This window comes from Urocitellus parryii, chromosome 9 (assembly GCF_045843805.1).
Source record: "Urocitellus parryii isolate mUroPar1 chromosome 9, mUroPar1.hap1, whole genome shotgun sequence".
NCBI lineage: Eukaryota > Metazoa > Chordata > Mammalia > Rodentia > Sciuridae > Urocitellus > Urocitellus parryii.
In genome coordinates this window covers 112460135-112531806 of record NC_135539.1, presented here as the reverse complement: position 1 = coordinate 112531806, position 71672 = coordinate 112460135, and the positions used below count along the sequence as shown (strand labels likewise).

The 71672-nt window shown below is 45.3% G+C and overlaps 2 protein-coding genes across 2 annotated transcripts; both read right to left on the bottom strand.

Annotated features, from left to right (window-relative positions):
• Positions 1-15099: 15099 nt before the first annotated feature.
• Lemd1 (LEM domain containing 1) lies at positions 15100-44095 on the bottom strand. The gene is made up of 5 exons (XM_026387375.2): positions 44014-44095; positions 42502-42618; positions 38971-39035; positions 17015-17091; positions 15100-15301 (listed from the first exon to the last, which is right to left on the bottom strand). Exons 1-5 carry the CDS (start codon positions 44093-44095, stop codon positions 15100-15102), a joined length of 543 nt encoding a protein of 180 aa, XP_026243160.2.
• A 24120-nt stretch (positions 44096-68215) lies between these two features.
• Positions 68216-68317, bottom strand: Blacat1 (BLACAT1 overlapping LEMD1 locus). Its single transcript, XM_077802554.1, has one exon. The coding sequence runs from the start codon at positions 68315-68317 to the stop codon at positions 68216-68218; it is 102 nt and encodes a 33-aa protein (XP_077658680.1).
• Between the last annotated feature and the right edge of the window lie 3355 nt (positions 68318-71672).

The following is a 71672-nucleotide window of genomic DNA, read 5'->3' as shown; positions in this document are numbered from 1 at the left end:
ACTAACATTTGAATATCTATGTCATACAAAATAGTTTTCACCTATTATCCCTCCCCCACAAAACCCATGCAAAGGAGATATTACATTTAATTAATTAATTAATTAATTAATTAATTTTTTTGTACTGGGGATTGAACTCAGGGTCACTTAGTCACTGAGCCACATCCCCAGCCTTTTATTTATATTTTAGAGACAGGTCTCACTAAGTTGCTTAGGGCCTTGCTAAGTTGCTGAGGCTGGCTTTGAACTTGCAATCCTCCTGTCACAGCCTCCCGAGTTGCCGGGATTATAGGTGGGTGCCACAGCACCTGGCCAAAGGAGTTTTTTTTTTTTTAATATTTTTTTAGTTGTCAATGGACTTTATTTTCTTTATTTATATGCAGTGCTGAGACTAGAACCCAGTGCCTCACTCATGCTAGACAAGTGCTGTACCACTGAGCCACCACCCTAGCCCAAAGGAGATATTTTAATCTCCATTTTAAAGATGAGAATATGGAAGCCCAAAGAACGCAGCAGCACCAGAACCCACACCTCCGGATTGTGATGTCAAATAGAAAGTTCTCCTCCTCTAGCACAGGGCCACATTCATTCTTGATCTGTTTACAAATGAAGAAGAAACCTAAAGTCACAGTCTCCCCTCTCCTCTGGGTCCAATCATTTGGAATCTTTTAAACTCCTCTAAAGTGGACTTTGCTGGGGTGTCCTTGTCCTGGATTCCAAACCAATAATGAGGACGTGGTTTTGAGAAAAATGAAAAAGAAGTTTCATTGCTTTGCTAGCAAAGGAGGAAGCACAGAGGACTCCTATCCCAGAGGCTGTGATTCTTTCTGTTGTGGGAGGCGGAGGGCTTTTCCAGAGGTGATTCAAAGCCTACCTTCCAGTGTGTCAGGGGCCATAACCTACATAGGACTCTGAGAGATGGTCATTTCTTAGATCTTCTGGTGACATTCCTAAAATCTGTTTTTTTTTAAATGTTTATTCTTAAGTTTTAGCTGGACACAATATCTTTATTTTACATTTATGTGGTGCTGAGGATCCAACCCAGTGCCTCACACATTCGAGGCAAGTGCTCTACCACTGAGCCACAACCCCAGCCCCCTAAAATCTGAATGACTTCATTCCTGTGGTATGTGTTTGCTCAAGGACAGATAACTTGGTCTAGGATGGGAAGAAGGATAATCTTGTTTCCCCTAAGATTGGGGACAGGGAGAGGGGAAAGAGAAAGGAAAGAAAACCATGTCCATTTTTAAAAAAAAATCTTTATTTTATCTTTATGTGGTGCTGAGGATCGAACCCAGGGCCTTGCACATGCTAGGTGAGTGCTCTACCGCTAAGCCACAACCACAGCCCCCCATGTCCATTTTAAAATAAGCTGCAGTGGCAGAGTAGCCAGGGTTATGTCCCAAGCATGAAGTGGACCCATCATGTTATGCAGGCAGGTCATTTTCAGCCTCGGTTGTGCACCGCTGCTGTGGTCTTCCCCCAGGGAGCTGCTGCATGTGCTTTTGGCTCCCACTTGGGCAATTGAGAGCACTGCCAAGGTCCTGTTGGGCAGCCAGGCTGAGAGCCACTGGATCAAGGGACGAATGTGGTCATGTGTGTGAGCCTTCATCCAAACCTTCGTCAGAAAGGACTCAGAGGCAACGCCTCCATCTCCACTTGGCTTTGGCTAGATCTTCCCATGAGCAGCTGGGCCTTTAAGATGAAAGAAAGAAAGAAAGAAAGAGAGAGAGAGAGAGAGAGAGAGAGAGAGAGAGAGAGGGAGGGAGGGAGGGAGGGAGGGAGGGAAGGAAGGAAGGAAGGAAGGAAGGAAGGAAGGAAGGAAGGAAGGAAGGAAGGAAGGAAGGAAGGAAATATTCCCTTACTTGGCCTCAAGTGGCCCAGAAGAGACTTTTGCATTGTAGGTTCCTGTTAGACAGATAAGAAGACCAAACCTGGGCGCCCGGCCAGCAATCCCAGGGTCAGGCAGTTGTTTAACCAGTTCAGTTGTTGTGAGCACAAAATGTACCAGTGTGGCAGTTTCTGGAGTTTGATCTCAGAGGGACCGGCTGTCCTCGCTCTCTGCCTGGTGGCCTGAACAGTAAGAAGCTGACAAAGCATCTCTAGCTCTTTCTCATCTGGCTCCTGTCTGGTCTTCTGAGAGCAAAGGATGACTGAGCTCAAAGACAGCTCAGAATAATCTGTGTCATTTCAAGAAACAGACAAGAAAGACATCAAAGGATAATGACAGGAGTGTGACTAGGAGCTACAAACACCCACGTGGCTTTTCCTTTGGGATTCCTTATTGTTCGCAAGCTTCATACTATTAAGAGACTTTGCCCATTGTGGGGATCAAGGAAAGGAGAAGCAGAATCTTAATATTCTGAGACTTATTAACATGATTGAAAGGTAAAATTCATCTCCTTTCCCCTGCCAGTATGCACATGTTTTAACCCCTTTAATGGTACTGGAGATTGAACCCAAATATGCCCTACACTGAGCTATGACCTAGTGCTTCTTAGTTTTTATTTCAAAACAGGGTCCCACTAAATTGCCTAGGCTGGCCTCAAACTTGAGATCTTCCTGCCTCAGCCTCTCGAGTTGCTGGAATGACAGTATGTGCCACCACGCCTCACTGTTTTAATGCCAGCTTTTAATTTCAGAATAACTTGCCTCCACACTTGGACCACCCAGAACTAAAATTTATGGACTTTTGATTCATGCATCAGACTTTTTAGCCCTCATTTTGAGATTCTTTACTTACATTTCACATTCAATCCTTATTAAAATTGTATTCCAAAGAAGCGTGTCCCAACTAGCATGTATTGGGTCCCTGCTGTCTGCCGGCACTGGTCTGGGTATTCAAGGTGATGGATGATGAAGACTGTCCTCGTGTTCTGAGTCCACAATTTAGTTGACAGCTACCCATTGACAACTTACCATGTACCAAGTCAGACTGGACCAAGAGAACTAACAAGAACAGGAACAAGAAAACTCAATCGATGTTATTAAGTCTGATGAGAAGGAGTCTCCAACCCATAAGAGATTAGAGCCAGCATATTTAAATGCTGGAGAAAACTGTCCACAGCCTGAAAGCAGGGAAAGAAACAAACAAGACCACTAAGAACACACAGTGGTCTAGGACCCTTTCGTGTAGGGACAGCTATCTATAAGGCCTCTGCAGCTCCCTGAAGGCATCCCTGTTTTAATATGGCAGTAAAATAATATTTTCAGCAGTAACAGCTACGACTTATCACTAGGAATCCTATTATATTTCTCAGTCTAGATCATTTCATTTAGTCCCCAGGGCTGCCATAGATCATCAACATTACTTCCTCACTCAGCAGATGAAGGAGTTGCAGCCTATCAAGACCAAGTAGCTCACAAGACCCTTAGCAGTTAGGTGTGGGTCTGAGTTTGAAACCAGGTCCTCTTCTCTTTCTACTTCATCCCCAAATGATGCTTATGGTTTTAAAGTTGAAGATGCCGAGTTGGTAGGAAGAGTTGGTAGGAAGATCATCTAGTTCAACATCATGTTAACAAGAAATAAATTAAAGGGGGGAATTTATTTAAAAGCATGCAAAATTATATTTGAGATCTTTTGATTAAAAAGACAAAGATGAGCTGGGTGCAGGGGCACACGCCTGTAATCCCAGTAGCTCAGGAGGCTGAGGCAGGAGGACTACAGGTTCAAAGCCAGCCTCAGCAACTCGGCAAGGCCCTAAGCAACTCAGCAAGACCCTGTCTGTAAATAAAATATAAAAAAGGGCTGGGGATGTGGTTCAGTGGTTAAGCGTCCCTGGGTTCAATGTCCAGTACCAAAAAAAAAAAAAAAAAAAAAACATAAAAAGGTAAAAATGGGTGCAACATTTCTGGAAGATTTCTGCCCAATTTTGTCCTTACAACATCATTATGGCCCAGGTTCCCTAGAAGCAGGGCCCGAGCAAGAGTGGCTTAGAGTAGGATGCTCTTAGGAAAGGCTGCATATGTCTGAAGCAGAAAAGGGGAAAGTACCCAGCCGGGCGTGGCTGCATGTGATGTCTAGCCCTGGCCTGATCACAGTGGGTGTGTGGCTGTGGTCCTCTGAAGCATCAATAACATGACAAAATGTTCTCTCCCCACCTTGATGCCAAGAGGCTGGCCTCTCGTTTTTTCTATACCAGTCCTGAGGTGTGAGCTGCCCAGAGGTGGGTTAACTGACCAAAAGAGGCAGCCCCATCACTGAGAGCAACTCTTGTGAAACTAGCATCCCACCCACACAGCAGGTATGAAGGGACCAGCCTAGCGAAGGGAATCCAGGCAGCACACGAAAACAAAACCCCAACACTCCAACTACTCAGAATCAATTCTTTAGTCTCAGTTTCCCCAACTACTTCATGACGCTCTTGAAAAGTGACGATGTCTTGTCATTATATCCCAACTCTTGGCACAAAGCCGGGCACTCAGTAAGCCCTCCATACATTTCAGTAAGATGCTACACTGTTAGGATCTCTACTGCTGCAGCTTTCAAAGAGGCAAACTGCATTTACCACCCCCCCCCCAAAAAAAAAATCACCAGCTGAAGAGAACATCACTGGGCAAAAGATCACATTGGCCCACAGGTGTGGTCAGATGGGAAGAATAGCGGGACTCAGCCACAGCCTTCCTGTCACCAGCGGGGTTTGCTGGGAATGGAGATCTGCTCATCTAAGCAATCCTTCTGCTTCCCCACTTTGGGAGAGCATAACACATTCAAAAGGAACCTTTTGATGACTTCTCTCAAGCAGGAGATGTGTGTGCTGTCACTGAGGATTAACTATAGAAAGCCCTGCCTCAGGAAATGCCCAGGCTTCTCCTTCCTGCTCCCGGGTGGGGTCTGAGCAGGCAGCAGACTGGCAGATGATTAGCAATGTGTTGCCCACACCTCTCCACTCGGCCTACTTTTGCAAGCAACATCCCACCTTTGAAGAAAGCTGCAATCAAATGCCGAATGCTACCCGTGTTCTGTTGCCAAGTTGCCTATGAGTGAAATACAGTACAGGCGACCTCTAGAAATCTGCATGGATGCTGCTACTCAGATAATGCAAAATCCCTTTACCCCGAACCCCACCTACTGAGATGAATTTTCCACACTTGTTAAAAATCAAGAAAGGTGGCTGATCTCCGTGGACTTCTGAATAAGGTAGTGGAGATGGACTTTGGGTGCAGGGAGGGAGCTGATTGGTTTCAAAACAGAAATCTGGAGATCAAAGGCGTGAGAAGTGGTAGAACACTCAGGATGGTTTCACTAGGTCCTCGAGATGACGACTAAGAAAATAATGATAAGTATTAGTGGAATTCTTGAGGTGAAAGTGAGTTTGGGGCTAGAAAGTGCATATAAGTAACCCAAGAGTCTGCAAACGCAATGTTGATGCGCCTGTCTGGTTCCCTGCCTTTTCTGCCATGATCTGGTTGGATTGTCACCGCATACAATATAGATCACTGAGGTTTACACAGATACAGTTTGTTTTGGCCACAACTTATTTTTTTCTACGCTTGTTTGCTGTACTTGGGACTGAACCCAGGGGCACTCTACCACTGAGCTTCATCCCCAGCACTTTAAAAATTTTTATTTTAGGGTTGGGGTTGTGGTTCAGAGATGGAGCTCTAGCCTAGCATGCGTGAGGCCCTGGGTTCAATCCTCAGCGCCACATAAAAATAAAATAAAGGTGTTGTGTCCACCTACAACTAAAAAATAAATAAATAAATATTTTTAAAATAAATACAATTTTTATTTGGAGACAGGGTCTCTCTAGGTTGCTGAGGCTGGCCTTGAGCTTGCGATTCTCCTGCCTCAGCCTCCCAAGTCTCTGGGATTGCAGGGATAGGCCATCACACGGGGCTCACAACTTGTTATTCAAGGAAAAGTGTGGGGTAGGCTGCTGGCAAAGAAAGAAGAAAAAGAACATTGAATATGCAGATGGACTCTCTATGCAGACAGAGAAAACTATGGTCCTACAAACAGATTCTAAACTGTTCATATGTTTGTTTACCCACAGTTTGTTTCTTTTTTAAAAAAAGAATTGAATTAGTTGCCAATTTAAAGAATTCATACTTGTATGAATTTATATTTTACATAAATATCCAGAATTTTCATTTCTCTTGACAATTCTTCCGGCATCCCCACACGGCGAGTCTCGCTTATCTAGGCTGGGACTTGCTGCCTCAGTCTCTGGTCTGGCCCCCATGGGTGTTTGAGGTGGAGATCCCCTCCCAATACTATTAGCAAATACTATAGATAATTGTTTCTTTTTAATATTATGATTCAATACCCCTAACATAAAGTTTACCACTTCAACCATTTTTGAGTGTGGGCAGTTCAGCAGCCCTGATTGAGCACATTCTCACTCAGCCTTCACCTCCACCCACCTCCAGGGTCCTTGTCATCTCCCCAAAACGGAAACTCTGCTCCCACTAAACATAATTCCCCGTTCTCCCACTCCTGCTAACCCCTAGCAATCAAATGCTCTGTGCACTTGGCTACTCTAGCTCCCTCATGTGAGCAGAATCATTTAATGTGTGTCCTTTGGGAACTGGCTTGTTTCACTTGGCATAATGTTCTCAGGGCTCCTCATTGCACAGGTCTGCCTCGGAAAGCTCCAGGGCTCACCTTACAGACAAGGAGGCCAAGGCCCCTGCATTCCCATGAGCTGTTGCAAGTAGCAAGGGCCGAACCTGGATGCCTTGATATATTTTTGTGTGTGTGTGCAGGATGAGCTCCCCCTCCCTAGCAGCAAAGCCATCCTATTACCCATGTCCCAGCCTTGCCCTTCTCCCCTTGTGCCCATTTGGGAGGTTCCCAGTCTTATGAAAGGGAAAAGAGCCATCCTCTCATTTCAGTGGTAATGGATAGTAATAAGCCATTCTCTTCCTAAGGCCACAAACCCCCAGTTGCAAAAAATAAAAATAAAAAATGGAGAGAAACTCCTCCTGTCCCCTCTGCATAATTTGAGTTAATCCTTAAATTCCAAAGAGGATTTTAACAATGTCTCTCTAGGAATGGATGTCCTGGTTACCAGGAGATGAGGAGAGATGTCCTTGTCCCCATATGCAGAGCACCTAGAATAGCCTCCCTGGGCTCTCCAGTGATTGAGTCATTCATTAGGTGGGGCTGTGTTTAGGGGACAGCCCTGCAGGAGCACATTCCTATGAGTCTTGTTTCCCAGTCGGTGGTGTCGCTGGCAATCTGCAAACAGAGCCGAGTACCAGGGACTGCAACGCCTCCGTCTATTGTTGTCCCTCTGTCTCACCTGCTTGGCTGAAATAAAGGAGAAAGAAGCAGGGGCGCTCTGTGGATCAGGTGGCAAGAAAGCGTGACTCTCTGATGTCCTCCATTCACTCTCCAATCTGCAGTACCCTCCCTCCCCTTACACAGTGTTGCCTAACACGAGCTAATGGCTTCCCTTGTTTTCCTGGGGAATCTTCCTTAGAATCAAATGCCAAGTGGGGGTAGACACTTTCTTATTTTAGTCTGGTCATAAACTCTTGCTTCAGGAAAGAGTAAAATTTAATTTTGCTTCCAAGATCAGCCCCTTCATGTCACTCTAATCAATAAGATTACTTCTTTTTTTTTTTTTTTTTTTTTTCAGTGCTAAACTCAATCTCAGCACCTCAAGCATGCTGGGCCAGCTCTTAAATGCTAAGGCACACTCCCAGCCCCACAACAAGAGTTTTCTTTGGGGGATGAGAGTTTGGGGTATAGGATTGAACAAAGGGAGAAAAAGAAACAAGAAAAGACAACCTCACAAACATCAATAACCCTTTTTCTTACATGTAAGAATTACTGTCAACCACTATAGATATGAATAATGTGGTCTGGCACTGCTCTATTTATGACTGTGGCAATGAAAATAACTTGGTTCTTAACCAATTATTTTTAAGAGGTGGTAGCACAGTGTTTCTGTGAATGTCGAAAAACAGAAATAGAGCCTCTAAGAATTTCTTCCATCTGCCAGCCTGAGCCCTGGCTGGGTAGCACAGAATAGGCCTCATTGCCCCACATGGGAGCCAGGGGGAGCCAGGGGGACCCAGCCGCACCTGGGTGGCCGCCAACTAGCTGGTTTCGGCTTCTTCAGCCAGGCTCCGCTTCACTTGGCAACCAGGTAGAGATCACCCTTACTGGGCGGCAGTTCTGACCCCGAGGTAAATAGTGGCATTTACAGGAAGGAGCATCACCGATACCCTGGCAGGCCGTCAGAAGAGTGAGCGCTGCACAGTGAGTTGGCTGGGAATACCTTTCAGGCGGTTTATTCATTTTAGGGACTTCTCTTCACCGGGACGAATAGAGGAGGCCAAATCTGGGGTGTTGGTTTTGTGGTTTCAAGTGCCTATTTGGGTTGGAAAGGGCTTGAAAAGCAACGGGGCTCTTTTTTTTTGGTAGAAAGAGCAGACTTTTTACCTTGAAGAGAGATCCAGAGATGATTAAGATGCTGTCCTCCACCCAAGGAGAGGCCTTGCAGGGAGGCAGAGTCGAGTTGTCAGAACTGGGAAAATAAAACCCCTTGATGGCTAGGAGACTGCTCTTGACAAGAGGAGAATAAATCTCTCTACTGATTCTCTTCCTATTACTGAGACCAGAGTGGGAGAGAGTCCTGCCTTAGAATTTGATTTGGCTCAAGGTCAAGAACATTTCAACGTCAAGCCTTCTTCTGGGTCCTTGTATAGCAGAAGGTGGGATGAAGGGGAGAAGGCTCTGTGGCTGGGGAACGCACTGAAGCCAGCCCCATTTCTTGGTCCCAGGTCCCGGGTATGCTGCAGAAGCAGCTGGAAAGAGGCCTAATAGGAGTGGGGAGTGTAGCTCAATGGTAGAGTGCTTGCCTCACATGCATGAGGACCAGTCTAGCACCACACACACATACACACAGACACATACACACAGGAATAATAATTACACACACACACACACACACACACATTAGGAACAGGAGAAAGATTATTATATTATGCTGTTAGGGGTGAGGGACATGCCTCTCTTAGTAGGGACACCTGCAGCATTGTGTTTGAGATTAGTACTAGGCTTGAATCATTGTGTGTCCTTGGGGGGAAATCTGTACACTCTTAGATGATGGGGAGTTTGCCTTTGAAAAGAAGAGAATAAGTCTCTATACTGATTCTCTTCCTATTACTGAGAACAACAAGATAGAGAGTAAAGGTGGCGCCCTAGGTGAGGGCAGACAAAACCTGAGATGGAAGCCAGGCTAGCAACCTCAGGGCAGCTGGGAAACCAGCCCCTGGGGTAGGGTTAGAATTTTCCCTTTGCCTGAAATTCTGGCTTGACTTATTCAGCATCTGGTGTTAAGGTTCCGTTCTCCCCACGTTTTGGTTTCCTCTAAATTTTCCCTTCCAAATTGTCAGGAAAACTTGTTACACATATCCGTTGTGTTACTGTATCGTGGAGCATCTGGGGACGGGGTAGCAATAGAAGTGGCTTTCCCTGCACTGGCTGTCTACCTAGATCAGCTATTTCATGTCAACAAAGGGCTGTGATCTTGGGACTTCAATCAGCCCCACTTCCTGCACATGGTTTCTCCAAACTACCAGGGAAGTGGAGCCTTACAAAGAGAACAAGAAACACTTGGGGTACATCATAAATATTCACACAACAGGGCGAGGGCATTCTTAGGGTTTTCTGAGCAGGGTGTGTGGGGGGGTTGTAACTGTGCCCTCTCACCCCCTCCTCTGTTCACACCAGGTAACTGCAGCAACTCCTCCTGCTCTCTCTGGGGTCCCATGAAGCTGTCTCGTGTCTGCTCACAACACAGATGTCTCAGCCACCAGCCGGCATCTTTCCACGTCTTCTTGGATGCTCTGGCTCCCCTAGCACGGTTACGAGTGGAGCCCAATCAAAAGCACACACGTCCCAGTGCTGGCTGAACCAATGCTGGGCTACCCACTCCTGGTGCTGCCCCGCCCCCACATGCTGCAAACTCACCTGTGCTCCCAAAGTTCCTCAGGGGTGCCAGCAAACAGCTCCTTGAGTTTTCCCTCTTTAGAAACCTTCCCTCTCTGTCAGGCAGGCGGCTGTGGACACTGACAGGGAGACAACTGGGAGGCACACCGGGGTTCATTCCCGAAGAGTTCCTTTTCTCAAGCGTTGGCCTCGATCAAAGTTCAAACTATCCCTAAAAATGGACCCTCTTCTCCTTCTTATGGTCCCCCAGGCCCTCGATGATCAGAATTCTGCCTTCTTTCCCAGCCACATCCTTCGTCTCCATCTCGCGGCTCCGCACACTGCCATACGCACTAGGGAGGCTGTGTAAACACGGCTCTCCGCCTGGCAGACTTTCCTTTAGCCTCACCCACTTTTCTCCCCCTTCTTTGGACTGAATCCTACTCATCCTTCTGGTTCAGCTGTGACATCATTTTCTCTAGGAAGCTCCCATGCCCGGTGCCAGCATTGGAGATGGCGGCCCCCTGGGCGGCCCATGCCATTATCCAAAGGCTGTCAATTAACACGGCCACCTCTCTTGACTTCTCCATCTTCTCCCCACCTCTGTGTGTTCCTGGAGGGATCTTATATTGATTTTGTCGTTTTATTGCAGTGCATAGAGGAGCTAAGTCACTTGTTGAATGTAGATGCCTTCCGTCTTCTTTCAAGACAAGTTTTTCTCCCTGTGGGAGCGAGTCTCCATTGTGCATGGACTCCCAACAGACTTACGCCATTGGTCCTCTAGCCTGAATCTTAGAACTCCAATGTAAGCATCTATTAGAGATGGGAAAAAAATAAGGTGTTTTTTCCCCTATTCTCATACAACAAAATGCTTCTGATACCAGATCAGCAGGTTTTCCTCTTTCTTATCAAACAAATCTGACATCAGAATCTCCAATGGACACTATATCTGGATATCCTTGGATTCAATTCAGTTCTGACACTACCTGGAGATGGCATCAGATCCCACAGGTGGTGCCCCCTTCAGATATCAGTCAAAAGCTGCAGCTTGTTTCACCTATGTTCCTGACAGGCTAGAAATCAGGGTTCCCATGACCTTCTCCTTGAGTTCAATTCATTTGCTACAGTGGCTCATAGAACTAAGAGAGGCATTTACTTGTATTTACTGATGTATTAATTAAGGATATAATGAAAGATTCAGATGAAGAGCCAGATGGAAGAGATGCATAGGGCAAGGCAGAGAGAAAGGGCGTGGAGATTTCCTGCTGTCTCTGGACAGACACACAGCCTCCAGGACCCTTAGTGGATTCAACGACTCCTCTATCATCATTTGATCTATGGTAGCTCCCCAAACACTATCCTTTCAGGTGTTTGTAAGTCTTTGTCATGCAGGCATGATTGATTACATCGCTGGTCACGTGACCTCCTTGACCTTCAGCAACCAAAATGCTGTGGGCCAGGAACCAGCTGCAGGAACCAAATAGGTATTTCTTATTAAATCACAATATTACAGCATCTGAAAGGTATCACTGGGACAAGGGTCCTGAGGAGGTACCCCCCAAAACAGCGGTGAGCCTCAACTCAGACCATGAGGCTCCTTGACCTAGTCACAAAAAGGTTCAAAGTGAGATTGAATTTATTGAGGGAAGGAAAGAAGTACACACTCTGGGACACAGAATAGACCACGGGCATTGGAGAGGAACGTGCATATTTACACACGTAAGATGGATAGGACAGGGGCATGATCTAAGATGATGTTTTTGGTTCTCCTTTGTGTTGGCAACTGTACATGTTGTCCTTTACCAGGACAGGGGTCACTTGCTGACATGTTGAAAATGACTTTAGTGAGAGGTTCTTTTCTTTTATTGTTTGTGATGCATTCTGCTTTGTGAATTTAAACAGGACTACATGGGGGTACCTGTGGATGAGGTCTAACGACCAATTTAATAGTGCTGTGACTTTTAAATCTGGACTTTTAAATCTGGACTCATGTGAAGTTAGACTTTGAATGTGGACTTTAGATATGACCACACTCTTTGTTTTGTCTGGAATGTCTCCTTTCTACCTCTCTTGTGTCTTCTAACCACTCTCGATAGGGATGGACCATAGCACTGCTTTAATATGAATAGGAATCCAGTTGAAATGCAGGTTCTGAAGTGGGAGTGGTGCTGCATCTGCAATCCCAGCTGCTTGGGAGCCTGAGGCAGGGGGACACCAAGTTCAAGAGCAGCCAGGGCAACATAGTAGAGTTCTATCTCTAAAAAAGATGGGGGGTGTGTGGGAATATAACTCAATGAGCACTAGCCCAGCATGTGTGAGGCCCTGGGCTCCATCTTTAGCACTGAAGGAAAACAAAAAACAAAAACAGAGCAGGTTCTGACTTGGGAGTTGGGGGTGCTGTTAGTTGGGGGCCCATGCTTTCAGTGGAAAGTCACAAAACTGGAGTCTTATGCAGTTTCTTTAAACTGATTCCAGGATTCTGATGTGTAAGAACCAGTTGGCACTGTGCATGGTGATGCACCCCTGTAATCCCAGTAGCTCGGGAGGCTGAGGCAGGAGGATGAAAGTTCAAAGCCAGCCTCAGCAATTTAGTAAGGCCCTAAGCAAATTAGTGAGACTCTGTCTCAAAATGAAACTTTAAAAGGGCTGTGGATGTAGCTCAGTGGTTAAGCACTCCTGAGTTCAATTCCCAATACCAAATAAATAAATAAATAAATAAATAAATTACTATTTAAGCCATTCTTATTGGGGTTTTATATTCCTTGCAGTCAAACTATAAGTCAATACACAATTTTGCTGTTGTTGCTGTTGTGATGAAGGTCTCACTGTTACTCAGGATGACCTTGAACTCCTTGGCTCAAGTGATCCTCCTGCCTCAGCCTGCCAAGTTGTATGACTACAGGCACATGCCACCTCTTGCTTGTATACAACTTGTTTTCTCTCATTAGCACATTAACATACACTATTTATAGAAATATTTTTTAAATATGAAGAAGTAGAAATATAAGAGGGAGAAAAATAGAGTCCCCAGACATCAAAGCAGTGCTAACATTTTGACCCATTTTCATCCAGGGTTGTCAGTTGTGATTATAGGGTACAATGTATTTGTGCCCTTTTTTGATTACCTTTTAAAAGAATCAGCATCTTAGGGATTTCCTTTGGGGATGATGAAAATATTCTAAAATTTATTCTGGGGATAGTTGTATAAGTCTATGAATATACTAAAAACTGTTGAATTATACGTTAGGTGAATTGTATAACATACAAAGAATATCTCAGGGAAACTATTATTAAAAGTGTCAAATAGGGGCTGGGTATGTGGCTCAAGCAGTAGTGCGCTCGCCTGGCATGCGTGCTGCCCGGGTTCGATCCTCAGCACCACATACCAACAAAGATGTTGTGTCCGCCGAGAACTAAAAAATAAATATTAAAAAAAAATTCTCTCTCTCTCTCACTCTCTTTAAAAAAAAGTTTCAAATAAGCACTTCCTATATATCATGATAAATTCAGTATTACCATTAAAAATATTCTATCATCATCCTTCAAGAGCACATACTTCCATATATTAAATGATTTTCCCATTATTGGATATTGGGGTAGGCCTCCATAAAAATTGCTACAGTACATTTCTTGGTCAGTACCTATGAGACTTCTTGTATCCAGAATCAGCTCCTCCCAGAAATAAAAATATTGTACCCAAGAATAACATTCTTTAAGCATTAAGTGCTTACCACAAGTCAAGTGTAGACCCCAGTATTTTATATGTTTAATTCTTTAAATCCTTTATCACCCTACCAGGTCTATTCTATCCCTATTTTCAGAAGTTGCAATGGAAACTCAGAGAGGACAACTCATTCACCCTAGGTCACACAGCCAATAAAGACAGAAGCCAGGTGCCTATGCTGCTGTGCCTGGGCCTGGAGGTCATGGTCATTACAGCTCCCAAGTCCTAATTTTTAGATCCTAAGTTTCAAGGATAAAAGTGCTCTCTTGTTCTAGATTGTTGCCATGATGTTGGACATTTCTTTGCATTTGTTAAATCAGACACATTCTTCTTTGATGTATTTATTTTTGTTTATTTGGTGCTGGCGAATGCTAGGCAAGCCCTCTACCACTGGAGCCACATCCCCAGGCCTCTGTTTAACTGGCTGTTGTAGGCTTTCCCACCCTCTACAGTTTGAAGACTGAATCCCATGTGACCTATGGCTCACCACCCTGGTAAATGTGATCTCCCCTTTTCTCTGCCATCATGGTGGTGCTTGGCTCTGTGTGCCTCGCTGGGTCTTCTCACAAGACTTTCAGGATCAAGGGATTCCTAGCCTAGAAACCAAAGAAAACCATCCTATTCCCCAATAAATTTGGATGAAAACTGATAAATAGATCAGGTACAAACTCACTGAAGAAGAACCCAGCTGGCATTACCCCTGAGATGGCACACATGTTCATACTGAATCCAACTCACGACCACCTTAGGCTGCATCACGCTGCAACGGCACCCCTTTCTGGACAACTGGATACGTTTTATTGGGATGCACTAGTAGGTTGACTCACTCTTAAAAACATGGAAACCAGGGGGGGTGGGGTTGTGGCTCAGTGGTAGAGTACTCGCCTAGCATGCACGAGGCACGGGGTTCGATCCTCAGCACCACATACATGTAAAATAAAGATATTGTGTCCACCTAAAACTTAAAAATAAATAGTAAAAAAAAAAAATGGGAACCTTTGGTTTGGGAAATAAAAAGAAAAAACATCAATCAGAGGTCCCTTTTCAAAAGTCTGCTCTTATCACCAGGGTGGTGGCTCATGGCTGTAATCCCAGTGACTCAGGAGGCAGGAGGATCACCAATTCAAAGCCAGCTTCAGTAACTCAGTGAGACCCTGTCTCAAAAATTAAAAGGAAAAAGGGTTTGGAGCTACAGAGCTCAGTGGTAAAGCACCCCTGGGTTCAATCCCCACACTGCATCAAGAGAGAGGAGAAACCTGCTTGCTCTTGTGTGGAAGCACCTTTAATGATGGTTTACATGATTGAGGTTTTCCTAAACATCGTGATCTTAACTCACAGCTGCCTGGTTCTCCCCCTTTCCTTTCACCTGGCTAAACCCAGGCACAGATCAGCCAGGGAAGGCTGCCTGGCCAGGGGTATGGTAGCCCCTTTGAAGGGCTTGCTGAAGGCATTATTCAAGCACTATCATGTTGCTTTGCTCCTAAAGGACTTATCTAAAGAGTGGTTCTCTTTCCACAGTTAAGTAGACAAATACAACAATGAGGAGGATGCCAAGGATAGCAAGCTTCAAGCCCATGGGGAAACAGCACTCATCACACTCCTGAGTCATCCCGTGGCTCAGTGCAGAGCACAGACAATCTTCGCTGACAGTGTCGAGGTTGATCCTGGTCTGCGGTGCTCTTGCAGCGCTCCTGGGGAAACATGAGTGGCCGTTAGGATCGTGCACAGCTAACCAGAGAACCTTCCTAAATGAAGTGTGTGGACCTCGAGGACCTTGAGGGAGAAATCATGTTGGGGTTCCTTGGGCCTCACTTAAACACTATGCTAGTCGGGCACGGTGGTGCACTCCGGTCATCCCAGCGGCTTCGGAAGCTGAGGCAGAAGGATCACCAGTTCAAAGCCAGCCTCAGCAAATTAGCAAGACCTTAAGCAACTCAGTGAGACCCTGTCCCTAAATACAATATAAAACAGGGCTGGGGATGTGGTTGAGTGGTTAAGCACCCCCGGTTCAATCCCTGGTACCAAAACAAAACAAAACAAAACAACACCTGTGCTAATTTCAACAAGTGATATTCGTGGATGTCAGGACAACCCCACAGAGCATTGATTTACCATAGTTACTCATCAGGATAGAATTTGCTGGCTTTGGACCTGACTCATGGACCTCAGGTCCCCAACGGGACATTGTGGATGGGGGACATTGTACACAGGTCTTTTTTGTCCCCTCTTTACTGGTACAACCCTGCTTTTCAGGGTGGACATGGGAAATGCTTTTCCATCTGCTTATTTAAAACCTGAATTTAGGGGCTGAAGGAGGGCTCAGTGGCTGAGCACCTGGCTCCAGGTTCCACCCCCAGCACTGCAATGCATGAGTAAATAAACCAAATCTGCCATTAAAGAAGCAAGAGGATACAGTACTATCTAAAAATTTTTAGGGAGAGTCTTATTTTTCCACTACTTGAATTCTGAATGATCTGCTAAAGTTTATTCGGAAGTTAAGGAACTTTCTAAAAAGTTATTACTTTTTTTTCTTCTTCTTTTCTCATGTTAGAGGATCAAACTCGGGGCCCTTGGGATCTACCATTAAGCCACAATCTCAGCTCCATCTTAACTTCCTAGTAAAATGACCTGGTTGAGCTTTTATTTCAAGTACATGCTTCTCCACCTCCCCACTCCCTCTTTTACCCATCTTCCAAGATACAAACAGGAAGAAAAGTTTCAAATGACTGCAAATCAAGAAGCTTGGCCGGGCACAGTGGCGCACGCCTGTAATCCCAGAGGTTGGGGAGGCTGAGGCAGGAAGATCGCAAGTTCAAAACTAGCCTCAGCAAACCATAAGGCGCTGAGAAACTCAGTGAGACCCTGTGTCTAAAATAAAATAAGGCTGGGGATGAGGCTTAATGATTGAATGTTCCTGAGTTCAATCCCCAGTACAAAAAAAGAAGAAGAAGAAGAAGAAGAAGAAGAAGAAGAAGAAGAAGAAGAAGCAGCAGCAGCTTAGATTTTGGGTCCCCTTCAACCTCCCTGCCCTGTTGCCTTTTCTCTAAATACGAACAACACTAGTGACTACACAAAAGGACCCTCTGACTTTGAAATTATGCAATATGGGCTGAGGTTATGGCTCAGTGGTAGAGCGCTAGCCTAGCATGCACAAGGCACTGGGTTTGATCCTTAGCACCACATAAATGTAAAATAAAGATATTGTGCCCACCTAAAACTAAAAAGAAATAAAAAATTTTAAAAAAGAAATTATGCAATATTGGAAATCTTCCTCCTTTTTCAGCAGATTGTTTTTTCAAGCTCAAACCCTTCACAGAAATATGAGCAATAATTTTTTCCAAGGGTTGCAGATCTACAATATTATCCATTTTCTCGTGGTGGGAAAAAAAAAAAAAAGGTGTTACCTTGATCTCTTGGGAATCTTCCGACCACAGTAGTAGAAGTCTCCTGCTTTTGTTTTAATGTTGGCAATCTTGGGTCTCTGCAAAGCAGAAAGAACATGTCAACAGGAATTGGTTTCTAATGTCTCATCTTACAGTTTTCAAAAAAATGTCTTTGGTGTTGTTATTTTTTTTTTTCAATAAAGTGCCAACGTACAGCCCTTTGTCTCCTCCCTGTGAAACAGAGTTGTAAAGATTTAAGTGACTTGATCCATGTGCAAAGGTGATTAAAACATCTAGCACAGAGTAAGCTTTCAATACGTAGAAATAATGATGGTTAGGGTAGTGGAAAGTATCAAGTTCATGTTGCTAATTTTTTCTTCATATTCTTTTCTTCTTCTCCTCCTCCTCCCTCTTCTTCTCTCTGCAGTGCTGGGGATTAACTCTGGTTTTTCTCAATTGTCCATTCATATTTAAGAATCAGACCTTATCATCCTCAAAAATCTGCAATGTCCCTGGTAATGAGACATCAATGATGGTGCCCACCCAGCACCAGCGCCCATTCACCCAGTAACTCACTGAGGTCTGTTTGGTCACCCTACTCTTTTCTGGTAGGCACTATCATTACTCCATTTTGAAGATGAATCTGAGGCACAGAAAGGTTAAGAAATTAACCTGAACTCACACAGTATTATCAGTGAAAAGCTACGTGCCTGAACCATTACACCAGACTCCTCAGTACCTTCAATTTCTTTATTTCTTCTTCTTCTTCTTCTTCTTCCTCCTCTTCTTCGTCTTCCTCTTCTTCCTCTTCTTTTTTTTGGGGGGTGGGGCAGGTGGAAGGACTGGATATTAAACTCAAGGGCACTTCACCACTGAGCCACATCCCCACCCCTATTTTGTATTTAATTTAGAAACAGGATCTCACTGAATTGCTTAGTGCCTTGCCGTTCTTGAGGCTGGCTTTGAACTCGCTATCCTCCTGCCTCAGCCTCCCAAGCTGCTGGGATTGCAGGTGTGCACTACTGCGCCCGCCCGGCTGTATCTTCAATTTCCCTCCAGCAGGAAATCTTTATTCTTCTCATCTACACAGATTATGCCTCTGTTTTTTATTTTTTTCAGCCCTAATTTTCATATTTTGTACTGTACTTAATCTGAAGTTTTATTTATTCATTCAGCAAACATTTGTTATGTTTTGTTGAGAGCCCAGCCTGCTGATTAAAGATTTCAGATGGGAACCACCAAACCACCCTTGCCTAAACAGCTCACCATGGAATGTGACTACTTTGTAAGGATTCTGCCTCGGCTTCCTTCTTCCCTGACTAGAACTTCATCTGCTAGATCCCACAGAGCTGTCTTCCACTACGCTCTCTCTCTCTCCCTGCTACCGCCCCCCCCTCGTTTTTCCCCCTTTTTGATACCAGGGATGTAATCCAGGGGCACTTAACCATTGAATCACATCTCCAGCCTTTTTATTTTTTGAGACAGGATTCCCATTAAATTGCTCAGGGTCTTGCTAAATTGCTGAGGCTGGCCTTGAACTTGCAATCCTCCTGCCTCAGCCTCCTGAGCTGCTGAGGATTACAGGCATGAGCCACCATGCCCAGCTCCTTCTTAAAGAAGATGTTTCAGCATGTTTTCATGAGGCCCCAAGCTGGGCCCCTGCCTATGGTGGGAAGATATACTAGTACAAGACCACCATCTCCAAAGGAGCCCCCTTCATAGCATGAACTTTGTAGATTTCCAGTCCGTTTGAACCATCTCTCTGAAGACAGAAGAAGAGTCTCTCGAGAAGAGGGACTTCAAACAAGTTGTCACAGTCGGGCACCATGATGCACACCTGTATTCCCAGTGGCTCAGGAGGCTGAGGCAGGGGGATTGGAAGTTCAAAACTAGCCTCAGCAACTTAGTGTAAAGACCCTAAGCAACTCAGCAAGACCCTGTCTCTAAATGAAATATAAAAAAGAGCTGGGGATGTGGCTCAGGGGTGAAGCACCCCTAAATTCAATCCCCAGTACTAGGGGGGAAAAAGTTCCCATGCAAGTGCCAAGGGGGGCTAGTGGTGGATGGTTCACCAAGAATTATTTCAAACTATTTCCAAGGATGTTGGAAAATCTTTTTTTAGCAAATTTTTTTTCTTTTTAAAAACTTTTTATTTACAGAAAAATTTAAACATACACAAAAGTAGGCAGTAATTAACCTTCACACGCCCATCCCATACAACTTCTTTTGAATTCTCTTAAATTTAAAAATAGATATGGTAAATAAAGCATTTGGGGTAGCAGTCTGTTGCCAAATCAAATTATAGGATTTCGCAGCTCTTAGGCAATGGAATACTCCCCCTCCCTCCGTTTTCTTTCCTCCTGCCCTAGGGAGGTTTGGATCTTTTTATCTCCTCCTCCTTTTCCTTCTCCTCCTCCTCCTCCTGATTGTCCTCCTCCTCCTGATTGTCCTCCTCCTCCTCCTCTCTCTCATTTTCTCAGTTGCATGCCTGTTATCCCAGAAATCCGGGAGTCTGAGGCAAGAGGATCACAAGCTCAAGGTCAGCCTCCACAACTTAGTGAGCCCCTGTCTCAAAATAAAAAATTAAAAGGGCTGGGGATGTAACTTAGTGGTAGAGCACCCCTGGGTTTAACCCCAGTACTTACTAAATAAATAAATAAAGTATGATATTATGAAGACCATATAACAGAAAAGGGTTATTAATTCATGTTAAATAGTCCCCAGAATATAAAATTGTATGTACACAGCGATGTCAACTGCATGGATATGCATATTTAAAAAGAACTAGAGAGAAAGAGAAAAACACGAAACCAGTTTTTATATCAAGTGGTGTGTTTGTCATTGATTTATATTTCATCTTTAAAAATTCCTTTAATGCTGTTACAATATGATTTTCACTATAAACAACATTTACAATGGAACTAAAAAATACTGGTGTTCATTAAAGCAATGGCTTCGTGAGGGTAAACGGCACCCAGGGGATACATAATATCTCTGCTCCTTTCTCCCTGAGCCCAGAGCTAGAATCTGCAAAGACTGCTGTTTTTGCCAGGCATCCAGAGCTGAGCTGGGGAGTGGGTGGGCTCCTCGGCTCCTCCACCCTCTTCCCTGCACCCCTGGCATTTGAGAAAAATTTCAGAAAATTTCACACAATTCTACCAACCCACACTTCCACGACCCGAAGCACATTACTGGCCACAGCTGCAGTTTTTAGTGTAGTAAGTCAGAGGTGTACCGGTGCAATCAATCAAGAGTGACTCTACCGTGCCAGCTAACACGTCACCCAGCACTTTCTGTGCACCAGACACTGTCCAGGGCACTTTACCTATATCAACTCATTTAATTTTCAATATCACAGTGTGAGGAAGGGGCTTTTCTCTTGTCCCTATTCCCAGATGAGGAAACTGAGGCACAGAGCATTTAAGTAGCTTGCCTGGGGTGTCACGCCACCCGTGAGGACGTAGAGCCAGGAGCCAAGCCAGGCTGTGTAGCCCCCAAATCACTGGTCATGGTCACCGTAGTGCTGCAGTACCATAGTGCTGCTTTACTAGAAGAAACTAGGAACATTGTGTTATGAACGTCTATTGTTTGGGGCATTCAATGTCCCTCAATTCATTTAATCTTCCTAACAACCCTAGCAGGAAATCATTATAGTCACCATTTTATAGAAGAAGAAATGGAAGCTTGATGAGCTAAGCCATGTAACCAATTAATAAAAGGCACACTTATATCTTAAATCTAGATATTCTAGCTCTAAAGCCTTTACGTACGCACGCGCGCGTGTGCGTGTGTGTGTGTGTGTGTGTGTGATTTCTACTAGTAAAACACATCATTGAAAGCATCAAGATATATCTCTAAAAACTGTTTCCATAAATTAATAATCAAATTATTAATTCCCCATGAAAGTAACATTTGTAGCCATTAGTTCTATTCTTTTTAAATTTTTTTTTGTAGTTGCAGATGGACAGAATGCCTTTTTAAAAAAAAAATATTTATTTTTTTTTAGTTGTAGTTAACATGTACTTTTATTTTATTTATTGTATGTGGTGCTGAGGATTGAACCCAGGGCCTTGCACGTGCTAGTCGAGCGCTTTATCGCTGAGCCACAACCCCAGTCTCAGAATGCCTTTATTTTATTTGTTTATTTTATGTGGTGGTAAGGATCAAAACCTGTGCCTCACACATGCTAGGCAAGTGCTCTGCCACTGAGCTACAACCCCAGCCCACAGTAGTTCTATTTTTAAATATTAAAAAAATAAAAAAGCTGGGTGCAGTGACACACACACCCGAAATCAATTTCACTGATTCAGGAGGCTGAGGCAGGAGGACTACAAGTTCAAGGCCAACCTGGGCAATTTAATGAAACCCTGTCTCAAAATAAAAATTAAAAGGGTTGGGGATGTGGCTCAGGGATGAAGCACTCCTGGATTCAATTCTGGGTACCAAAAAAGACCTTTTCATAAGATTTTTCCAGATGGATTATTTTGTGTGAATTCTGGCTTACTTTCTATATCATATTGAATCGGAAAGTGAATTGCCTATGAAGTATTATATCATATTGTATTATGTTTTGCTATATTTAGCTACAAAATAGCAGGCTAATACTCAGAGACAGAACAATAAATATTCTGTATTCTCATTAAATCATTATGCATAAAATATTATAATTTGTTATTGAAAAATTACCTACCTCTACTAAAACCATTACTAACTGTTCATGGTTTGCCTGCATTTCCACAAGATGTGCAGACCTAAACATGCCAAAATGTCACAAGCTGACAGAGTTATGAGCCTTCAAGAAAGGGAGCTGGGTTCTGCCTCCTGCCCCCCCCACCCCCCCCAACTGTTTTTCTGAGGCTTCTTACCCTTGGACTTGGGGACTCAGGGAGCCCAGGGCTTGGGCAGGCATTTTCTTGAACCAAAACATATTTTCCATTCACTCTAAGTAATTAATAAATTTTGAAAGAAAAAAAAAGCCTATATATGTAGAATCAGACATTTTTACAAACGATATAGCAAACTGGCTGTTATGATCTGCTTGTAGGCAGAAAAAAACCCTTCTGATTTAGAGCTCTTTAAAATTGAGTTAACCCAGAATTCCTTATTGATTAAAATGAGTTAAGTTAATAAAAAAATCTTATAATAGTATCAGTTCTTCATTGTTTCTACCTTGCTCTTGATTAAATAAGGTTTTCATTTAAAATATTGTGTTCTTTTAACCTAGGTAATGATTTTGAATTAATTAAAAAGCTTTTAAAATAATCCGCCCCACATTAACAAAAGAAACATTAAAAACCGTATGATCATCTCCAGTCCTACTTTAAAATAAAAAAAAAATCTATTAAACCGGATACAGGAATTTCCTTAATTTGATAAAAGATGTTTTCCAAAATCTATACCAAAATCATTCTTAAAGGTGAAATGTTAAAACTATTTCCCTTAAAATCAGGACCAAGGAAAGAATGTCCACTATTGTGACTCTTATCTAATAAGGTACTGAAGAAGTCTTAGCCAATACGGTAATGAGGTCATTGTTATAAGATCAATTTGCAAAAACCAACATCATTTCTCTATACCAGCACAATTTAAAATGTAATTTTAAAAAGATACTATTCCTAATAGCAACATAAATTAAAACCCAACCTAGGCATGGGCTGGGGATAACTCGGTTGGTAAAGTGCTTGACTCACATGTACAAGGCCCTGGGTTTGTTCCCTAGCACACACCCACACACATACACACACACAAAAACCCTAGGCATGAGGACCTGGGTTTGATCCCCAGTACCACAAAGAACAACAAAACCAACCCACTAATAAAAATAACAAAAAAGATGAGCATGTCCATTATCAAAAAGTTACAGAATTTTACCGAAGGACATTAATGAAAATTGCAGAAATGTAAAGATACTACAATACACACACACACACACACACACACACACACACACATATATATATATATAATATCATCTCCATGATATATATATATTTCCATATATAAAAATATATAAATATATATATATATATATATATATACACATATGGAAAGGTGACCTATGACAGCAACCTGTAAAGGTTGAATTTAAGTTTTTCTCTCCTGTTAAGTTTAAGTTTTGCTTTTCTGTAAGTTTAAGTTCTGTCTTCCTGGAACCTGAAACTTATGTTAAAAACAGTTACTTATGTCAAAATGTACCCTGGCCCAACACCCCCTGACAAGACGCATGATTATTCTGTAATGGTTATTTTGTAACAATCCCACCCTCGCACTCTAACTGCCATATGAACTTCCCTGTTTAAACATTGCATAAAAATTCTGCTTAAGCTGTACTCGGGGCTCCAGTTTCTCTCAGGAGAACTCTGAGCCCCAGCATGCTGGTTTCCCCCCAATAAACCCTTTGCTTTTGCATGAGACAAGTCTCTTGGTGGTCTCTTCCTCCGACGTTTGCCCGACCCTAACAAACCAACACTGCAGTGGCACTGGGACCAAGATCAGGGGGATGTAGTTCTCTGCCTTCTGTGAAGGTTAGCCAAAGTCTCCGAATGCCACACATAAAACACATGGAACACGTTACTGAAAGGTGGGGAGAAGACACACTAGGGACCTCACCCGATGAACCATCAGTGATGAGGTCCCCAGGTTTTCCTTTTACCTTGCCCATCCCATAATGGGTGCTGGAGAAGTCCTTAATCTTGAAACATCAATGGATGCCGGCCCCCAAAAGACCCCAGAAGAGGATGAGGAAAGAGGCAGCCTTGTAAGACAGAAAGCTTTTGGATAATGACCGCCCCTGTCAGCCAAGCAGCTCACCTTCCCCACCAGCCATGACGGGTGGGAAGCCAGACTTCCATCCCATGCACCGGACCCCTGCTCCCCACTGGGGTGGTGTCCGTGGAGGCCACAGGGAAGGCCCTCCCAGCCACCACGCCCCACACACTTCCCCACACACTTCTGCAAAGTTGTCTTCTTGGGGACTTGGACTCACAGCCCCATCCGACTGCCAAGAAGCAGGGCCCGCCTCTCCCTCCCAGAGATCTCCTAAAACAGAAGACGTAAATCAGAGTCACAGTCTCGAAACTTGAGCGAGAAGAGACCAAACAGACATGGAGATGACACCAACGTGCAGTTGTCTCCAGGATTTTAAAAAAGCTACCCTAACACTTCAGTGAGCAATATGAACATGTTTGAAGCAATTGAAAAAACAAACAAAAAGCTTTCTGTAGAGGAAATTATTTAAAGAAGAACCCAGTGTAAATTTTAGAACCATAAACAATCTAACAGCCAAAACATTAAAAACTCATTAAATGGGCTCAACAGTAGACTGGAGAAGTCAGAGGAAAGAATCTATGGATTTGAAGACAGAACAATATAAATCACCCAGACAGAACAAGAGAGAACAGACCGGGGAAAAAACTAACAAGGTCTCAGGGTCTTATGGGGCCCATGATGAAAGACCTAATGTATCATCCGAATCCCTGAGGGGAAAAAAAAGATGGGATGGGGCTAAAAAAAGGTATTTGATACAGCAATTTGTATACGGGGTAAAAGGGGGAGTTCATAATCCACGTGAATCAAACCGTGTAATATGATGTATTAAGAACTATGTAATGTTATGAACGACCAATAAAAAAAAAATAAATAAATAAATAAATAAAAATAATGGCTGATAATGTCCTAAACTTGGCAAAAGACATAAATCTACAGATTCAAGAAGCTGAGTGAATCCCAAATGGGATAAACCTAAAGAAATTCAGGCAAAGACATAATATAGTCAACTGAAAACTTTGGTGTCTCAAAAGATATTATCAGCCAAGCACAAAAGTGGCTGCACGCCTGTAATCCCAGTGACTCAGGAGGCTGAGGCAAAGCCAGCCTCAGCAACTGCAAGGCCCTAAGCAACTCAATGAGACCCTGTCTCTAAATACAATTTATAAAAGGGATAGAGACGTGGCTCAGTGGTTAAGTGCCCCTGCGTTCAATCCCTCGTACCAATGGGGGAAAAAAGCCATTATCAAGCAAGTAAAAAAAAAAAAAAATTTGCAAATCAAATTCTGACAAGGGTCAACAACAAAAAGACAAAAAACCCAGTCTAAAAGCAGGCAAAGGACTTGAAAAGACATTTCTCTAAAGCACATATATATAATATGGACAATAAACAACATGAAAAGACACTCAACATCATTAGTCATAAGGGAAATGCAAATCAAAACTATAATGAACCAGGTGCAGTGGTGTACACAAAATCCCAGCCATTCAGGGACCAAGACAAGAGGATCGATCGCAGGTTCAAAATTAGTGAGGCTGTAAGCAACTTAGTGAGACCCTGTCTCAAAATAAAATAAATAAAAAGGACTGGGGATATTGCTCAATGGTTAGGTGTCCCTGGGTTCAATCCCTGGTACCAAGGGAAAAAAAGGGGGATACCACTTCATGCCCATCAGGATGGCTATGAAGAAGGAGAAGAAAAAGAGGAGGAGGAGGGTAGGGGGATGAGGAGGAGGAGGACTGTAATCCTAGCAGCTCGGGGGGCTGAGGCAAGAGAATTGCTAGTTCAAAGCCAGTCTCAGCATAAGCAACTCAACGAAACCCTGTGGTTAAAAAAATACAAAAAAGGGCTAGGGATGTGGCTCATTGGTTAAGCACCCCATGGGTTCAGTGTCTGGTACCAAAAAAAGAAAATAAGAATAAGAAGAAAGAAAACCATTGAGGGTTGGTGAGAATGTGGGGTAATTGGAATCCTCATACATGACTGGGAACGTAAAACGGTGCAGCCACCTTGGAAAAGTTCTTCAAAAAGTTAAAACAGACGACATTACATCGCGTACAACCAGAGAAATGAAAAGCTGTGCGGCAATTGTGTATAAGGAATCAAAATGCATTCTGCTGTCATATATACCTAATTAGAATAAATAAATAATTTTTTTAAAGAAGTTAAAGGGGATGGGGTTGTGGCTCAGCGGTAGAGTGCTTGCCTAGCACGTGGAGGCCCTGGGTTCGATCCTTAGCACCACATAAAAATAATAAAATAAAGGTATTGTGTCCAATTTACGACTAAAATAAATAATTTTTAAAAAATTTTTAATATTTATTTTTCAGTTTTTGGTGGACACAAAATCTTTGTATGTGGTGCAGAGGCTCGAACCCGGGCCGCACGCATGCCAGGCTAGTGCGCTACCTCTTGAGCAACATCCCCAGCCCTAAATAAATATTTTAAAAAGTTAAATAGAATGACCACATGACCCAGTTATTCTACTCCTAGGCATATATCCAAAAGCAGTTCAGGCAGGTACTCAAACACTTGAACACAAATGTTTATAGTAGCAAGGCACAATGCCCCAAAGTGACCACCACCTAAACACCCAACAGCGAACTGTTGAAGAAACAAATTGTGGTGATGCATGATTTCATTTACAGGAAATATCCAGAAAAGGCAAATCCACTGAAATGAAAAGCTGATTTTTAGTTGCACTTGCAGGGGGCGGAATAGGTTGGGGAGTAACTGCTTAATGTGTCCTAGGTTTTGTTTTGGGGTGATAACAATGTTTTGGATCTGAGACGGAGGTGGTAGTTTCACGGCATTTTGAATGTATTTAAAAAAGCTAATTTTATGTTAGGCAAATTTCATCACAACAACAACAAAAAAATGTTCCTGATTCTTGTTCTTGAACTTTGATTATATAAGTGAATATTTTTATATTCTTATTCTAAGAAACTAGAAATTGAAATTTGGGGCAAGAGGGTAAAAAAAAATGTGGTGTCTGAAATTTATCTCAAATAAAATTGCTTTACAATTATAGTGCCTCTGGGCACATATAATTGTAAAGCAAATGCAGAAAAATGTAACAGTTGGTGTGTCTGAATGAGGACCACACAGGGATTCTTGGTTGGAAACTTTCTATAAGTTTGAGGAATTTTTTGTTTTGTTTTATGTGTGTGTGTGTGTGTGTGTGTGTTGGTACTGGGGATTGAACGCAGGAGTGCTTTATCACCATGCTACATCCCAGCCCTTTTTTATTTTTTCTTTTGAGACAAGAGTCTCACTAAATTGTGGAGGCTGGCCTTGTACTTGCAATTACTGTCTCAGCCTCTTCAGTCATTGGGATTCCAGGCATGCATCACTGAGCCTAGCAAATTTGAAGTTATCTTGAAATAAAAACTACATCAAATAAGAACTATTTCTGTTGTTGTTTAAAGGCGCTGGGTGCAGTGGCGCAGGCCTATAATCCCAGTGACTGGAGAGGCTGAGGTAGGAGGATCACAAGTTCGAGGCCAGCCCAGCAATTTAGTGAGACCCTAAGCAACTTAGTGAGACCCTGTCTCAAAATAAAAAATAAAAGGGGCTTGGGATGTAGCTCAGTGGTAGAATGTCCCTGGGTACAATCCCCAGTGACACACACACACACACACACACACACACACACACACAAGCACCAAGAAGAGAAAAAGAAAGCCCAAATGACAAGAAGATATGTGCTACACGTACTACTAACAAAGGATTGACATCCACAATATATAAAGAGCTCCTATACATTAATAAGAAAAAGATAAACAATCTAATAAAAATGGGCAAAAAGCATGAACAGGCATTTTACAGGTAAGAAAACATAAATGACCCATATATGTGTGAAAATATACCCAATCTTATTAGTAATAAGAGAAATATCAATTATCATCATGAAATAACATCTTACAGCCATCATATTGACAAAAGTTAAATCTTCCAATATGAAATATTGAAGATTTAAAACAACGGAGGTCTTAATATATTGCTGGTAGGATCAGAAATAGTGGAACCACTTTACATAGAGCAATTTTGTGTGATCTCTTAGATTTAAGATGTGCGTGCCCTTCAACGCAGCAGTCCTACTCCTAAGTGCATTTATGCAATCCAGAAAAAAATGTTCTTGCACAAGTACACTCTGAGTCTTCTACTACAAAATTTAACAGTACTGTTTGTGCAAGAAAAACCTGGGCACAATCCAAATGTCCCTCAGGTAGGGAATTAATGTTTTTCTACGTCTACATGCAGTGAAAATGGACGAACTAGTGCTTCATCTGTTGGATGAAGCCCATATGCGATACTGAACAATACAGGGAAGTTGCAGAAGAAAACTCTCACTGTGATATCACATAAACAAAATCCAAAATTATAAAAAAAATTTTAAAACCCTAAAGTTACAGTTACTATAAAGAAAGAAATAACCATAAGCAGCAATTTCAGGATAGTGACTACTTTCCAGAAAGGAAAGAAGGAGAATAGGATCCAGGAGGGTTGCTTTGAGGTCTTCAACCGATCTAACAATGATTTTTATTTTTTTAATCTCTGGGGTGGGAATTCAACTGCTCATTATATTAATTTTTTATTCCTTTTCAAATGCGCAAGGTATTTTATAATAAAAGACATCAAAAAGTGTCCCTTTTTTTTTCTCTCCTCAGGAAAATTCCAGCTATTCATTTGCATATATTTCAGATCATTTCCAACTGTACTGATTTCTGCACCACAGCTTGAATGTGTTTATAAGGTTCTCCAGAAAGTGTGCCCTATGGACTCTTCCAAAGGAAGAGTCTTTGAGTGAACAGACGTCCCAGGTCTTTCTGCAATACCACAGATAGGACACTGGGGGGAGCTATTTCATCACCCAGGTGGTTTTTTTTTTCCTTCCCCTTGGATGCTTGCTATAAATGAAGAGACACAGGATGGACTTTTTTTCTTCGAACTCTTTATGTGGTCTTGGGCATGTCATATCCCTTCCCTGCCTGCTTCCTCATCTGTAAGATGATCCACACATCACTTCCCCCAAGAAACCTCTCAGGTAGGAAATTCCATGGTCAATAATCATCTATAATAAATCATGCCTGGACTCATAAAGGGGAGGCCAGAGCTGGTACAGCCCTGACAAGCCCCAAGGGATAAAAAGAATTCTCGGGTGCTCCTACCGGAGGCACGACAGGAAACTCTTTTTTCCTGAAATGAACACATATATCTATTCTGCCGGGCCAGGGGCTCATCCCTGTAATCCCAGTGGCTCAGGAGGCTGAGGCAGGAGGATTGCAAAATCAAAGCCAGCCTTAGCAAAACCAAGGCACTAAGCAACTCAGTGAGACCCTGTCTCTAAATGAAATGCAAAATAGGACTGGGGATGTGGCTCAGTGGCCAAGTGCCCCTGAGTTCAATCCCCCGTACCCTCCCCCCATAAAAAATCTATTCTCATAAAGCAAGTTATATCTTTGTTAAAGTCAGCATGGAGATATTCTTAGATGAAAGGGACAGAGAAGGTGAGTGTTCTAAATAAATTCATATTTTTCCTACAGAAGTGAACACTACTACTTGTAATTCAACTTTAGGAACATAAATAAGTTTTTTAAATTATTATTATTATTTAGTTTTAGGTGGACACAATATTTTACAATTTTGTGGTGCTGAGGATTGAACCCAGTGCCTTGTGCATGCTAGGTGAGCACTTTACCACGGAGCCACAACCCCAGCCCTAGGAACATAAATAAGTTTACCTTTATTAACATCTTGAAATTATTAAAGTCATAGTTTGGTTTCCTCATCTCCTCCTGATGCTCTTACGCTTCAAAGATTGGGTTCTATCATACAGAAAGAAATCACCTTGTCATCGGTAAGATCAAGACACACTGATCACAAAGCAGATCTAAGCCTTCTCTCCTGGGAAGGTCAGTATTTTTAGGGAAGAATGTTAAATTACATTCTTTATCTAAGATGGCATTTAGCTCCCATTAGCACATGTCAAAGGTAAGAAGAAAGGGCTTATTAAGTAGTTATGGAATATGTAATTTACTCTTCACTTTGACCCAACTAGAATATACAACTCCTATTGGGAATAAGGATGTTTTTCAATTAATTAAAATACTATTATAGAGATGTTTAACATCGAGTCTTCTAAACCTTCCACACACTTAGCTGAAGTCCTTTAACATGTATTCCCCTGTCGTGCTGGGCCTTCTGATGGCGGCACTTGGGACTGGCCCTGCACATGCTAATGGCAGGCCTGGGAGGTGCATTACAAGCAACAATAGAAACTGATTCACTGAGAGAAAAATTCCTTTAAAGTGTCGGCAGGAAGACATTGAAGCAACCTGATAACTAGAAGCAAAAAAGGAGACTTGAAGCTTTCTTTTATTGCTTTTCCTCCCCTGAGGTATCTGTATGCCCTGCACACAAGGAAGTGGGACACAGGGGACATGGACACAGATGTGTCAGCAGCCTGGGGGCCAAAGAAGTAGAGCAGCAAGGCTGGGGAGGGTTTGGGGTGCCTGGTGTTGAAGGATCCGAGCAGTAGGGGTGGGGGAGTGTGAAGGCTTCAGTGTGGCCTGTGGCCAAGGAGGGAGAATAGTGAGGGGAGGGGCTCGTGGACTCTTGTCACATTCAGGGTCAAGGAGACAGTGATGGCATCGTGCAGAAGAGAGGTGGCTACCGTGACTGGAAGACTGGTCACACAGAGGAAGTTAGAAAACTGAGCAAAAATGTAAGTCTATCAAGGATAATGGAATCCATAATCAGAGGATGATGGGAACATGACCAGAGAGGTGATTGACAGAGGTGGTAGAACCCTGAAATGCCGGCTTGTAGTTGGAAGTCAATATGAACTCGTGGTTTTTAGTTTTGTATGTACGTATATAAAATGTCATGGACATACGTGTGTATCTGTCCATAGGTACATGTGTGATTACCTAGCTTTGCCACCGAAAGGACCTAGAAGCAATGGCACCCAGGAGAAAGGAACAAAGCAGGTTTAAAGCCAGCTCAGCAACTTAACTAAAAAACACAGTGAGACCGTGTCTCTAAAATACAAAAAAGGGATGGGGTCGTGCCTCAGTGGTTAAGTGCCCCTGAGTTCAATGTGTAGTATCAGTATCGAGGAAAAAAAAAGAAAGAAACAGCAAATCTCCGTAGGCTCTTATTATTATGAATTTGATTCAGGCAGAGTCGCCTATGATTGGTTGCCAAAGATGAGGATTGAGGAGGAACTGGGTGCTGATGGCAGTTCAGAGTATTTCCCACCAAAGGCGGTTCAATTACAAACAAAAAAGTGACGGGGAGAAATCTGACAGACACCAACTTTTCCAGATAATTGAGGTTAACATTACCAGTGAGAGGACAGAAGGACATTGTTTGTCTCTTGGTAGGATGCAGTGTGCCCTGAGAAGAGCATTGTGTCTCTGGGCACAATGGCACATTGAAGGATTGCAAGTTCAAGGCCAGCCTCAGCAACTTAGCAAGACCCTGAGCAGTTTAGCAAGATCCTAAATAGTTCTCTAAAAAAAAGAAGGGGGCTGTGACATAGGTCTCAGTGGTAAAGTGCCCTGGGTTCAACTCCCACTTACCAAAAACCAAACAAGTAGCCTCTAGGACCAACCAAAACAAGAAGCCCCACAGACAGAGTCTGGGGTTTATCCTTTGATGTTTTGATGTGATGGGAGATGGGTATTTGGTCTTCACCCTTAGCTCCTGATGCAGTCACTCTCAAGACCCTGGGAACCTGAAGCTGTAAGAATGTGTTTTGGTTTTTTGTTTTCTTTGGTACTGGGAATTGAACCACCGAGCCACATTTCTAACCCCTTTTATTTTTTATTTTGAGACAGAGTCTCACTGAGTTGCTTTAGAGCCTCGCTAAATTGCTAAGGTTGGCTTTGAACTTGCAATCCTCCTGCCTCAGCCTCAGGGAATCACTGGAATTGCAGGCTAAGAGTGTGCTTTTCTATGTTAATAAGATGGTGGTGGCTGAGGTCCCCACACTGCCTAAGGCTGGGTCTGGTCACCAGGAAGACCAAGCATGTGAGTAGAAGATGGGAAGGTTTGGTTCCACCCCCTGGCCTCCAGGGAGGTTAGAGAGGCTGAAGGTTGAGTGGATTACTAATGGCTAAAGATTCCATCAGTTATGCCTTTATAGCAGAACCTCAATGTGACTCCTGAAGAATGGGCCAAGGGACCCTCTGGAAGGTGCTGAGTGGGTGGTGCATCCACAGATGGCAAGGAACCTTGTGTCCCTACCTAGACCTTGCCCTATGCTTCTCTTCCATCTGACTCTTTTGAGGTTTTTTATTTTTGTATAGTACTGGGGATTGAACCCAGGGCCTTGCACACATTAGGCAATTAATTACTCCTGAGCTACTCCCCTTCCCTGAGTTGTAGTTTTATAAAGGTAAGGATCTGGGGGTGGAACTCAGGGGTCCACACTAGCCTAGCCTGCCAGAGGCCCTGGATTCAGTCTCTAACAACACATACACACACATTGATACTTACTATGAGTAGGTAAAGGACTGGTAAATGTCAGTAAATAGCCTTCCTAAGTTCTGGAAGCTGTTCTAGCAAACTATCAAACCCAGCAGAGGGTGGTAAGAACCTTCATTTTATAGCTGGTGAGTCAAATACCAGAGATCCAGGACTTGAGATTGGCATCTTAAGTGGGAGCAGTCTTGGAGATTGAGCCCTCAACCTGTGGGATCTGCTCTCTCAAGGCAGATAGTGTCTAAATGGAATTAAATGGTTGCACACTCCACTGCTGTCTCAAAGTTGGAGAACTGGTTAGTATGAGTTTAAAAAAAAAAAAAAAAAGGAGCCTACACATTTGGTGTCAAAAGCACTCTGTTGGACTGGGGTTGTGGCTCAATGGTAGAGCGCTCGTCCTGCACATGCAAGGCCTGGGTTGGATCCTTAGCACCACATAAAAAATAAAATAAAGGTATTGTGTCCCACCTACCACTAAAAATTAATTAATTAATTAATTAATTAAAAAGTGCTCCATGGGTAGAGACCCATCATAGTAACCCTATATAGCTAAAGAGCTGGACTCATTAAAATGTCAAGGGCACAAATGGCAAAGACTGGGACACTGCTGTTCCAGGGTGAGGGAGACTGAAGAGACTTGACAAGGAAAGATAGCAAGTGGCCCCTGAATAGTCATGGACCAGAGAGCAAAGAGACACTGCTGAGCCAGTCCATGAAGCTTCATGGGATCTGAGTTTCCGTGGTAGCACCCAATCCATGAGGATTTCCTGATGTGGAGTGTGAGATGGTGGTTATTGAAGGAAAAGTGTCCTTTGTGCGAGGGCAGAACACTGGCTGAAGGGCTGAGGGGCTTCACGTTTAGTTTGCTCTCAAATGGTCCAGAGACAATGGCATGAATCACGCACACGCACACACACACACACACCAGGATAATGAGTGAGGAATCTGGGTAAAAGGCATAAGGGAGTTCTTTGTACTGTCTTCTTGCAAGTTTCTGTAAGTTTGAAACTATTTTAAATAAGCTATTTTTCAAATCTTAAAAGGAATGGGGGAAGGAGCTGCTTGGGGTGGCGCACACCTGTAATCCCCCTACACTCTGGAGGCTGAGGCAGGAAGATAGCAAGTTCAAAGTCATTCTGGAATTTAGCAAAATCCTGTCTCAAAATAAAAGGCCTGGGGGGCTGGGGAAATAGCTCAGTTGGTATAGTGCTTGTCTCGAATGCACAAGGCCCCGGGTTCAATCCAATCCAGCACCACACACAATAATAATAATAAAATAATAATAAAAATCTATTAAAGAATAAATAAATAAAAGGCCTGGGGATACAGCTCAGTAGTAGAGCATTTGCCTAGCATGTATCAGGCCCTGGCTTTCATCCCTAGTACTGAAAAGGAAAAAAGAGAGAGAGAGAGAGAGAGAGAGAGAGAGAGAGAGAGAGAGAGAGAGAGAGAGAGATGGGAGGGGGCTGGGTATATAGCTCAGTTGGTAGAGTGCTTGCCTCGCATGCACAAGACCCTGGGTCTTGGGTTCAGTCCCCAGCACCACAAAGGAGAGAGAGATAGATAGATAGAGAGAGAGAGAGAGAGAGAGAGAGAGAGAGAGAGAGATGGGAGAAGGATTTAAGTATATAAGTATAAAATGAAGGAGAAGGAGTCCTAAATACCAGGAGGACACATAATATTTTTTGAAAAGCTCAGTCTGCCTCATTCAAGACGTGCTTACCAAGAGTGATCTTTAATTATATCCATATATTTACTTATATAAATACACCTGTAGGCACTCCAAGAAGTCACATTCTGTAGCACTTAGGAGTTCAACACCAAAGATACTATTTTCATTTTGTTATTTTTCACTGAGTATGTTGCTTTTTATTGAAGATAATTAAATAGCATGCTTTTTATATAACAATCATGCTAACAATAATAGCTCCTGTTTATATTTAAATATCTCATTACTTGTCATCACGACTCTGCTTTGTATTTTTTCTTTTCCCCTTTGTTTTTGCAGCACTGGGGATGGAATCCAGGCCCTTGAGCATGCTAAGCATGCGCTGAACCCTGAGCACAGCACGTCCTGGCTCTGCTCTCCACCATTAAGGCCATTGTTATTCTCGTTTATAGATGAGGAAATCGAGACAGAGAGGTCGGGTGTCTTGTCCCAGTTAGTGACGGAGCTGAGATTTGAACCTGGGTGGTCTGGTTCTAGCACCATTCATAATTTTGACACACATATCTTTTGTATCCAGAGCTTGCTTTTAATTTTTAAGTTTCTTCAGAACTGAAACTATGCCTCCTCCTGCACTTACATTCTTGCTTAAGGAGGTTGAATGTATCCTGGTGGGGTGGCACACACCTGAAATCCCAGCCACTCCAGAGGCTGAGGCCTGAAGCTGGGGGATTGCAAATTTGAAGCCAGCCTGGGAAATTTAGGAAGAGCCTGTTTAGAAATAAAAAGGGCTGGAGATGGAGTTCAGAGGTAGTGCTTGTCTAAAATGTGTTAGACCCTGAGTTTAATCCCCATTCATGCAAAAAAAAAATAGTTAAAAAGATTCATAGATCTAAATAGACATTTAGACATGCAAATGGTCACAAGATTTATGAAAAAGTCATCAACAATGCTAGTAATCAGGGAAATGCAACACGTTTTGAGAAACTCACGGCGGTGTGTGTGCCGGACAAGTGCAAGAGAAGAGAGCATTCAGTCTGGGAGAATAGAAGGAACTGAGATTCTGGCAGCAAAGAGCCACATGCCCAGGAGAGAATAAGGCGGCACCCAGAACACACTTCTGGGGCCAGCCACCCTCTAGGTATTGAATGCAGCAGCCCCCACCCCGCCCAGATGGAGTGTGTCCATCAACACACTTCAACCCTTGAACTGCCCCCAAGTCCAGGGTGAGCACACGACCTCTTTATGTCCACGACGGTCCCAGCTTACTTCCCCTGTTCCCACATCCCTCTGGCTAGTGTCCCCTTTCACTCCCAAAGCATCCCGGTTGGGACGATGAATCACATGACCACCTGACTCCAGCCCCTCATGCCAGATGCTGGCGCAGGTTTTCCTGCCTCCCTACCAACTCCAAATCCCACGATTCTATCTTTGATAGAAGATGACTTAGAGCCCGAGTTGCACACGTTGACTAAGTGCCCACTGCATCACTGGAAAGAAAAGCTGTGTCCGGTGTCTTTCTGATTAAAAAAAAAAAAAAATCCCAATTTAAAAGAACAAAAATTCACCAGGTTCCCCCTGACCCCCTGCCCTTTGGTACTGGGATTGAACCCAGGGGTACATAACCACTGAGCCACATCCCCAGCCCTTTTGTATATTTTATTTAGAGACAGGGTCTCTCTGAGTTGCTTAGGGCCTCGCCAAGTGGCTGAGGCTGACTTTGAGCTCACAATGCTTCCTCGGTCGGTCTCCAGAGCCACTGGGATCAGGCATGCGCCACCCTCACCTGGTTTTCTGAGTGGTTTTAATGACCAGATCAAGAGGCTGCATATGTGATTTGATAAGGCACACACAGAGTTGTAAACAGGGCCCAAATAGAGACATACTTCAATTCTCAAAGTGGCCTGTATTCTACTAGAAACCTAAAATAAGAAAACAGTGTTTTTGGTTTTTTTTCTTGGTACTGGAGATTGAACCCAGGGGTCCTTTACCACTGAAATACAGCTCCAGCCCTTTTTATTTTGAGACAGGGTCTTGGTAAATTGCTGAGGCTGGACTCTGACCTGTGCTCCTCCTGCCTCAGCCTCCCAAATAGCTGGAATTCCAGGAATGGTCCACCACACCTAGCAAACAGGGTGTTTTGAAAAATATGCAAATACTACTTTTTTCCAGGCACTAAAGAGACTGTTAGGTACAGACCACTGCTCTCAAGTAATTAAAGTCTATAGTATAAGACAAGTGCCTCAATAAACCCACTTTCTATCACCTTTTACATGGAAATTTAAATGCTTATTTACATTTACTTTTAGATTTAAAGTCTAACAGATGTCTTGGGGCCCTTCTGAGAATCAAAATGGCTTACATAAATCCTTCAGATCAAAAGATTTTATGCCATCACAAACTTTCTATTTAATTCTATTGCCAATTCAAAATATTGATGTGGTTTTATTTCAGGTTTACGTAAAGCAATGATTGAAGGACGGCGGGTCCCACTTGATGCATTTTAAACATGCAGGTTGCTTTTTTCCTACTATAAACGCCTTTGAAGGAACGAGACAAAAGGGTTTTTGTGGAACTGAGATTTACTGAATGGAAAGGGTTCCTTTTAATGAGCCATTTGGAAGATTTTTAAAAATCCTTTTAGAAAATGTGAACTGCTATCAGAATTACTTCATCATGTTTGAATTACGTTTAAATGGGAAGCTAATGTCACAGCAGATTGCAGCAATGTTTACCTGGGGTTTCTTGTCATTTGCTTAAACTCTACACATAGCTTAAATACTAGAAGTCACTTGCAAAGGAACCATTTTGTTGCTGGAGCTCTTTGGTAGATTTGGTGAGATGAGCTTTGAGGTCCTATCATGTTGTCAACTAAGGAGTAGAGGAAAATACTATTTTAAAGAATTCTCTGAAGTGGCCTTTGGAGATGTTCTTAAAAGACCACAGGATTTTAACAGAAAAAAAAAAAAAAAAACAGTGTGGGACGTGGGAAGAGTGGAAAGGTTTCCAGGTTGCAAAGGCTGCAAAGGCCCATGGGAAAGAAGGGCACCAGGCAACGTGAGGTGTGGTGGGAGATAAGGTTACAGCAAATGCAGGTCTTCCTGGTTTAGAGAACGTTTGCATCCTGTTTTGGGCAAATGAGTGACCCTAAATCTCTTCTTGCAGATCTGACCTAGAATTAGAAAAAGTTGGAGGCAGAAACCACTTAGGAGGATTTTGCAATTCTTCAAATAAATATCATAGTGCAAACTGGTTTAGCAGCCGTGGTGAGAGCAAAGGGGTGGCAGTGCTGGGGACGGAGCCCAGGGCCTTGCACATGCTGAGTGTGAGCTCTTACCACTGAGCTACATGTACCCCACCCCTGGGACTGGTTTTTAAAAATTCGAATTCAAATCCCTAGGAAGAGGTAGGAAGTGTGCTTTCTCTGAGGATTTCTCTGAGGCTTTGACTTGGACAGTGGGGAGAGGAAGAAGCCATCATGATCCACAGAGGCCATAAATGCAGGTTCTGGTGAGATGTGCTTAGTCTTGGATATTATACTCTGAGTCCAAGGTATCAGGGGAATGACCAGAGGGCAGATTATAAATGCATCCATGTAACCTACAAAATGTTCATAATTATAAGTAAACACTTGTTCAAAGGATGCAGGAAGGGGGGGGGAAAGTTAGAGAGTGAGGAGGAAAAGGCAGGAGCTTTCAGATCTCTTTCTCAGGAGAGGTCCAGGGGAGGTCATGGCACAGAGAAGGTGAGTAAAGAAGGCACCAGGAGAAGAGGGCTGAATCCAGGGGTCTTGGCACAGGGATATTTAGGAGCCAAGAGAAAGACAGAAGTCAAGAAAGGAAACCATGGCTGGGGCAGAGCTAAAAAGCCCAAGAATTCAGAGCTCCCCAGACCCAAGGAGGCAGGTGTCTCCAGACAACCGGGGACATCTGGGCAAGGTGGCACACACCTGTAATCCCAGTGATTCAGGAGGCAGAGCGGGAGGATCTCAAGTATGTGGTCAGTCTCAACAATTCAACAAGGCCCTGTCTTGAAATTAAAAAAAAAAAAAAAATTAAAAAGGGCTGAGGGATGTGGCTCACTGGTTAAATGCCCCTGGGGGGTTCAATCCTTGGTTAAAAAAAAAAAAAAAAAACCCAGACAACATCAAAAAAACCAACCACAAGGGACAGAAGTCAGAGGAAAGAAAAGTCACAAGCACTGACACAGGAGAGCTCCTTACCGAGCCCTAATTCTGGGCTGTGCCCCACGCTGAGAACATAGCCTGTCTTGTGCTCCTCATCCAACCTGGGACATAGGTACCACTGGGGAGCTGCACCGGGAGCTTTAGATCTGTGAACTGACTTCTCCAAAGCTTGCACTGCTGTAGGGCAGGGCCAGGACACTAATCCAGCAGGGCCTCACCCAAAGCATGTTCCCCTCACACAGTTGGCTTCCTGCTTCAACATGGTGGTGGGGTGGAACTCAGATCCCAATGTCTGGAAAAGAGCAGGGGATGGAAACTCACCCTGATGCTATATTTGCAGAGGCTTAGAATCAAGCTCAGTGCTAGATGAGAATGTCAACTATCAGCAGTGAAAGGAGGGGCTGGGGAAGCTGGGGAAAGCAGGGCTGCACCTCTTCCGGGAAGGGGCAAGAGGGATGGGCACTCTAGATCCTCAGTGAGAACACGAAAATCATTTCACAAAACAGAAACCTGCATTCAAGCTGGGCACCATGGCACAGGCCTGTGATCCCAGTAACTTGGGAGGCTGAGTCAGGAGGATCACAAGAGTTCAAGGCCAGCCTCAGCCACCTAGCAAGACTGTCTCAAAATAAAAAATGAAACGGGCCAGGGATAGAGCTCAATAGTAGAGTGCCCCTGGGTTCAATCCCCAGAACTGATTTTTAAAAAAAAGTAGAGAAAGAAAGAAATGACCTTCTTTCAAGTAAGAATTGAACACCTTAATGGAATGCAGTAGTAACTTGCTATTTTCCTTTCTTAATATATATGAAAATGCTATTTCCTATTTTAACATATGTGTACAAGTATTCATGCATTAGAATTGTACATACTTTTTTGAGTTCCTTGCATTTTTCTGTTGAGAGTTTGAGTTTTTCTTTCAAAAGGACATTAAACGCTGGATCATGGGGAAACAAACAAAAGGAAAACAGGCCATGAGAACTCATGAGCCTTGGATGGAGATTAACACCAAGCATTCGCGTGGATTCTGTCAATCACAGGGTGTTTTTGGAAGGGGAAGGAGATTCATGTTGCCCTTTGAGGGAAAAGAGCCTTTCTCCCGAGCTGCTGCAGCATTTGTGAGACACGCTTAGGCTTTCCCCCATGGACATAGCCACATTGTCACGTATGGATGTCACCGAGAGAAATACACAAGCTGACTGCTCATCTGGTGGCTGTTCTCAATCTGGTCATTGTCCCTGTGAACCCTGGGCATCCCTGAATGTTTCAATAGGGCAGAAGGATTTTTCTCCCTCTGTATCCAAAAAAGCACTCTGGGAAGGGAAGGCTAGGCCTGTGCCCAAAGGCTTTACAGTCAGGAGGACCAGCAGTGACAGGAAATCAGCCTGGGGAGGAGCATTTTGATCAACTTAGAGGATTCGTGTGCCGTTCATTCAGTGAAGTTTCTTGTTTGTTTCTTTTGCACCTGGGATTGAACCCAGGGGTGCTTAACCACTGAGCCACATCCCCAGCCCTTTTTATTTTTTGAGACAGAGTCTCCCTAAGTTGCTGAGGCTGGCTTTGAACTCAGAGTCCTCATGCCTCAGCCTCCCAAACTGCTGGGATTACAGGTGTGCGCCACACTACACTGGACTCAGTGCAGATTTTAATGGAGGGATTTTAAACAAGCTCTCCAAATCAAAAGCATTTGGGAAGTTTGAAAAAAAGTCATATAATTAATGTTAGGTCTGTGCACTGTCCAATGAGTGAAAGTGAGAAAAATCCAACACACTGGTTATTTGAATGAACTAATGCTCAGCCACAGGTCTAGAGCTCCCTGTGCCCCCTCCCCATCACAGTTCCATCCCAACACTGGGTCTGTGCAGTGACCAAGACTGAATTTCCACCAGACCTGTTCCCCTTCCACAGCCCCTTCAACCCCTCCATTCAAATGGCACCAGGGCTAGGAGACTTTTCCTATGAGCAAGTTCAAATGCATGGTCAGACCTCATCTGGAGAACCAGGTCTTCTTGAGCATACACTGGCCACTGATAACACAGGATGGTCTTACAGGGTGAGGCTGATTCAGAGCCTCTACCTCTGACCTGGTGGCCCAAAGCTGGCTAGTCTCAGGTGGACTCAGTCCAAAGCAGAGTCAAAGTTCACAGACTGAAAGACCAATTATGTCCCTGCCCCAGCATTGGAGCCCGTCGGTGGAGCCTGCGTGCTGGGAACCCAAGAGCATGGCTCTGTGTCTTTGACCTGCAGTTCTGGGAGCTGTGGACAGTTCCCTTGAGCTCCTTTCCAGGGCAGGAACAGGCAGGCCCAGGTCTGGGACAGAACTTGGAACACACATACATCCGGGAAGGGTCTGGGGTAGCCACTTGCCCTGAGGCACCTTGTACAACTGTCCTCATGGGGGTCAGTCCTTTTCAAATGAGGCTAGCTGTGCCAAACCCCTGGGGAAAGCCCTGTGCCCCTCCTGGCCCAGGGTTAGAGGGGATATTTTTAGAGGGTACTAGTGATCTTAATTTGAACTATATGAAATTGTCCTCTTTTTTTTTTTTGTATATCAAACATGATGCAGAATGTAACATGCTCATCCTCACAAGAGAAATTTTGAGAAGCTGGGTACGCCTGTAATCCCAGCAGCTGAGGAGGCTGAGGCAGGAGCATCGTGAATTCAAAGCCAGCCTCGGCAACTTGGGGAGGCTATATGCTATTTAGCAAGACTCTGCGTCTCAAAATAAAAAATAAAAAGGTCTGAGGATGTGGCTCAATGGTTAAGTTCACCTGGATTCAATCCCTGGTAACAAATATAAATAAATAAATAAATAAATAAATAAACAAACAAAAAACAAATAAATAAATGGATAAATAAATAAATTAAATTAATTAATTAATAAATAAAAGAAATGATGAGACAAGAGTAGGGTACATGTGGAAAAATAACAATTTTGAGAGCCAGACCTAGGTTCAAATCTCAGTTCTGTTACTTTCACTCCACAAACACATACTGAATTCCTTCTATATTGCTGGATACTATTCTTGGAGCTTTACGGAGAGGGGTGGTCCAGACAGGTAGGCAGCCCTGCTCCTTAGCTTCTGGGGCCACTTCCTGGTTGGACCAGTTGCTCCGCCTCTCTGAGCTTCAGTTAAGTATTGTAAAGGCTAAAAGGGATGATGCACATCAGGCGCAGAGCGCATGGGCATGTTATCATTCCGTGGCTCACAGGAGCTCTAACCTATGGACCAAGAAAGCCTTGCAAGGCATTGTGGGAATCTCCAAGGCTATCCTCTAAGAACCCTGAAGCAAAAAATGACTGTAGGAAAATGGGACAACCAGGGAGAGGGCCAGAGGGACTTCCAAGACCACTCATCCCAGCCCATCCACTCTTCCACTCAGAGAGGCCAGTTGCTGTCAGTTCTCAAATAAACCAGGAGGGCAATAGGCAGAGGAGGATGTGAACTGCTTCACCTTTTTTTTCCCTCTTTTTTCTCTTTCTCTTTCTGGTACCAGAGATTGAACTCAGGGGTACTTAACCACTGAGCCACATCCCCAGCCCTTTATTAATTTTTTATTTTGAGACAGAGTCTCATTCCAGTTGCTGAGGTTGGTTTTCAATTTGCCATCCTCCTGCCCCCTGAGCTGCTGGGATTATAGATGTGTGCCACCACACATGCCTTATATAATTGGTTAATAATGGCTTTCCCCCTCCTCCAGTACCAGGGATGGAACCCAAGCCTCATATTTTTTAAAATATTTTTTAAATTGTTGATGGATCTTTATTTATATGCAATGCTCAGAATAGAACCCACACCTGGTTCATCTTTCTTAATAGACATGAAATCATTTATTTAATACAAATAAAATAATGCCAAATTTATTGATTGCGACAGAGATTGAGGAGGCCTCAAATTACCTATAGAGTTTTCTAGTTTTTTGTTTTTTTCATTTTGCTATACTAGGGACTGAACCCAGAGGTGCTCTACCACTGAACTACATCTCCAGCCCTTTTAAATTTTATTTTGAGACAGGGTCTTGTTAAGTTGTTCAGGCTGACCTTGAACTTGTGACCCTCCTGCCTCAGCCTCCAGAGTAGTGGGGAGCAGCTGGGATTATAGGCACCAGGCTGGAACTTCTGGTTTTAAGCCATCAACACTTATCTGGCTCTAGTTAAATAAAGGATATGCAAGTTAGCTGATCTTTCCCCTAATTTCCCACCTAAACAAGTCTCTGGTGTGAACAGAAACAAAGGATTCCTTTTGTAGCCCAGGGCCTATTTTCTGGGCTCTGTGTGCAAACACGCCACAGGGCTATTTCACAGGTCAGCATGCACACCGTTTAAAGCTGCATAAATCGTGCTGGACAGAGTATTAATAAGTGTGAAGTTACTCTCTAGCAGTTCAGCTCATGACGGTACCTTCACTCTTGTCCTGAGGTCCATTTGACTTTCTGGGTCCATTCGGCACAGGTGGGGTACAGGGAGGCGAGACCAACAATTGCACTAACTTTTTTTCATACACTTTTCTGGTGGAAGCTGAGGAAGAATGTGAAGAACAAATTACATTGTCCTGTTTTTGTATGTGAGGTTACTGGGTTCAAAGTATTTCATAATTCTGACCTTTATTCTAGGCTCTTATATAATTGGTTAATAATGGCTTTTTGTTTTTTTCTTCAGCACCCGGGAAGGAACCCAGGCCTCATAAATACTAGGCAAGTGCTCTACCACTGAGCGACATCCTTAGCCATGTGGTTGTTTGTTTGTTTGTTTGTTTTTAATATTTTTTAGCTATTGATGAATATTTATATGTGATGCTGAGAATTGAACCCAGTGCCTCGAACATACTAGGCAAGCACTCTACCACTGAGCCATAACCCCAGCCCCAGACATTTATATGGTTTTTAAAATGGACCCCACAGCTGCTCAACTCACTCTTTCCCTTTCACAAATACTTAGGCGACACCTCTGGAACAGCCACAGAATCAGGCATTGGATATACCTGAGAACAAGACAGCCGTGGCTGTGTGTCCTATCAATGGCGAATATAAACAGTGAATACATAAGTCAATAGTTCATACAGAGCATATAGCAAAAACGAAACAGGAGCTGGGCCTGGTGGCACATGCTTGTAATCACAGAGGCTCAGGAGGATGAAGCAGGAGGATGGTGAGTTCAAAGCCAGCCTCAGCAACTTAGCAAGTCCCCAAGCAACTTGGTGAGAGCCTGACACTAAATTAAAAATAAGGGGCTGGGGCTGGGGCTCAGTGGCAGAGTACCTGCCTTGCACGTTTGGGGCACTGGGTTCAAGCCTCAGCACCACATAAAAATAAATAAACAAAATAAAGATATTTAAAAATAAAAATAAAAAGGGCTGGGATTGTGGCTCAGTGGAAAGCACCTCTGGGTTCAATCCCTAGTACCATAAAAGAAACAAACAAACAAACAACAACAACAAAAAAGGGTAATATAATAAAGAGTGACGGGTTTTTCATTGTTGAAAAAAACTAACCCCTTCTCTTTGGCACCATATTGATATGTAAGGATCTTCTCTCTGTGTGGTTTCCTGTTTTCCTATGTCTATTTGTGAAGGCAGGACCTCACACATGCTAAGCTGCTGAGCTATAGCCCCAGCCTCCTTATTTCTTTTATTTATTTATTCATTTATTAGTTGTAGTTGGACACAATACCTTTATTTCACTTATTTATCTTTATGTGGTGCTGAGGATTGAACCTAGGGCCTCGTGTGTGGGAGGCGGGCACTCTACCGCTGAGCCACAACCCCAGTTCCAGCCTCCTTATTTCTAATGGGAAACCATTTTCAATGATTTTTATTGTACCCGTTCCTTTTACTCTAAGTTGTTTTTAAATCTTTGGAGGTAGTTTGTAAACAGTCAAGGACTACCTCCCAATATTCACTGTGTACATACGTACGTAGTATTGGGCCCGGTAAAAATCCAAGCTTTTCCAGTTGATTCTGCAGTTCACAATCACTCAGGCATTTCACATCCACCATGGTGATAGAAGTTTGGCCTCTTTTCTGACAGTGGAATCTTTGAAATAGTAAAACAGTACACTCATTAAAACAGCCTTTATGAATAAGTACTAACACTTTTCTTATCCACATAAAGCTTTACAACTCATAAAGCCTGCATCTTCACCTCCTGCTGTTTTCTTCCACAAAGCCCTGCTGGGAATCAGTGACCTCCATGCAAAACCATGGGTGGGTGTCACTTTACCCACTGTTCTTGGGGTTCAATTCTTTCTCACTTTTCTACTCGACTAATGTGAGAAAAATTTTTGGGACAAATTTTTCCTTTACTGCTCAGGATCTCTGAGTAAGACACAAGCTCTGAGAAGATAAGAATTTAATTAAACAGGAAAGAGCTGAGAGAGATTTTTTTTTGTGAGTTAAATAAAAAGTTATTTATCCCTGCCCTCCTTTTGATGAGAGTACAGAGAGTACAGAGCGGTCGGTTATTGCAAACTGTAGTAGTTTTCACACTTGTAATTTAACTCTGAGCATAACGAGATGGTAGTTTTTAATTAACCGCCAGCAGACTTGGTAATTGCTGAATTGGCATTTGAAAAGAGTCAACTATTCATTCTCTGGCACCCAAATTGATTTATATAGATTTATAAAAGCCATGATATGGCTTTCCCAAACTGCACAGCCCCACATTCGATCAGGTTTATTCCAGTGATCTCTTGATTCCCCCCCCAAAAAAACCCTGACCCTTCCACCTACTTAACAAAATCCGGAAAACGACAGGCCCATTAGTCAAGTCTTTTAACAGAGATGTTTTCATTCGGGAGTTTATTGGTTGTACCTCATTTCTATCATGTTTCAAGACTTTTTAATATTGCAGTGAAAACGACCGAAAGATAATTACTCAGCATAGAGGATCTAGACCCATTTTAAGTAATGACTTTGCTTTTATTGGTGATCAATCATTGTCCAATTAGGAAGAACATCATATACAAGCTAGAAAAAGGGGTGAATTGTTACATACGTAGGAACACCTAGTGGGACAGTTCTCCACTTTAAAGCCATGTTTCTTTTTCTCATGCATAGTAGGTACTTGGTACAGGTTAAGTTTCTTCCTTTTCTATGTGTTGGGGAACTGAGTTAGCACTTCTGAACCCGTAAAAAAACAACCTAACACTAGGAAGTAAAAGGGCACCGCACTTCAGCATCTTAGATTCTTCTTTTTTTTTTTTTAATACTGGAGGCTAGCTGAGGCAGATCCTGTGACATTTGTTCCCAAGAACAGCTGTCTGTTGTTTCCCCCAGCTTCCCAAAAATAACCTCCAAAAGAGACCTCATCAATTTCAAGTGACACTAGACAATTGCCTAGAGGGAACGCACATATGGAAGAAAAATATTCAAATGAAATCCGAGCAGACGATTAATCCACTTACCCCTTCACATGGTTATCTAAAGCCTAGGCAGTTGGACTGGTGACTGAAGCTGGGTGAGTTTCTCCCTAGAGTTTCTACTGGAAACCCCTCCCTCTTTGCCTATTAGATATTATGGTAATCATAATACTGACAGTGTGACATCAGTAACCCCCATAGCAACAGATTAATGTATAAATCAGATGATTAATTGAACCCAAGTTCAAACAGAAGGAGGCACTGGTCGACTTCACAGGCAGGCTGCCATGATGAAATGTCAAGAGATGCAGAGTAGTTATCATTATGCATAGGAAGTAAGGAGCTGTTACCAAGCCAAATGGTGCCAAGAGAACTGGGAAGAAAGAAGAGAAATCAAATAAATTCCTGTGTCTGGGCCACAATCAAAAGATCCACAGTAGTAGATGGTAATATGGCCATATACTCTAGATAAAATAGAGAAGTGAGAGAAAGCTATACTAGATTGTTAAGAATTGTTCAGTAAAGGAAATGAGAGGGCTGAGGGCATGGTTCCCTGGTAGAGTGCTTATCTAACATGTATGTGCCAGGTCCTGGGTTTCATCCCCAGCATGGGAAAGCAGAGTGAGAGCAGGGTACAGGGGCTCTTGCCTGTAATCTCAGCTACTCTGGAAGCTGAGGCAAGAGGATCTCAGATTCCAGATCAGACTAGGCAATTTACTGAGACCTTATTGCAAAATAAAAGCATTGGGGAGATAGCTCACTGATGCAGCGCTTGCCTAACATGGGTGAAGCCTTGGGTTCAGTTCTAAAAACCGTTAATAGTAATAATAATAATAATAATAATAATAATAATAATAAGAAGAAGAAGAAGAAGAAGAAGGAGGAGGAGGAGGAGGGAGGAGGAGGAGGAGGAGGATGGAGTATAGACAAATAATTCATACACTGCAGAAGTCTAATGATTTGGGTCTTTTCCAAAGCATTTTACGGGGCTGTAGCTGTAGCTCAGTGATAGAGCGTTTGCCTGGCATGCCCAAGCTCCTGGGTTCAACTCAAGCAAATAAATAAAAATAAAATTTAAAAAGAACTTTCAAATCCATTTCATCTACCAGATACTCCCATAAGTCAGCTGAATTGAGCACAGTGGTGCATACCTTGAACCAGGGAGGCTGAGGCAGGAGGATTGCAAGTTCAAGGCCAGCCTTAGTGAGCAATTTAGGGAATCCCTGTCTCAAAAGAAAACTTTAAAATACAAAAAAGCTGGGGGTTGGGCTGGGGTTGTGGCTCAGTGATAGAGCGCTCGCCTAGCATGTGCGAGGCCCTGGGCTTGATCCTCAGCACCACATAAAAATAAATAAAATAAAGGTATTGTGTCTAACTACAACTAAAAAAAAAAGGCTGGGGGTGCAGCTCAGCGGTATTGAGTCCCTGGGTTCAATCCCCAGTATAGGACGGGAAGGGGAAAGTGGGGGTAGTCTGAGACAGATATTCTCAACCCGCATTACAAAAGCCTTTGAACCCAGGGCCTCAACCATGCTAGGCAAGTGCTCCACCACTGAGCTACATCTCCAGTCCCAAAGGCTCTTGTTGTTGCTTTATTTAGCTCAAGGGAAGATCTGTTTAAGGAAAGATCTGTCAGACTCCTGGCTTGAGTCTTTCAGGAAAGACTGCTGCAATTTTAAAAACAATTATGGAAGACAAAATGTAACTGTGAGAAAATATGATGCGTTGATTAAATACCAGGAAAAGGAGGGAACTGTCTGCAAAGATTGAAGGGAACAGTGGAGCCAGGCGGCCTAGAGTCAAATCCCAGCTCCATCACCAGCAGGGTGGTACAGGATTAGGCAATCACTGAGCCTACTGTGTCTCTTCATCTGTAATGGGGTAACAATGGTACCTCCTCCCAGGGCTGTCCTGAGGATTCAGTGTGTTATATAATCATAGAAAGTGTGAGCACATGGCACGCACTGTTTAAATATTTTCAATTATTTTAATTATTCATGAGCTCCAACCTCAGAAATTTTCTGCCTCTCATCTCTTCCCCAGGAGGCTCCATCCCATTTACACATGCTCATGGGTCTCTATAACTTCAGCCCTTCTCCGACCCTGGGAAAGAGCTAAGCATCTTGAGATGCACTGAGTGCTCCCAGGCTGTGGCTCCAAACTTTCTGAATAGAGCATCAATTTCCCAACAAACACGCAATGCAAACATTTACCAACATCCAAACATGGCATTCACCAAACAAAGACTTGGAAAATTGACACATTTGTTTCAATCAAAGCAAATAAATGATAGGCTTGGGTTATTAGGATGCACAAGCATTTTGTTTACATTTCCCAGAATTGCTTTCAACAAAAGAGCAGCCAGCAGGTGGAACCGCTTCCATTTTAGACAGTGAGACTGTTGGAATGAAACAGACATTTCTACAATGTTTTCTTGGTCAAACCTCTGGGGTTAAAACAAGCCACCATGAGAAAGGATTAAGCCAGATGCTCTCAACCAGCATCTATGGGTTGAGCCCCCTATGATGTACAAACTATGCCACCTGAAATTGTTCTCCTGAAGATCCATCTCATGCATATCCACGATTCTTTTGTTAGCACTATGCCATTTAAGAATTCCCATATGCTGTGGAATCCTGAAATATTTGGCCTCAATGTTTGCAACATTTCCCTCAGTTTTCTCTCTGTAGTTCTGTGTAGTTCTGGGCATTAGCTTGTGGTTGTTTTTTTTTTTGTTGTTGTTTTGTTTTGTTTTTAATTCTCTTCATAGCTGCAAAGACATTGCCTTCCATTTCTGGAGGGAAGCAAGTTTTTAATTGCCAATTGACTAGGTATTCAACATGATAAGGTATCTAAATCCTGAGAGCTTCCTCCTTTCATTAAAATGTAGATCCAATTTCTCTTCCCTTAATGCCACATGCTGTTATTAAACCGAAATAGCAGAAATAGTAAAAAGCCAGATGTCACTTCAGTCTCAGGTTTGATGTGGGGCACAATTTCCTCTCCTCAAGTTTAATCTGCCAGTTATTTACTAACCCCAGCCTTTGGAAGAATGCACAATTTAAATGTAAATGCAATTTACATAGGGGAGCAGATAGGAGATGTGCAGTTTCAATTGCCAATAACCGTCTGCAAAGGCGGGAAATCAACTAGAGCAAAGATGAGCAGCTGTCAGTCTGAAGTTTGCATCCATCGCCATCCTCAGATAACTTTCCTCCTGAAGCCACCTGCCTCTGAGCCTCAGCTGTGCAGGCAGGAGAAAACAGCCATTTCCCTATCTATTTCAAGCTGAATTTACTACTGGCTGGAGGAAGAGAAAGGTTTGGTTTTCAATGAGCTAAACTCATTGCCATTGTTGTTGTAAACATTAACTAACCAATCCCTTTTTTGGGGTGGGGGGTACTAGGGATTGAACTCAGGGGCACTCGACCACTGAGCCACATCCTCAGCCCTATTTATTTTATTTAGAGGCAGGGTCTCACTGAGTTGCTTAGCCCCTTGCTTTTGCTGAGGTTGGCACTGAACTTTCGATCCTCCTGCCTCAGCTTCCCAAGCCACCACCACACCCAGCTAGTTGACCAATTTCTTTCAAAAATATTCGTTGATCATCTCTTACGGGACAGACACTTTGCTTGGCCTAAATAGGGAAAGGAAGCAGAGAAAACAAAGGTGCAAAAGCTACGGTCCTTCACGGAACTCACTATCTCCATTAAGAGAAAAGAAAGCAAATAATACAAAAAATAAAGTAAGGTGACAACAGAGAAGTCCAGAATTGGGAGCTCCTAAGGGTCAAAAGCTGCACTTAGGCTAAGACTTCCTGGCCCAGCAGATTGCACCCTCTAACAAGGGGCTGGAGGAGGATCATCTAGGATCTGCTGAGCAGGATTGGTGGGTTGGGGCTAATTTGTGAAGGATCTTGTGGGTCATGCTAAAGAGCTTGGCCTTTGCTTCTGAGAATACTTGGTAGTTTCTAAGTGGAACATAACATCATTAAATTTAGTTTGATATTAAGAGGAGGATGGGTTGGTTAGGGCAGAATGGAGACTACAGGATTACTTGGGGCTTATTACAGCTAGAAAAAAGAGATGATTTAATTTGGGGAGGACTAGAAAAGGAGATGCATGGTTCCTGAAAGATTTAGGAGGCAGGAAAGTCAGGACAGGACATCTAATTAGGTGTTTCCTCTCCACTTCACTTGCAAAGGCACCACCTCAGTACAAATCCTTTGTCTCCGCCACGAGCCTGCTTACATAAGGAACCATATGGAGTTTGGTCTACACAGCAGTGACACTTAAAAAATTAGTCTGCACTTGTCTAGTCAACCCTTGATTAGCTCCACTACTTGAAGACAGCGGCAATACAGATAATCCATAACTCTCTTCTATTTGGCGTTGGAATTAATTACACCTTTTAGAGAAAATTTGCCTTCCTAATTAATCTTTCTTAGGCTAATATTAAAATTAACTAATATTCTCTGAGCCCACACCAGCTGGGCAGGGGAAGTGGGGAGCCCGGGAGGGAGAGGAGGGAGGCAGCTCAGGGCAGGCTTAGCAGCAGGAAGAAGCCATCACCTTGTTGAATTTCACCTTGGATCAACTGCAGAGCAGGAGCTGGGTCTAGTTCATGGACAGGTGGCTCTATAATTAGAGACTCAAGCCCCTTGGGAGTTTAGTCACTGAGTGCCTACTATGCACCACTGGCCCCCCCCCCCCCGCTATGGCTGAAGATGAGATGCATAAAGTAGAAATCTCTATTTCTGGGATCCCCTGGTTTATCAGGGAAGATGTATCAGTGAGCAGATGACTTCATCAGGTTCTGGCAGAAGTATCTTCCCTTCAAGAGAAGAGGCACAAACAAGGGCAATGAAGAAAAAAACAAATTTGTATGAAACACAGGGGAGGAAGTCTCTAATTGACATTTTATAAACACAACAAGAAATATACTTTTTTTGTTTGTTTGTTTGTTTGTTACTGGGGATTGAACTCAGGATCACTCAACCACTGAACCACATCCCCAGCCCTATTTTGTATTTTATTTAGATTAAGGGTCTCACTGAGTTGCTCAGAGCCTCACCGTTGCTGAGGAGGGCTTTGAACTCGTGATCCTCCTGCCTCAGCCTCCTGAGCCACTGGGATTACAGGTGTGCACCACCACACCTGGCTAAGAAATATACTTTTAATAAAGTAAGTGAGTGAGTATCATTATTATTATTATTTCTTCTTCTCCTCCTCCTCCTCTTCCTCCTCCTCCTCCTCCTCCTCCTCCTCCTCCTTCTTCTTTGTGCCAGGGATTGATTAAACCCAGGGATACCTAATCACTGAGCCACATCCTCAGCCCACTTTTTTTTTTTTTTTTTGAGACAGGGTCTCATTAAGTTGCTTAGGGCTTCCCTAAGTTGCTGAAGCTGGCTTTGAACTCCCAATCCTCCTGCCTCAGCTTCTGGGGCCACTGAGATTACAGGCACACACCACAGTGCTCAGCTCATTGCTTCTCTCAGTAGATCAAATTAGTAAATTATTCTGATGTGCAATAAGTAAGCTGTGTGATCTTCCCTGGTGATTTTCAAACTGGGACACACTAGCCCAAGGACTCTTCAGAGATGCTTGGAGCTGCCACAGAGGTGTGAGGCAGAGAGCAGCCCACTCCAGGGCAGCCACACAATGCCACCCTCATTTGCTTGGCTCCTGCAAAGATTGCATTTGAAGGAAAAGGGTCACTGTGGTACAAAGCTAGGATGCAATCTATCTACACCATTTTCCTCCTCCTTGGTACTAGGGATGGAACCCAGGGCTTCACACATGCTAGACAAGTGGTCTACCACTAAACTACATCCTGAGTCATTTTTATTTATTTTTTAGTTGTAGTTAGACACAATACCTTTATTTCACTTATTTATTTTTATGTGGTGCTGAAGATCAAACCCAGGGTCTCGCACATGCGAGGCGAGAGCTCTACCGCTGAGCCACAACCACAGCCCAGTCCTTTTTATTTTAACACAAGATCTAAGTTGCCCATGATGGCTTTGAACTTGCTCTACATCTTCCTCATCTTCCTGAGTTCCTGGGATTACAGGCATGCACCACAGCCTCTGGCTTCCAAATAGCTGCTTAAGAACAAAATGGTCCTAGTCTCTAGTCCTACCATGAAGACAAACCATGTCTTTCATGACAATAAATTATACTCTTGGGGGCTTTCTTCCTGGTATTTTACGTGTCCCAATTCCAAAGATTTATGGTACATGAACCACATGCAAGAAGTTTTTGGAAACCTGTAAGGCTAGAAAGACATCTAAAATGAGGTTCTTGGCTTCAAACAGATTATATTCTAGATGGAAAAACAAAGCCAAACACACTGGAAAGATGAGTAAAACATCAAAGTTCCTTATCAAGGTCTCACACAGTGGTACCCAAGAGTGCCACAGAAGTTCAGAAGTAGAGAAACATCACCACTGATGGGCTGGTGTGTTGAGGGACGCTCCCTGGAAGAGGTGAACTCAGAGTGGGCCCTAAAGAACAGGGAAGGAGGGCGGGGGGCTGTAGCCCAGTGGTAAAGCGCTGGCCTCACACATGGTAGGCACTGGGTTTGATCCTGAGAGCAGTGGTGCCCGCCTATAATCCCAGCTACTCATGGAGGCTAAGGTAAGAGAATCACAAGCTCAAGGCCAGCCTAGGCAATTTAGTCAGACCCTGACTCAAAAATAAAATAAAGGGTTTGGGGTTGTGGCTCAATAGTAGAGCGCTTGCCCAGCATATGTGAGGCTCTGGGTTTGATTCTCAGCACCACATATAAGTAAATAAAGGGCCATCAACAACTAATAAAATATTTAAAAATAAAATAAAAACCACCATATGAACTGGATATCATGGTGCATGCCTATTCCCAGAGGCTCCAAAGGCTGAGGCAAGAGGATCTCAAGTTCAAAGCCAACCTCAGCAATTTAGGCCCTAAACAACTCAGTAAGACACTGTCTCTAAATAAAATACAAAAAGGAGCTGGGGATGTAGTTCAGTTCAGAGGTTAAGCACCCCTGGGTCCAATCCCTATTCAAAAAAAAAAAAAACAAACCCCAAAACCATCATATGACCCAGCTATACCACTCCTCGGTATTTATCCTAAAAAAGTCAAGTCATCACACTACAGTGATATATGCATACCCATGTTTATAGCAGAACAATCCACACTAGCCAAGCTGTAGAACCAGCCTAGGTATCCACCAACAGATAAATGGATAGAGAAAATGTGGTATATATACACAATGGACTTTTATTCGGCTATTTAAAAAAATGAAATTATGTCATTTCCAGGCAAATGGATGAAACCAGAGACCATTATGTTAAGCAAAATAAGTCAACTCAGAAGGTCAGGGGTTGTATGTTTTCTCTCATATATGGAAGATAGAGAGGAAAAGGAAAAGAAAGATGGGGGAAGATCTCATGAAAATCAAAGGGAAATCAATAGAGGAAAGGGACCAAAGGATTGGAGGCAGGGAGGGAGCGGGGATGTGCTGGGGAGTGATACTGGCCAAATTATGTAGTTGTAGTGTGTAGCGTGTGCATGTATGAATATGAATAAATCCCATCAGGGTGTACAACTGTAATGCACTAATTAAAAATGTGGAAATAAAATAAAATGGTTGAGGATGTAGCTCAGTGTTAAAGCACCCCTGGGTTCAATCCCCAGTACCAAAAAAAAAAAAAGTTCTGCATAGGTACCAGACAGAAAATTGGACATCCCAGGAAAGGCTTGGGAATAGAACGGGGACGGGACTGGGCCAGGGATTCACTTTGGAGAAGTGGGGGGATCCAGCTGAACCAGTCTGCAGGGTGCTCGGGCATTTTCAGTATAAGCCCTTCTGCTTCTAGAATCCCTCCATTCTGGAGCCCTTTGCTGCCAAGAAAAGGCCCCTGAAGGCTTCTGAAGGAGGATGCCCTGATGACAGCCTGGCAGTTAGGAAGGGTAATCTAGCAGTGCAGGGCAGGACAGAACAGGGGACGGAGAGGGAGATGCATGGGTCCTTCGCCCTTGTCTCCCTAGGACATATAATGAACAGCAGCGGAGGGACGACAGGGAGGCTTTGTGCTCTAGTCTCCAAGCAGGAGCTCCGGAAGCAGCAGAGGCCCCTGGCAGGCAATTTCAGAGAGGTCAGGAGCCAGGCTCTGGGGCCAGGCTGCCTCGTCTGCATCCTCGGCTTTTTGTACCACTGACTCCGTTTATATCACTCTGTCACCCTGGGCCCTGGCTTTCTCATCTGTAAAACGGAAATTGTAATAATGGCACATTCCTTGAGGAATTACAGAGGGCAGAGTTAATGCGTCTCAGGTCTTGATGTACTGAGTACAGCAAGGACTCCAAGCTCCATTACTAAGTCATGGCGCTGGGACTGGGAGGGGACACCACTCCTCTCCTCATTTACCTGGGACCCCAGGGAAACTCAACATGGCTCTTCCTCTCTCTATGTAAAGGCCAGTCCCTTTTCTCAAATGATATTTGAGGGAGAGAACATGCTAGAGGAAGGGGTTTACGTGACTGGGAGAGGAGAGTGCTGTGGAGCAGGAAGAAGCACATGGGAAGGAGCAACCTCACTTAATAAGAGACCAAGATGGCGAGGAACTCGTGGGATGTCCATTCCTGGCCATAAAACTGGGAGAGATAAATTCCTGAAGCTTAACGGAGACTCTGTAGCTGCAAGAATTGGAAGACAGCCACAGATAGATAATAACTATGGAAGCAAGAGAAGACAGAAGAAGTAGCAGCATAAAACAGAGATTTGGAAAACCCAACGGCCTATACACTTACTGTACCTGAGGGGAAATCTTCCGTTTGACCCAGGTCTTTTGGTTTCTAGTCAATTCTGTACTCAAAATGAACCAACACAACTGTTCCATGGGATTGTAACTGTTCCTGGTACTCAGATGAAGCATGAATGCTTCCTGGTTATAGAAAGCAACTGGGTGATTGGCAGGGAGCGAGGCTGAAAGGCTGGCAGGAGGCTGACAGCAAAGGACCTCAGAAGAGTGCTACGGAGCTCTCGGGCTTTATCCTGAGGACAGTGAGAACTGCTGCAAATGTTATGGCAGATTTTTTTGTTGTTGTTGTTTCCATAATTTTAAAACTAGTTAAGCATTTTCAGAGAAATAAACTACAAGCAAGTAAAGAAAGTATAAAGAGACTATATAAAGTCTAAAGAATATCCCTATGCTTGGAGCAGAGGAGCGACATGATGATATTTATGTTAGACTCCGATCTTTCTAGCTGCAATGGAGAGGATGATAAGGGTGATATCCTCAGGGCATCAGGGATACCCCATGTGTACAGGGGTATCAGTAGGTTAGCAGCAAATCATTCATTCATTCGTTTGTTTGTTCATTCACTCAACAGACTTTACCTGAGTTCTACCACATGCCTGGCTCTGTTTTTATTTTATTTTATTTTATTTTGCACTGGAGATGGAACCCAGGGGCACTTAACCACTGAGCCACATCCCCAGCCCATTTTTATATTTTGTTTGGAGACAGGGTCTTGTCAAATTGCTCAGGACTTCACTAAATTGCTAATGGCTTTGAACTCATAATTCTCCTACCTCAGCCTCCCAAGCCACTGGGATTATAGGCCTTTGTCACAACGCCCAGCTCTGGCACTGTTCTTAATGCTGTGGATTCAAGGGCAAATAAAGCACCCAAGGTCCTTTTTTAAATAGTACTGGGGTTGTGGCTCAGAGGTAGAGTGCTCACCTAGCACATGCAGGGCGCTGGGTTCCATCCTCAGCACACATAAAACTAAATGAATGGAATAAAGGTATTGTGTCCAACTACAACTAAAACAAAATAAATATTAAAAAAAAAAATAAAATGGTACTGTGCATTAAACACAGGGCTGTTTGTTCTACCACTGAGTTGCATCTCTGACCCTTTTTTAGTTTTATTTTTCCCCATATTTGTATTGTTTTAAAAAATTTTTTAGTTGTAGATGAACCCAATACCCTTATTTTATTTATTTATTTTTATGTGGTGATGAGGATCAAATCCAGGGCCTCACACATTCTAGGCAACTGCTCTACCACTGAGCCACAGCTCCAGCCCCATGTTTTTATTGTTGCATTATAGCTTTACATAATGGTGGGATTTGTTGTTAAATATTTGCACATGCACACACTACAACAATATAATTTGGCCAATGTCATTCCCAGTATTTCCCCATCCCCCCACCCCCCGCATCTCTCCCTCTGGTCCCTTTCCTCTACTCCACTTCAATTTTCATAAAATCCACACCTTTCTCTTCCTTTTCCTCTCTAGCTTCCACATATGAGAGAAAAACATACAACTCTTGACCTTCTGAGTTTGGTTTATTTTGCTTAACATGGTTTCAAGTCCCATCCATTTTTCTGCAAATGATATAATTTTATTTTTCTTTGTGACTGAGTAAAAAAGTCCATTGTGTATACATACCTATTTATTTTTATCCATTCATCCACTGAAGGACACCTAGGCGGGTTCCATAGTTTGGCTACTGTGTATTATGCTGCTATAAACATGGGTATGCAAGTGTCATTATATGATGGTTTTAATTCCTTAGGATAAATACCAAGGAGTGGTATAGCCTCATCTTTTGAGGAACCTCTATACTGATTTCCATAGTGGTGTACTAATGTATAATCCCACCAACAGTGCAAAAATGTTTCTTTTTCTCCACATCCTCTCCACCATTTATTAAAGTTTCATTTTTAAATTAAATTTTTTTTTTTATTTTGAGACAGAGTCTTGCTAAATTGCCCAGACTGACCTTGAACTTGTGATCCTCCTGCCTCAGCCTCCTGAATAACTCAAATTATAGGCATGTGCTGCCCCACACCTGGCACACTTGAGATTGTGGCCCCTTGGTGTTTGTGGCCTGCGAGGGGAAAGCAGACAAATAAACAGAGTGAACAAGAAAACTTCAGAATGTGATAATGACACAGGCTGACACGGTAGAGAGGACTGGGGAGGGGAGGGAGTGGTTTAGATTGGTGGCCAGGGAGGGCCATGCCTGTGTTCCTGGAACAACAAGAAAGTCGGGGTGGCTGAAGCAGCATGACAGTGTGGGGAGCAGATGGGCCTGGAGAGACCAGGTGAGAAGCCATGCTGGCTTGGACTCAGGTGCCAGCAGCAGGGATGGGGAGAAGTAGACGTGAGGAAGGGTTAGGAGGAGAGTCCACAGGACATGGTGACGGATGGAAGGTAGAGTAATGAGTGGGGAGGAGGGTGACAAGGATGACTCAGATTTCTGGCTTGGGCATTGGAGACTAGGAAGAGGGGTCATGGGAAAAGTCCAGACTCTGGCATGGCTTCCTCACTGGCTTCAAAGTGAAGGCCTGAAAAGGAAAGCCACTTGTGCCACAAGCCCCAGTCAAGAAACTGACTACTCATGCAGCTGCTGGATATGACAGTTGCCTCAGGCAAGTCCAAATGATCATTGCCACCAACCCAGCCTTCCACAGTTGGCACCAACCTACAGAGAGTTCAGAAGGACACTTTTTTTTTTTTTAATTAAACCCAGGGGTGCTTAACCACTGAGCCACATCCCCAGCCCTTTTTATATTTTATTTAGAGACAGGGTCTTACTGAGTTGCTTAGGGCCTCGCTAAGTTGCTGAGGCTGGCTTTGAACTCCCAATCCTCCTGCCTCAGCCTCCTGAGCCACTGGGATTACGGTGGACACTGAGGGATTACAGGCGTGTGCCACTGTTAAAGGCTTAGAAGGACACTTCTGAGTCCAGCTTGAGGGGTTGAAGGGCTATTCAACATGGCCTTCAGGGGAGGGCAAGTATACTGAACCAAACCAGAGGAATATGGTAACCAGGGTGGTGTTTATTCAAGAACTGATCTTGTGATAGAAGGGGTCCTCTGAAGTCGTGTTGGTGTCTCAGCCGCTTTGTGGCTCTGCTCATCTCAGAGCCCCTTGTCTCAGGAGAACATGAAGGCTGTGATTTAACGGGAGCAGGATTTTGCTGGGAGGCAATAGGCAGGCCTGGGCTAGGGGAAGTCTGGACTGAGAACATTCATTATACCCTCATTCTGTTACTTACAGGACAGACAAATTTGTTAGAAAAGATATAAAAGGTGGCCTGTGGAGATAGCTGGGGTGGGAGGAGGAAGAGACCCCAAAATGCAGTCTAAACGGGAGATCAGAGTGGCTAGGGCAGGTGCCTGTCTCCGGAAATGACTCTTCCACTCTCATTAGCCTGCTTTTCTAGCTATTATCTGTCCTTGCTGCACCTGTCCTAGAAGGGCATTTTTCTCTGCTGTCTATTTTAGTGTGTGTTGGGGGTGGGGGGGAACACAGGCATTTGGGGTCATTGTCTGGGAATGAATCCTGGACAGCAGGAGGCTGCTGCTCTCACTCCTGGTCCAGTCATCTGTCACCCAGCGAGGGCAGCCGGCAGCGAGGCTGTGGACTGCCTAATGAAGACAGAGAGGTGGTTCCGGCTGTGCACAGGTGCCGTTTCCCCATTAACAGAGGTGACATTCCGAAACAGTACTCATTACAGAGCAGACATTGGATAGGACTGGGACATATATTGATGGCAGCAGGGCCAGCCATCATCTGTCTCAAATCCCATTGCCCCTAAGCAAGCAATGGAGAGAGTAAGAAAGAAGCATCCCGAGTGTCAAAATGCAGGACCCTCACTTTGCAGAGAAAAATGAATTCTCGGGGACGGTGGACACTGAGGGCCATGTCATTCTCACTGCTGCTTGCAGATCTGAGGGTCCTTGGCTTCAGGTCCACCCCCCAATGCTGAGGAAACCCCCAGCTCCTTTCTTCTAGGAAGTGCTGATGTGCAGGTGGCTGCGGGGCTGGGGGTGGGGTGTCTGGTCCTCTGAATCAGACCTGGATCTGGAGCCAGTGGAGTCTTACTTTGGAGATGGGAAACCCCCCCCCCCAAGTTTTAGCTAGGAGGCACGGAAGTGGGCTGTGGAGAACTTCCAGACAGAGGGTTACCAGGGACCAGGGGCAGGGGGACAACCAAAGGGGTCCAGAGGAGGTAAAAACAGGACAGATCTCCCTCGTGTCCTAAGATGGGATGTGTGGTTTCCTTGGGACAAAAGCAGCCTACCACCTTGGAGAAGTAGGAGTGGAGGATTCCGTGGCTCCCAAAGCCAGGTAAGAAGGGGCCAAAGGAAGAACCAGTCTTCCCCGCAGGTGCACGATCACCCACGCAGACCCAAGCAGCCCCACGGAGCCCCCAGCAGCGGGCCAAGCACTCTGCGCACGCGCACTCCACTCACTGTCACCGCCGCCCCCCTCCGCAGTGGGGCGCCCCCGCCCCCGCGCCGCTCGGTTTTAAACCCGCAGCAGACGGAACTCGACTTAAAAATAACTATTTTGACAGTTGCGATGTAAATATGTGAGTGACGCGTGGGGCTGTTTTTCCTTCACACTTCCCTCACCCCGCGCTCGCTACCCCAGCCCCAGCTCGGCTGAGGCTGAGATGATGGGAGAGCGCCGCCTGCAGGATGCTCCCCAAAATGCATCCGAAGGAAGTGGCCGGTCCTCAAAGCGTAGAGCCAGTTTGGGGCAGAGGGGTGGGGAGAACCCAGCTCAGTTTCACCACATTACATCGCCCTTGCATTTGGGGGCAAATATATTTGTTTATTTTTATTTTTATTTATTTATTTATTTTGTGGGGGTATCAGGAATTGAACCCAGGGGCACTTAACCACTGAGCTACATTCCAACCCCCTTTTTTAATATTTTGAGCCAGGGTCTTGCTGAGTTGCTTACAGCCTCGCTGAATTGATGAGCCTGGCTTTGAACTTGCGATCCTGTTGCCCCAGCCTCCAGAGCCACTGGGATTTCAGGCCCGTGCAACCGTTCCTGGCGCAAATATATTTATACACTGTCCTGTCTATTACCTTACAAAAGAAAGTTATCTAGGACACAGATGAGCTAATTTAATAATGCCTGTCCTTCCTATATCTCTGCCTTCAATTCATTTTGATCTGTATTAACAGAGACTCTGACTGTACCCAGCACTGTACTAGATGCAGTAGAATGTGTGCGACATGCAAAATGCACAATTGCTATTCTTCCAACTAAACCTTGGAAGAAGGCTAACCTTTGGCTAACTGGCAATGAACACCTGCTTTGGTCCAGGCATTGAGCTAAGTAAGCACTTAAGCATCTGACTTGATCCTGGAGAAAACTTATAGGGAGGGTATTATTGTCTGCATTTTATATTAGGAAAGTTGAAGTGTGGGGACATGAAGCTACATCTGCAGGCTACCAGGAGAATTGAAATAGGAACCTAAGCCTTAAGCTCTGCCTTCATCATCAATTGAGTGGAAGGGAGGTGGAGGCAGAGTTCCAGCCACCCTGCAAGTTGGGGAACCACGGAGACCCAAACAGCATCACCTGTCTGTCTGGTCACCAACACTATATCTTGGACAGAACCAGGACCCTGCCCAGTACTTGGGCCTGCCCACCTGTGTCTCTCTCCTTCATCCAGCCACAGGCATCGTGTAGAATATGAGGGGACAGCACATATTTTCAAGGTTTCCCAATTGTGTCTTTGGAAGAAGGGTAGGGGACAAGGTGGAAGAGTTAGAGAAAGAAAGAGAAAGGGGAAGAGTGAGAGGAGGGCTGGAGAGTGAACACGGCCCCACAGTGCCACGAGAGAAGTTCATGCTCAAAGCTCTCACCTGCCCATTTTTGGACCCCCTCCCCCACTCGGTGGTGGCCCTCTCCTCTTGGCCAAGCGCCCACTGAGGCTCTCATGCTCTTTCTCCCCTTCCTAACAAAACCTGCTCCAGCAAGGGTCGGGTGTAGTCAACCGTGCTGTAGGATGAATGCCCAAGGGATCAAAGCCTAAAGTTAAAGAGAGAGAGCACTAATGAATTATCAGATATCAGACTCCTGGAGAGGAGAGGAATTTGGGAGCAATAGGGCCCACCTGTGACAGAAGAAGCTTGGTACAGCACTTGTTGGCAAGGTCAATGCTAGCTCTGTGCATGTAGCCAGGGGCAGAAGTCCAAAGATGTTGGCAAAGGAGAGAAGGACCTAGGTCATGAACATGCTTTCCTCTCCATCCTTCAAGGTGCCTCTTCTAAGAAGCCTTCCTGGCCTGTCCCACTGTGCACACAGTTGTGTGCCCTCAGACCTCTGACCATCCGAAGCCTTTTGTTCGTACTCTGCCTAAGGCATCTGGTGTTCTTTGAGCCTTTGTCGCATTGCTTTTTATTACACTGTGAATTCTTCAAGGGCTGGGGCAATGTCTGATTTCCATGTTTCTCCTGCAGCTCCTCCCGCGAGGCTTTGCACAGGGTCAGGACTCAATACGGATTGAATGGAATGGATCTAGTCAGCGATAGCACACCACACACATCTCCTCACGTGTGGGGAGGGCCAGGTGCAGACAGAAGAGGGACTGGTGGCAGACATTCCAGCTGACTCCAGGACTTAAAGGCTTGGGCCACATAGGTCTGCCCCACACCTTCCAGAGTGCTTTATACTAGACATCATGGTGGCAGAGCTGGGCGGAAAGGTGGCCACCCCTCCCAAGAGCGGTCAAACCATGGCTGCAAACTACAGTTGCTGTGTGACAGGCCTCAAGCCAGTCCTTGCCCTACAGGGGATTGGCTTACGGCTTAGGGTTAGGTCTGATGACTCAGGCTCTCTGTCCTGTTCTAGGGCATTATAGGGCCCCGTGCTTCAGAGATAAGAGGAACCCTCATCCCCCAATCCAAGTGCAATTGTGGTAGATTTCTTTTTTACAATATTTTTATTGATAGTTAATGCACATACCACATTATATTAATTGTTTTGTTTGGGGTACCAGGGATTGAACCCAAGGGCACTTAAACACTGAGCCACATCCAAGCCCTTTTTTAGATTTTATTTAGAGATAGAATCTTGCTGAGTTGCTTAGGGCCTGGCTAAATTACCGAGGCCGGCTTTGAACTTGCAATCCTCCTGCCTCAGCCTCCCTGGCTGCAGGGATTGCAGGTATGCATGCACCACCCAGCCATTATATAATTCTTGTTCTTAATGATATGCCATCTTATAGCATCTTTCTCTCCTTAGAAATCTGAAAATTCCCTTATGTTCTATGAAGCCCAATGTAAGGTCTTTATTCCTATATAGGCACCTGAAATTGCATATGACCCTATTGCAATACTAAACCACCTTCCTTGTTCCCCACCCCTGCCAGTTTTTCCCCACTATTTCTCTGAGATTCTTGGAGGCAGGAGACCTGGTTTCCCTCCATTTACAGATTGCACAAATGAGACTCAGAGTTCCAGGGGCTCAGGGTGTCCCTGCCAGTCTCCTCACTTTATGTCCATGCCCCTGCTTCTTCCTCCTAGTAATTCTTCCTCCTCTCGGCAGAGTTGGTGGAAGCACGTCTGGCTTCCGCTGCAATGTACTACAGTGTGAAATAAACACGGATGTCCCATCCGCCCTGACAACATAACTCATTTACTGCAAAGGGATATAATAAAGTCTGTTTATTACAGCAATTAACAGAGCAGCGCTTGCCGGCATGCTTTTCAGTGGCAACCAGAAAAGTGCTTACTCCAGGTGCATAGATTCAGGAAACCATGCAACTTGAGCTAAAATGAAACCAATTAGAGGCTTAGTAAATGGGTCTCAGCCACCCCAGGAAATTCAACCATCCAGGAGGCAGTTCAGCAGAGGAAGAGCCTCAGTGCAGGGGATAATAAAATACAGATACTCTACTGGGGTAAGATCCCGACCTGTATCCAGGGTCATGGTCTTGAGGATGTGCATATAATGTACCCCTCAACTTAGCCACCCCCCATGCTGGGTTCAAACCTAACTGATCTACTTAGAAGCATATAGGTGGGGAACATTAGCACCATGGACTCTCTCAGGGGGCTACTGCCACTGCAGTGAAGATGGGGGACAGGAAGAGGACCAAATGGTGGGCCAGGGAGAACAACTCTAAGTCTTTTTCATTAAGCCCTGACTTTAAGAGCTTCCACAAGACCTCAGGCTCAGCCTGGGGATGTGGCTCAGTGGTAGAGTGCTTGCCTAGCATCTATGAGGTCCTGGGTTCAATCCCCAGCTCCACATTAAAAAAAGAAAGAAAGAAACGAAGAAAGGCTGGCTCGGTGGTGCGTGCCTCTAATCCTCCTTCTTTGGGAGGCTGAGACAGGAGGATCATAAGTTCAAGGCCAGCATGGGCAACTTAGACCTTGTCTCAAAATAAAAGAGGTGGGTATGTAGCTCAGTAGTAGAGCACCCCTGGGATCAATCCCCAGTACCAAAACAAGACAAAACCACCACAGCTTCAGGAAGGGGATGTAGCTCACTGGCAGAGCACTTGCCTAGCATGTGCAAGGCCCTGAGATTGATCCCCAGCATCTTGGAGTAGGATAGGGGGACCTTAGGCTCCTGGAGGAAGTAGCTGAATAGGGGGAGTCTGCTTTCCAGCCTAGAGAATATATGCTGCCCTGTTTTGGCCAGAAAAACTGGACAAAGACATGAAGCTATTTGTCCTAGCCCTAGTTCTCTGGTGGGGTTTAGATGCCCCCGCAAAGATCTGACTGTGAATTAACCAAACTTAGTTGTTTGTTTTTTTTTTTTTCCTTTGCAGGAGACCAGAGCTTGGCTCACACCACAGGATATTCCTCAGAACCGGGTCTGGTTTTCCCCAGAAGGGCAGCAGGCTCAGTCATGATCAGGCGAGAAAAACACCCTCAATAGTGGCTCTTCCTAGTTCCTCGGCAGCAGCCTCCCAGGTGACCATAGGGTTTTGGGCACAGCTTCCCAGGCGACCAGGGAGTTTTGATTGCCCAGAAAGCATGAACTGGGTACCTAAGCCAGGTGGTAAACCAGATGCCCCTGGCTGAGGGGTGACTTTCCTTATCACTTCGCTCCTCTCGGGCCTCTGGGAGAAGGTGCTGTGTTGGGGAGTGAGGGCAGAAGGCAGCCTGGCCTCTCTGGAACAGAAAGTCAGAGCTTTGAGCATCATGAACAACGGGATAAAAATAGCAGCATTGCCATGGCAACAGAGGCTGGGAGAGTCCTGAGGATCTGTCTGGGTCCTGCCATCTCCCCCTCCCACCTTCCTCCGCCCCTCAGATGGAACACTGGAATGAGCTGAGAGGAGAGAGGGCTACCCCAGATGGGGAGACAGCCCAGTAGCCCAATAGGAAAACCTTTGAATTCCAGACTCTGGGGCTTTCTGCCAGAGCCCAGATGACCCAGGCTTGGGGGTTCCTGGATTTGGGAATTTCTTCCTGAGCATTAAGAGTTCCTCCAGGGATGGCCTGGGCAGCTCCCACCTCCTGTCCTGCTGGGTGGTCTCACCACCTGGGCTTCCCCATGAAAAGACAGGGTTTGTTTCCTCTTCCAGGTGTACGGTTCAGACCCAGGGGAATTTGGAGAAGGGGCCCCAGGCAGGACTGACCAGACAACCCTGGCACAGTGGATGGCCCGAGGTCAGTGAAGGGTACTCTGACAAGCCAGACACCCTGGCCCTAGGGTGTTTAGCAACCTGGACTTGGGGAGCTGTTTGTACTGGGAACAGGATGATGTCAGAGGAAAAGTGTTCATTCCTTGGGAACAGATTCTGGTTCTTGTAGACCAGGTTGCCAGGAGTCCACTGGACACAGCCATTTCGAGATTCCCTTCTCTGGTAACAGCCTGTCTTCATGACTGTGAACCAAGTCCGTCTCCAAAAGTTCAAGTCATATCTGGACACATCTGACACAATGTGCCCACGTAGTGTGTGCCTTCCCGTGAGGTAGGGAGTGGGAATAGTGGCTCTTTTTTCTATGGAGGAGACTGGGAGAGTGGAAGCAATTTGCTGTGGATTGAAGCCAGCCACAGAGGAGCACTGGGAGTTGCGGCTCTCCGTTCCAAAGACTATCATGAGTGTAGTGCTTCCCATGGCCAGCACACTCTCCAACACTGGGCACCGTGCACATTCAGTCTTGTGCAAGGAACAAATTTCAGCTTGAGGTGCTTCCCCTTGCAGAAGGTAAGTGATGAGGTGGGGAGGTTCCATCAGCTTAGAGCTGGGCACATGGGCATCTGTGCAAGGGGAATCCCTAACAGGGGTTACCTACTGGGGCAGGGAGCAGGCCCTTGAGATATCTTCTAAATCTCCTTAGCATCTGCAGGAGGAAAGCAAGGGAGGGAAAGAGAAGATAGCACAAATGGGGTGCCTATAGTCAGAGTCTGGGCCAGCAGACTTATTCCCTTGGACCTGGCTATAGAAAGGAAGGGTTCTGGACCCCGCTGGGGGTACATTCTAGCTAGCAAAATCTCTGGGTGATTTGGCTTTCCCTCTCACTTGCCCAGCATTTCTCAGATCTGCCATATCTTTGGCCCACCCTCCCCACACATTGGCCATCTGTGCAGAGAACATCCACTGGAGAACAGGATCCCCGCAGCCCCTCTGCTCCCATGGCCCCGAGCCTCACTGATGCTCAGTTCCCAGAACTCCAAAACTCTGGACTGAGAAGGGGCTTAGAGGGTATGAGGGCAGTCACCTTGACAGTTGAGAAAACTGTGTCCCAAACACAAGGCTTGACTAGACTAATGTTCAAGAAGAAGTGGAACCCAGGAGACCTGGCTCCCAGCTCCTGGCCCTCTGTCTCCCACTGTTAGTTAAATTATTGGGAGCTGGGAGCTCAGTTAGTTAAATTATTGTCGTCCCCCCCAAAAAAAAAATAATACTCTCCATTTATATTTCTATGGACCCATTGGCTACATTCAAAAAGTCTTTCCCTGGAAGTAGAGAAGGAAATGACATCCTTATAAAGAATTCAACTTAAGACAAGAGGCCCCCTGGGGCTCATGGGCCAGGGTCCCAGAAAACATTCAATCACAAGGACCCCAAGCGCTGTTCACAATTGTTTTTCCTACATTTAACAGCACACAGCTCAACGGGGTGATGGGCATGGGAAGTTTCCCTTTAGAGATGGGGAACACTAAGGCCCCCCACTCTTCTTTGGGGAGGACTCACTTGGAGAACTCTATACCTACATGCCTGAGCCTCACCCTAAGAGCTCAGTGGCCCCAGCTCAAGTAGAGTCTGGGAAGGACCATGGATTAGCCTTCACTTGAGCAGGGAATAGAGGGAGTTTGAAATGGAAAGGGCAAAATTATCCAACTAAATCCCTGGGAAGGAGTGAGACTCCGCAGGGCAGGAAACAAGGCCACCAGGCCCATCCCAGAAGGAACAGGGCAGAGGAGCCTGGGCTAGAAGTCAGCAGCTCAGCATGCAGGCGCTGGGGCCGCTTCAGCCTTTTTGGGTTTTACCTGCCCCGGGCTCACCCAAGGGCATAGAGGTGGGTACAGGTTTCTAGACTGTTCCCCAAGATCCTGAGGAGCAAAGTTGCCCTTCCTCTGAGGACTCAACAGGGGAAAAATAGGGTGGTGGCTGCTAGGAGCTGCTGTGCCTTGGCCCTGACCAGCTTGAAGGTCAAGGACAGCTATGGACAGGTGCCCGCTGGGCCCACACTCAGAATACCTTGGCGTTGGGACCCCACCGTGTTCCCATAGCAGGGGTCCAAGATATCCAGAGTCCCTCCTCAGCCAAGGGCGTTCTCCTGGGGGCAGCAGCTCTGCGTGGGTGCCCAGCCAAACTCCTACAGCTGTGATCCTGGCCAAGGACTGCTGGGTGCACCAGGGAGAGCTGCCCCATGCCACCCCCCACCCCCCGCCTGCATTCTCCACTCTCCTGACCTTTTCTGGGGGTGAGCCCATGTGGTTAGGACACAACACCCAACACCTCTCAGTGGTGGGGATACGATTTCATCCTCCACCATCATAGGAGTGGTTTCTCCAGGGCTACAGCCACGTGGGCCACACTAGGGACATAGGCTCTCAGGGGCAGGCTGTCTGGCTTCTGTATCAAGAGAGCCCCCTGAAAGCTTTGCTGCCCAGGTCTTTGCTTGACCCAAGGCCTCTTCTGTCCATGAGGACAAAGAACCAGGGAGGGGGCTGGGATTGTGGCTCAGCGGTAGAGCGCTCACCTAGCACGGGTGGGACCCGGGTTCGATCCTCAGCACCACATAAAAATAAAATGCATTGTGTTGTGTCCATCTACACCAAAAAATAAATATTAAAAAAAAAAAAAAAAGAACCAGGTAGGTGTTCTTCTGTCCCTTGTGACCCCGCTGGCCTTTACTGCTGGATCTTGCTGTTAGCTTGAGGGAAGGACTTCTGTTTATAATTCTTTGGATATAAAAGGAAATAACAGATTGTCGCGGGCTGGGGCTGGGAGGCAGGGGCAAAGGAGGGGGTTGGAGGATGGAGGAAAGAACTCTTAAGCTGTGCTCCAGCCTCACCAAGACAACCTTGATCCCACCAAATCTGCCCAGAGCCTAGGAAATGCCCCTGAGTATGGGCGTGGGCTGGGCAGGCCAAGGCTGCCAGGTTCCGCAGAGGCCTCTGTCCTCCCACGTTCCAGGGAAAGGGGAGTGCAGTGCTCCTTCGGCCCTTTGGCCCTGACCTCCCATACCAGGCCACCTGATTATCTGAGTCTGGGTGCTGGCGGGGATGTGATGGGTCCTGCGCTGGTCATCCCCGTGAAGATGGCAGCGGGCCTGCTGAAGCAACAGAATCTGCTTAGAAGGTCTCTGTCACTGGCTTTCTTGTCCATGAGCCCCCCACAGCACCAGCTCCAGGCATGATGACCAAAGGGGCGGAGAGGCAAGGAGGGAGGGCGAGAAGAATGAGGGAAAAGAGGGAAAGAGAGGGAGGAAAGGGGAAGGGTTTTTCTTTTGCTTCCTACCTCCTGGAAATGAGCTGGGGAAGGGGTGTCGGAAACAGTGCCAGAGGGTTGATGGGTCAATGAGGGGAAAAGTCAAGGGAAGCCCAAGAGGTTCCCCTATCCTAAGTTTCCCCTGAAGGCACCACATGCTAGCATCCCACCGGCCCCCCCCCCCCATGGCTCCTGAGAACAGAAAGGCAGGGTGAGGCAGGGAGATGGAATAAATGGGAGTCACAGCTTAGTCCAGGAAAGGGGCCCACAGTCTGGCCCCTGGTAGACAGTCCCTGAGAAGGGGATCAGTGCCTGGGAGGCAGGTCCCCCCACATCTGTGCTGCTGCCAGGGAGGCACAGGCCTCAGGGAAGTGGGTGGGTCAGGGCCAAAGCCACAGAAAGACTGCCTTGTGCTGGATGGAGAGAGCAGGGTCACTGCTGCCCGGCCTCTGTGTCTGGCTCTACTCTCCACCTCAACCTGGCCCACATGGTCCAGGAGGACATTGGGAAGGAGCCGGGAAAGATTCATCTCTCACCAATGCTGCAGCCCCAGGTTCTGGGGTCCCCACGGAGACCCCATCCTGACTTGGAGGTGGTCATTTCATACCTCCAAGTACCAGACAAGCCTTAGCCCTCAACCAGGGTCCGCAGGGCTGCTGGGTGGTTCTTTGCTGGAGCTTCCTATTGAGTATCAGCTCTCCTCATCCAAGGCAGAGTGTCCCTCCCAGGAAGGTTATTCTGAGAAGAGTCCCCAGAGCTCTCAGGGCAAGAGAGAATCTCCACTCTGTGGCCTCCCTGGGGCTTCTCAGTGACTGCAAGGCAAGTGGAAGGTCCTGGTCTCCCTTTGTCCAGTGGAGACCTCTCTCCAGGGAGGTCTGAAGATTGCAAGCTAATGGGTGTGGGCATGAGGATGCCCAGGAGGCATTCAGGAGGTGGATGCCCTCAGGTTAGAGTCTGGCCAAGCGGAGAGAGAGGAGCAGCCGCTCAATCATGATGCAAGATGCTTCCTGCTGCCTGCTAGGGAGTGACAAAGGGGCCCTGGCTCTGCTCACACCGCTGTTTCCCGCTCTCTGTGAATGTCCTCCTTCTTCCTCTTCATCTTGCAGAAGCCGTGGAGGCCACAGAAGCAGGCGAAAGTGAACTGGGGCATGCCCTGGGTCAGGCTGGGGGACGCTCACCAGAGAAGATCTGTAGGGAAGGCAGCAGGGAAGAGGGGCAGGAGAGAGGTGGGAAGAGAGAAGCGAACTGGGGTTATTGTTCCCAGAACGCTTGGGACTCGCTGAGGCTGCCCAGATCCCTCTCACACCAGCTAGGGGAGAGAGTCAAGCCACCAGATCACCACCTCTTTGAAATATCTGTGTTTCCTGATCCACCTGGAGCTGATGTCATCCAAGAGAAAGCCCAGCTTTCTGTCCCCACCCTCTGCCTCCCCTCACCACACACCTGTGGTTGTGCAACAGGAAACAATGGGCTCAAAATAAGCTCTGGCCTGTGCCATGTCACACAGGTTCAAAGTGGGGAGGGGGCGGCTTGCTCCTTTAGGTTGCACATCCGATGATCCAAATGTGGGACTTTGGGGAGCTTGAAGAAACTCCTTCATCCAGCAGATTCTACTTTGTCGCCTGGAACTGATTCACGGACTCCTCCCTTTTTTAACAGACCCAAGCTGTCTGACACCCTTAGAGAAATCTATAGGAAACAGAACATGCGTCCTTTCACTGCCTAGAGTAACACGCACCCCCAACTCGCCATGCAGAGAACAGACAGCAAAGCCAGTTCTTTTAGCCAACAGGCTATTTTATTTAGGACATAGGTTGGGCAAAGGGGTTGGGGGCTCAAAACAAAAGGGAAAGACCTCCTTTCTTTCCTAGTCCAAAAGTCAGTCTGAGCCAGGTGCTTGATGGCAGATGCCTGTAATCCCAGAAGCTCAGGAGGCTGAGGCAGGAGGAAGGCCAGTTCAAAGCCAGCCTCAGCAACCTATCGAGGCCCTAAGCAACTCAGCGAGACCCTGTCTCTAAATAAAACACAAAAAGGAGCTGGGGATATGGATCAGTGGTTAAGTGTCCCTGAGTTCAGTCCCCAGTACCAAAAAAACAAAACAAAACAAAGTCAGTCTGAGGCACAGGCTGAGGCTGGACTTGCCCTGGTTGGGCACACCGGGCTCCACCTGGGGCTGACATGGTGCTTGGCCCAGGAGCCAGGCAGGGGCCACTCTGCAAGAGCGTGGCTGGGGATGGGAGGTCAGTTCAGTCCTTGAGGGTGCCCCTTTCTCCAGGCTCCCACTCTGGTTTCCCTAGCTGCACCCTCTGCACATTGCCCCGGTTCACCTCTCTGCCCATCCTGTGCAGCAGACCCTGTGGGGGGAGCAGAGGAGCCAGTTCAGGCAGGACAGCTGGGACACCTGCATGGCATTCTGGGTCTGCTGGCTCACATGGTGCTTGGCTCTAAGAAGAATGCTGGGAGCAAGTGGGTGAGCGAAGCTTAAAGGGGCTGTCAGAGGGGTTTGGAAAGAGGACGTGGGAGGGACCTCCCTTCACCAGCAGGGATTGCACAGGATGACCTAGCTCCAAATTTGAGGCCCACATGCAAAGTGGCTCCACTGTCCCTGAGAAATTTGGCCTGACCCAGATGGTGGCTCTCTGGACACCTCCCCAAGTCTGGCCAATCTTATCCCTTTGGCCAAATTCTTCAGCTCCTCCAGACAGAGCAGAGATCCCCACCAAGCACAGTGCCTGCTGCGGAGCTGGGTCCTGTCAGGATATTTCCCTCCCTCCCTCCCTCCCTCCCCCTCTCAGCATCCTGGTAATACAGCTAATAGCTGTAATTAATAGGTGCAATGCGTTTCCAATGGCCAGCTGGGTGGGCAGGAGGCCCAGCTTGAGTCAGCACGGGTAGGTAGGCTGTTATTTAATAACCTGCTTTCCAGCACCATTTACGCACCCACTCTGGTGGAGTATATATAGTGAGCAGAGAGCAATCTCTGGGATATATATAGACAATGCCGAGACACAACTACAATATTTCTAGATTCATCTACTGCAGCTACCTCTGGATCCCTCCCATGACAAACCTAGAGAGATAGGGATCTGAGCTGGAGCTTCAGTGGCCTAGGTTCTATTCTTGGCTCTGACGCTGGTATGCTGTGTCACCCTGGGCAAGTAGCTGTACCTCTCTGGCCCTTCATTTCCTCATTTCAGTGTGTCATGAGGTTACCTGAGGTTAACATTCAGACCCTAAATCTAAGGGACTAGAAGGGCACTGGGAATCCCAGCCTTGGCAGGAAGAAGGGAGAGGGACAGCAAGAGGCTTCCCTTGCCATCAGTAATTGTAATGCATACACTTCCATGCCAGAGGTATAGATCAAGGACACTGTCAACAAAATATCCCAAGATTACAGAAAAATATATGGAGAAACCCACAGTATAACACAGCTGATCTGGGGAAGGAACTCACATCTAAAACCAGCATGTAGTGGTGCACGTCTATACTCCCAGCAGCTTGGGAGGCTGAGGCAAGAGGATTGCAAGTTCAAAGCCAGTCTCAGCAATTTAGTGAAGCCCCAACAACTCAGCCAGACCCTGGTCTCTAAATAAAATATTTTAAAAAGGGCTGGGGATGTGGCTCAGTGGGTAACCGTCCCTGGGTTCAATCCCTGGTACCAAATAAATAAATAAATAAAAACCTGGCAAGTAGCTTTGACCATCATGCCCTCCCCCAAGTCTGGGTGCAGTGCAGGGTCTCTGGCCCCAGGATATGGAGGTCCTTGTCCCTCTTCCCCCAGGTCCTCTCCAATGCCTGCTCTTTCTTCAAAACAGCAAAATATACCTCCTTAAGTGACTATTGCTCCCTGAAGGAGGGACAGGATGAGAATCCTGAGTCCTTGGCTCAGCCCACCCTGTAAGGAAGGCTGGGAAGGGCCAGAAACAACCAGGACTTTCCCATCAAAGGGAAGGAGAGTGGAAGGAAGCCCTGAGCAGCTGGGCTCAAGGCTGCAACCTGGCTCCAGGAGTCAGAGGCTGGCTGCCTCCATGGGATTCTGGGTCCTTGTTCCCCAAGCCAGAGTGTTGACACAGGGCCTGATCCTTCTGCCCAGACCTTGGATTTCGAATGCTCCCCCTTCTCCACCAGGCCTGCAGGGGTCTCACTGCAAGTCCCACAACAAGCCCTGAAAGCAACCTGGGTTCTATCATTGGCACAAAGGTAGCCAGGCTAGTCCCTGAAGTGGGGGACACATGGGGAGAGAATCCCAACTCACATCCACGTCCCTGCCTGCTGTGGGCCCCACCCCTCCTCCCTCAGCACCCCCACCAACAAGTACCTGGGGAGCCCTGGGGCAGGGCTGTGGTCTCGGCTCTCTGCTTTGCCCAGGCAGGGGTTCAGTCGCTCCCTCCTCTGCCTTTGTCCCTGACACTTGGCAATGTGCTCCAGCACCGGCTGGAGGCTCCCTGGAGAAGTCAGGTCCTGATGACCCTCCTCTTCTAGCCTCTGGAACACTCCCCACTCAT

What these genes read in the sequence shown, in the direction of transcription:
- Lemd1 (XM_026387375.2), bottom strand. Translation starts at nt 44,095, where the DNA reads ATGGTGGATGTGAAATGCCTGAGTGATTGTGAACTGCAGAATCAACTG. An exon ending in ACCTCAGGACAAGAGTGAAG is followed by an intron (nt 39,036 to 42,501) that starts GTACCGTCATGA and finishes CCCATGATCCAG; the next exon opens with CGTTTAATGTCCTTTTGAAA. An exon ending in AATGCAAGGAACTCAAAAAA is followed by an intron (nt 17,092 to 38,970) that starts GTATGTACAATT and finishes TCTGCTTTGCAG; the next exon opens with AGACCCAAGATTGCCAACAT.
- Blacat1 (XM_077802554.1), bottom strand. Translation starts at nt 68,317, where the DNA reads ATGCCCCAGTTCACTTTCGCCTGCTTCTGTGGCCTCCACGGCTTCTGC.